This window comes from Acanthopagrus latus, chromosome 6 (genome assembly GCF_904848185.1).
Source record: "Acanthopagrus latus isolate v.2019 chromosome 6, fAcaLat1.1, whole genome shotgun sequence".
Lineage (NCBI taxonomy): Eukaryota > Metazoa > Chordata > Actinopteri > Spariformes > Sparidae > Acanthopagrus > Acanthopagrus latus.
This window is the reverse complement of record NC_051044.1, coordinates 32,674,942-32,746,519: the sequence shown is the minus strand read 5'-3', so window position 1 is coordinate 32,746,519 and position 71,578 is coordinate 32,674,942. Positions and strand designations below refer to the sequence as shown.

The 71,578-nt window shown below is 42.9% G+C and overlaps 2 protein-coding genes, 3 long non-coding RNA genes and 1 other non-coding gene across 13 annotated transcripts; 4 read left to right on the top strand and 2 right to left on the bottom strand.

Annotated features, from left to right (window-relative positions):
- Positions 1-30,599: 30,599 nt before the first annotated feature.
- On the top strand, positions 30,600-33,293 carry LOC119020706. The gene is made up of 2 exons (XM_037100244.1): positions 30,600-30,780; positions 30,869-33,293. The coding sequence occupies exons 1-2, from the start codon at positions 30,600-30,602 to the stop codon at positions 32,917-32,919; spliced, it is 2,232 nt and encodes a 743-aa protein (XP_036956139.1). The 3' UTR covers positions 32,920-33,293.
- Positions 33,294-34,319: 1,026 nt separating this feature from the next.
- On the top strand, positions 34,320-35,951 carry LOC119021631. Of its 2 annotated transcripts, none has more exons than XR_005075691.1 (3): positions 34,320-34,606; positions 34,849-34,986; positions 35,265-35,951. It is a non-coding gene; the product is annotated as an uncharacterized LOC119021631 (long non-coding RNA). The 2 variants fall into 2 exon arrangements; XR_005075692.1 differs by lacking the exon at positions 34,320-34,606 and adding an exon at positions 34,630-34,648.
- Positions 35,952-39,464: 3,513 nt separating this feature from the next.
- LOC119021634 lies at positions 39,465-42,504 on the bottom strand. Of its 2 annotated transcripts, XR_005075697.1 has the most exons (5): positions 42,223-42,504; positions 40,778-41,791; positions 40,443-40,479; positions 39,989-40,077; positions 39,465-39,707 (listed from the first exon to the last, which is right to left on the bottom strand). It is a non-coding gene; the product is annotated as an uncharacterized LOC119021634 (long non-coding RNA). The 2 variants fall into 2 exon arrangements; XR_005075695.1 differs by lacking the exon at positions 42,223-42,504 and having other exon boundaries at positions 40,443-40,518; positions 40,778-40,989.
- LOC119021627 lies at positions 41,741-46,053 on the top strand. Its single transcript, XR_005075687.1, has 7 exons — positions 41,741-41,880; positions 42,627-42,702; positions 42,986-43,096; positions 44,268-44,476; positions 44,717-44,954; positions 45,456-45,647; positions 45,758-46,053. It is a non-coding gene; the product is annotated as an uncharacterized LOC119021627 (long non-coding RNA).
- Positions 46,054-48,261: 2,208 nt separating this feature from the next.
- Positions 48,262-51,332, bottom strand: LOC119021623. 6 transcript variants are annotated; one of them, XM_037102028.1, is made up of 4 exons: positions 51,301-51,332; positions 50,820-51,180; positions 49,742-49,878; positions 48,262-49,052 (listed from the first exon to the last, which is right to left on the bottom strand). In XM_037102028.1, the coding sequence occupies exons 2-4, from the start codon at positions 51,033-51,035 to the stop codon at positions 48,644-48,646; spliced, it is 762 nt and encodes a 253-aa protein (XP_036957923.1). In that variant the 5' UTR covers positions 51,036-51,180; positions 51,301-51,332; the 3' UTR covers positions 48,262-48,643. The 6 variants fall into 6 exon arrangements, with proteins under 6 accessions (XP_036957923.1, XP_036957926.1, XP_036957927.1 ...); XM_037102031.1 differs by lacking the exon at positions 51,301-51,332 and having other exon boundaries at positions 50,401-50,931; positions 51,003-51,274; XM_037102032.1 differs by lacking the exon at positions 51,301-51,332 and having other exon boundaries at positions 50,820-50,931; positions 51,003-51,274.
- A 19,188-nt stretch (positions 51,333-70,520) lies between these two features.
- On the top strand, positions 70,521-70,592 carry trnae-cuc. Its single transcript has one exon. It is a non-coding gene; the product is annotated as a tRNA-Glu (tRNA).
- The last annotated feature ends 986 nt before the right edge of the window (positions 70,593-71,578 follow it).

The window sequence follows — 71,578 nt, the reverse complement described above, 5'->3', positions numbered from 1 at the left end:
TCTGAAAAATGGCCCAAAAAAATATGCTGCCAGGGCTTGAAAGACTGTGCTTCAGGCTACAGTCCACTTCACCAATCAGAACATGACTGACTAATGATAGTATAAAATAAAATCATCAGCATCATGACATTTGATGTTTTTGTGATAAAATGCAATAAATAAGATCCGCAACTGCAACCAAATACAAGTTGTAATTTGAAAAGTGCACATCCTATGGATACTTGTAACTATAACAAGACCTGACAACTCCTTCAAACGACTGCACTGTTTGTAGGATGACTCTCTGAGCGTCTCCTTCTTATACGTCACCCCTCTCTCCTCTCTGTACTCAGAGGCACATCCGTTTGATGTTCCACTGACAGCCAATATCACACAGAGGGAAAGTGTGCAATAAGTCAGTTTTCTTTGAAGGAATTATGCAAACTTTTTAAATCATCACATCAGGTCAGTGAGATGTGGCACTCGGCACTCAGCAAGAAAAGGGGACCTGCTCCCCCTAGTGGTGGAGTGAGGCAGGTGCACACCTCACTGCGTGCTGCGCTGCAAAGTGCAGTTCAGTGAGCGCAGGCTAAAGGTGTGTGGTGACGTTTACAGGGAATCACTAAATCATTGGCTGTAACAGTAATATAGCAGAGTCTGAGTTTGAGGAAAATGATTCTGGTGACTGAAGTTTTTGAAAGTTACAATTTCAGCACACTCAGCAAACATGATAAGATACAGCTATAGTAATCTAACACTTCATCATGGAACCGAAATTTAAATCCATTTAAACTACGAAGTACTTTCTGAGTACTTAGTATCACTTGTAACCATTTTGATCCCCTGACTTTTCCCCTCATGAGGTCCCATTTGTCAGGCTTGTTGACCACAATCATTGAAAATTAACAAATTCAGCAGATTTCTTCCGATTAATCATCAACGAGGCTCCCGCTGTGTGCTGCTGCACCCCAAGGTGTTCACCACCACCACCACATCTGTTCAATTTGTCAAAATGTCGTCCTTGTAAAGCTCCTTCTTCTACAAAGTGCTATAAGTTAATGCCTCTCATTTAGAAAAACAGAGAGGAACCAAAAACAACACATTACTTTCTCTGATGATTATAAGCATTAACTAGTCCTTATATGTTCAGTATACAAGTAGGCATCAAACCACAGGATGTATTTGTATAATGTTTCTGAGCTGTTAATGAATGTAACGCTGTTACTGTGATGATAAATGAAATATTGAATCTGTCTTTAATAACCAGATCCTGACATGTAAATGAGACATATGTCTACCATACTCTGAACTTGGTTAAACTAATTTAACTTTAAATAAGGACAACAGCATAATATAGACAACAGAATCAGAAATATTTTATTGATCCCCGACGGGAAATTGCAGCGTTACAGCTGCTCCCATTCAAAGTCAAGAATATGCAGAAAAAATGATAATAATAAAAATTTGTCTGAGTGATTGGTATTATTAAATTATTAAAAATCACTGTATTTATAAAAATGACGTTGGTGCTTTTTATGCCCACAGATGTCACATTTAGCCTACATGTCAGGATCTGGTTATTATAACACAGATTCAATATTTAACTGTCACATATCAACACAGTAACAACTTCACACACACTGGCAGCTGTAAACACTCATAAGAACATAATAAAATACATCCTGAGGTTTGGTGCCTACCTGTATACTAAACATATATAAGCAGCAGTTAACGTTTATAATCATCAGAGAACGTTCCATACCTTGTTTTTGGTTCCTGTCTGTTTGTCAAAGGCATTGAGTCTCCTCAGCAGCCATAGTCTGATCGATATTCTGGCTTGAGTTTTTAGTCATTCATACAACACTGATCAAAACAGTCATTTTTGTTACGATCAACTGAGCTTTTGTTTAGTTACAGGACAGATAGCTCATGCAGCCTGGTCCGTTCCTGGACTCGAACTCACAAACCTCAGGATCGCAACATTTGTGCGCATGCGCACTGAGACATTGGAAGTGACATCTACCTAAACCGCTAGGCCATCGCAGATAACGGCTTTGTGAGGTGATAAACAGGGGTGTGGTCTGGTGAGCTCATAGCGTCAGTTTCAATGCGCTGAGCATACATCCACCAACAGCAGGGAGACACAGTTTGTTCGTCTTTCTGTCTTTCTTTGTTCATTTGTTATTTTCAAGACAGAAGAGCATTTTCTTAATTTACAGAACCCCTCCAGCATGTGGCGCTCTAGGCTACCGCATGTATAATCATAAATGATAAAGATGGACATCGCACATGACAACAAACAGTACAACAAAACAGAAGACAATTTATTGCAAATGAGGATAAATAAATAAATAAACAAACAAACAAACAAACAAACAAACAAACAAGTAAGTAAGTAAGTAAGTATGTCCTATGTTGAGCTCAGGACCTCTGAGCTGCAGCGGACTATGTCGATCGGGTGTCCGCACTAAGTTCGGGATCGATATGGTGCTCCTGGGGGAGCCCGGGACCACCAGGTCGTCTAAGGAGGGGGGCACCGGCCCAGGTCGGAGACGGAGCAGGTCAAAGCCCCCGTGCCGCTCAGTAGTGGGATCGCGCCTGTCAATAGATGCTGTAGTGCAGCCTGAGTAACACAGCGGGACCCAGTCTTTATACACTCTTTATACTCTTCAACACACACACACACACACACACACACACACACACGCTCAACGTCTTTATATGTTACAGTAGCTTCATCACTGCTCATTTAGCTTCTTGTTTCCATCACAAACCTCCACAAACCAGCGGTGTTTGTTTGTCCTCTTTATTTGTGTGTGTGTGTCTATAATATCAGTTTGTTTATTATGAACTGCTTCATTTTTATGAAACATTTACTTAACACTGAATATCATTACTGATAATGTGATCTAACCTGGTGATGAAACGTGACAGAAGAAAAGGGACAACGATAACGTTCTCATCTTGTTTTGATGAAGTTGACGTCCTTCCTTTTTCACATAACTATGGTGAGAGAGAGAAAAAAATACCAAATAATTTTGATTCAGAGATTGTGTCAGACTGAAAGAGGTTTTTTTTTTTTTTTCTAAGCCTATCTTTGAGTTCAAGTGAGGGACACTTGGTTGCAGGACTTGCATTCATGATGGTATTATTTAAAGGTGATTTAGTTATAAATCACACTATGAATGAACCATACATCAATAATTGCCTACTTTTATGCATTGCGTGATGACTGTGCCACATGATACAGCAGCTGCTTTGGCGTTGCTAGAGGACATTGCCAATGCCCAACTAAGTTGATAGTCAGGATTTTCCAGTGATTCTTCAAACTCATTACATACTGTACAGGTACAAGAATAAAAACAACACACCTGTACGATCACGGTGACCTCAGCCACGACATCACAACTGTTGGAAGCCAATCATGGTCAAGTATGCAAGTAAACACTGAGACAAACAGAGAATGGACTAAACAGTGAAGCAGGAGACATTTCATGTCTTTATTTTAACTTCGGAAATTAGAAACATTTGCATGGTCATTGATTTAAAAAAAATTTTTCTCTTTGAAAAAAAAACTTAAATTAAATTAAATTTAAAAAAAATCATATGATACACAAAACATTATTCAAAGGAGAATATCTCTTATGTAATACTCTTAAATAATACAAATTAAGATTCACATGAGCAACAACAAACCCTCAACCCACCATCAGCTCAGTCAGTGCTCACGTGACACGACACCCCAAATGCAGGCAGGGTCACATCATGAGGAACTGGCAAATGACAAAACAAGGACTCAGTGACACCACTATTAAAGAACACAATCTAACTATGTTATATCAACCTGCCACATTTAGAAGGCATGCAGGCTCTGATTTCATCACTTTTTTTCTAATGTCTCCCCCCCCACCAAAAAATATTTTCCCCTTTGAACCCATGAAGTGACTCCTTAGATAAATGGTTTAGCATTATTACACGGTCAGAATGAGAGAGTAAAATAAAAAAAAATATATATTTATTTACTCATTAAATTTTTCACATTGATATGAAATACAAAACTTAATAACCAACTACTACTACCTCTTTAGTTGCAAAAGTAGGAACTAACCCCACCGGAGCTCTACCGCTTCATTATCATGCATTGGCAGCCGGCTTGTATTGTGGCTTTCCCCGGCCTATGAGCAGGGAGCCGGGTCTCTACCGTCACTCATGGCCGGGAATGCCTGTCCTGTAAGCGGGCTGACATGCATTGATGTTAGCGGGACCCATGCTCAGCAGCATGGTTCGACCAGCTATGAAGCGGGAGCACGCTCAGTGGCATTAGCTCCTACAATATCAGCGAGGAACTCCAGCCGTATTTATAGACCTCTCTCGTCGTCCGACTATCACTCATGGTGCCCACTTTTATCTGATTTTTTTTCTTGCCAGTTATTATGCCTGTCACACAGTCACAACCAATACTCACATACTCACTAACTCACCAAACAGTTTTCACATTTGAAATTGCTTTACTTTTGTAATTATTTGCCTTCATTTGGCTGAAATTTCCTAAAAAGAATTTTCATGAAGTAATATTTTATGAAAATTTATAAAGGGGCGGAGCTACAGTGATGCCCTTGTAGCGCTGGCCACCTCTGGAACCTGATTGGATACCTCAGTTGATTGACAGGTCCCTGCATGTCACGTTCAAAATAGCATACTACGGAAAGACAAACACGGGAGGCAGAATAAACGTATTTGAAAACACGAATGGACGAGAGGACCTACTTTAACTACATCACTCTTAAGTAAGTTTTAAATTGATGAGAAGTTGTTCTACACTGTCGATTTGACTGCACATTTAGAGAAGAGATCTTGTCCCTAATAGTTCAACTGTGCGAGTAGGCTAACGGCTAGCTTACTCGCACAGTAGGCTAACCGTTAGCTAGATCTTCTGCCCCGCACAGCCGCCGATGTTATGAAAGGCAATGACTAATGTTAGCCTGAAGCTACGTAGCACTAGCTTGGCATAATGTGGAGGAACCAGGTCATAGTCAGTTTTTCAGTAAGGGACTAAATCAACTTAGTTAGTAAGAAATTCATACTAGAGCTCAAAATAAGCTGCCATGAATACTCAGTGAGTATATCAGTGTCCATGTAGCTTGTTTGGTATTGTCAAGGCCTAAACTGTAGCCAGTTTACTGAGAGGGGTCTGGCAGCAGACCTTCAGTGTGAGGTCGCTTCCGGTGCAACCTCCAGTCTGAGGACGGGAAAAAACAAACTTTTTTCGCGTCTCCCCAAGGACTCGTGTATTTTCGGCTTTTTATTACCATCGTATCGCGACAGCAGGAAGTGACTGATTTTATTTATTCAAAAAAAGTTGTGAATACACGGATCTTGCACGTTTGCCGTCTTAATATACATCGTTTTCAATATATGTAATTCTAAAGTACGCAAATTACTGAATGTTATAAATGTGGGCTCTTTGTTATTTTAAAGTTAGGTCAATGGCGGATAACGTACGCTAACTGTTTATATGTAACTGTGTTCAGCTTTGTTAAACTTTTTAGTTAAGCGTCTAACACAGGTATAGGTCTTAAGATGTTGTTGATGTCGTCCAGATGAGAATGAAATTAAGATTTAATGTTTTGCTATCGCTCAGGCTGCTCGGTTTACTGAAATAAGAAGTTTTCACCCAGCGTGTAAAGGCCGTATAAGCTAATATTAATCTAATGCAATCTTTGGTTCTGCAAAGTGCCACTGTTTACATGTCCTCAGGCTCTTCCATTACACGTGACAAATCTGTTCTCAATACCCAGCAAATGAAGGGGTCCCAGATCTGGTGAAAATTAGTTGTTTAAGTTTTATTGTATTTGTAATTTTCTCTAAGGGGAGAGTTGTACATAGCTCAGACAGCCACCTACACTTGGACTTTTGGTGTTTCTCCATGAGAGGGCTGTTATTCTCTTTGCCATTAACACACGTAAGTCTACAAACATGTGCTGATATTTCTTTATCTTCAAGTCATCTGGATATAGACCCAATAAAAACAACTGTGGGAGTAAGGGTATCTGAATCTGTAAAATGTTTTGAATACGTAGTTTTATTTCTCGTCAGAATGTTTGTATTTCTGTACATTGCCAAATACAATGGAAAAATGTGCCCTTTTCCTTCTCACATTTAATACAAACATCAGGTATAGCCCTGTTATATCTGTTAAGTTTTTTAATTAACCAGTTGTATTGTAATACTTTCAGGCGAGTGTTAGTAGTTCTCCACTGTGCTTTAGAGCATGCCTCCTCCCATTTTTCTATTGGGATTGCCTCTTGTAGATCCTCTCTTCATGCCTCCAGCTGTCCTGCAGATGTTTCTGTACTTCCGTCTACTTGGCATCTGTACATTTTGGATATTAAACCCCTCCCTAAACAATTCACATTCATTAGTTTTTCTATGGTAGACATTTCAGGGATACATAATGTTTGATTTTGATGTGTTCTAATGAAGTTTCTCAACTGTAGGTATTTTTAAAAAATGATTACGGGGTATGTTAAATTTATCAACCATTTCTCCAAATGTCAACAGCACCTTTTGAGAGTTGTAAAGGTCCCCTATTTTTCCCAAACCCTTAATAGCCCAAGATTTAAATCCCCCATCTGTTTTACGTGGAGGGAAGGAGTCATTTCCCCATATCGGGCTGAAGACAGAGAGAGAGGACATTTCTCTCTGATATTTTTTAACTTGATGCCAGACTACAGTCATATTTTTCACAACAGGGTTTTTTGTATTCTTTTCAAAGGTTTTTGTTCTTGCTGATTACAGGTATACTGGGACGGGCAGACTTAGCTGGAGTTCCTTCATTTCCTTCCAGCGAGGAGCATCTCTTTCTGTGAAGTAGAACAACAGTGTTCTTAGTTGAGCTGCCCAATAGTACCAGAGTGGATTGGGACATTTGAGTCCCCCTCTGTCATAGGGTAAGTACAGTAGAGACAGTCGTGTCCAGGGACGTCTGTTATTCCAGAAAAATGTAACAAACAGTCTTTTAAGTTGAGTGAACAGGTTACTTGGAGGAGGAAGTGGAAGATTTTGAAACAGATACAATAGTTTGGGCGGTATATTCATTTTGAGGACATTTATTTTTCCCATTAGTGACAGTGGTATGGGTGACCACCTTTACAGAAGCTTTGAAATTTCTTGCAGTATTGGTTGATAATTACTCTCTACAATATACTTAAGTTGTAGGACAATTTGAATGCCTAGATACGTAAAGCAATCCACCGTTGTAAACTGTGTGCCTATTTTAGGAGGAGCTTTATTTTCCAATTGATTTAAGAACGTTATTGACGATTTTGATTTGTTTAATTTGTATCCTGAGATTTTTCCAAATACTTCAAGGAGTTTTAATAATTCAGGAATTGATTTTTCCATATTTTTGAGATATATTATTACGTCATCGGCAAATAGAGCCAGACGATGTTCTTGTTGTCAAATTGATATACCTGTTATATTCTGGTGTGTTCTTACTGCTATTGCCAGTGGCTCTATAGCCATAATGAACAGCATCATAAAATGTCTGTTTAAGCCGTAATAAGCTTGATAAAGCTCTTGTTGTAGATATGTCATTATCTTGCGTTCTCAATAGGAGTAATCTTTGGTGGGCATCTTGAGAACCTGACTGGTGATATTCGTCTTCTAATTTCTTTATTTGTGCTTCTAATGATTTTGTCTTCTTGTAGGTTTCTTTGGCTTTGGAACTTGTACTGTTAATTATTTGTCCCCTAATAAAGGCTTTAAACGCTTCCCATCTGATACTCCCTGAAGTTTCTATTGTATTTGTTTCAAAATAGTATTTAATCTATTCATCCAAGAAAGTAACAAATCCAGTATCTGCCAACCACTTTGTTTTAAATCTCCATTTGGGAATATCACTAGACAAATTGGGACAGTAGACTAAGGAGTTTGGGGTGTGGTCTGACAGGAGTATGGCATCATAGTAAACCTCTTTTATTTTACATTTTAGTAGCGCTGAAACCAGAATCTAAATCTAAGTGAGAATAAGACTGGTGTGTGCCAGAGAAACATGAATATTGTTTCCCATTGGGATTATTTTCCCTCCAAACATCAATTAAACTCATTTCTTTCATGAAATGGTGAATTACACCCCTGCTTCCTGGATGTGACTGGTCCACTCCAGAACTTTTGTCTTTCCATCCTCATGTGTTAGGTGGGTTTCTTGAAGGAATAATATATTAGACTGTAATGTTTTAATCCTGTTCATAACTTGCTTGACCTTTTTTGTTTTTGTAGCCCTCTGCAGTTCCAGGATGTGATTCTAACCTTAAGATCAACACACTTGTGAACCAAATGTTTTGAATCTTCCCAACACTTTCAGTAATTTCAGACCAAACAAAGAAGAAGAAGAACACAAAACAAGATTATTCCCCTTGATCATCATTAATCCACCTGAATGTTACCCCGTCAGCTGTTCCCCACCTTCCTATATTGGACTTCCAGAAAGCAAAGAGCTGGTTCACACAGCGTGAGGATCAGTATAGCTATGCTGATGTGAAAATCAAAAATCAAAACAACAAACAGAATAAGCGCAACTACTCTGCTACTGCAATGCAGAAATTTCTTTTAAAGCAACCCAGCAGGGAAAAGTGCTTCCATATTTGCTTAATGAAACTGAGGCTTCCCCACCAAATTTTAACTTTTTATTTTCTACAAGAGGGGGACAAAAAGGAGGTGGAACTGCATCAATCACTAAAGACACCATGTTGTCAAATGAAGTCGTTTTTAACAAATATTTATCATTTGAATACCATGCCTTTGTTTTTAGCAGCCCCCCCATCCTCTGTATTACAGTCTACAGACCACCCCGCTATTCCACCTCTTTTAACAGTGAATTCTCAGAGCTACTGTCAATAACTCACAGCAATTATAACAGAATATTAATAACCGGTTATTTTAATTTGCACATAGATAATCCCTCAGATTTGATGTCGAGAGAATTTTTAAACCTTCTACACTGTCTAGATTTTAATCAGCATGTCACGCAGCCGACCCACAGCAGGGGGCGCACCCTGGACCTGGTCATAACCTATGGCCTGTCCATTGGTGCGCCTTCTGTTGTGGACCTGGCTGTGTCTGACCACTTTTGTGTGTTTTTTACAATCACCAGTTTTAACCAGCGGGAGGCCCCAGTGAGAACAGTGAGGAAACACTACCTACCTTCTGAAGTGGCTGCAAATTTTATCCAGATTTTACAGAGCACTCCTGCAGAGATTTTACCAGCACCATGTGATTTTATTGTTGACAGCTTTAACCATAAAATAAAATCAGCGCTGGACTCAGTGGCTCCACTTTTAATACAAAACATTAATACAAGACCTACACCCCCTTGGAGAAATACAGAAACTAAAAAACTCAAGAGAAACTGCAGGAGTGCTGAGAGGAGATGGAGAAAAACAGTTAACCGTTCACCATGAAATTTTACGTGAGCACCTCAAAACCTACAATAACGCAGTCAAACAGTCAAGAATCTCCCATTTCTAAAACCTAATCGACGAATATAAAAACAACCAAAAATTCCTCTTCTCCACAATTGACTTTTTAACAAACACACATTTTAATAGATCCTACAAAACACCAACTGACGCCCTTTGCGAGGATTTTGCAGGCCACTTCAGAAGTAAAATCAATGAGAACGAATCAGAACGAGTCTCTTACCTCAACAGATTTTAAATGTCGACACACCTGGATCATTGATTTTACCCGAGGAAACACTAGAGAATTTTGCCCTGGTTGATGCAAGGACACTTGGTCGAGTTTTCTCCCAAGTAAAGCCCACGACCTGCCTATTAGACCCAATTCCCACACCGTTTTTTAAAACACTCTGTGGATTTTTTGAGGATCAGCTGTTATACATGGTGAATTGCTCTCTTCAGACGGGTGTCTTTCCCGCCTCCTTTAAAACGGCGGTGGTGAAGCCCCTTCTGAACAAGAGCAACCTAGATCCCAACACCTTTAATAATTATCGGCCTGTATCCAACTTACCGTTTTTAAGTAAAATTTTGGAAAAACTTGTTTTCACTCAAGTGAATGATTTTTTAATTGCAAACAACATTTTAAAGAAGTATCAGTCTGGCTTTAGGACGAACCACAGTACTGAGACAGCCCTTTTAAAGATTTTAAACGACATCAGGTGCAACTTAGATAACCATAAACTCACAGTCTTGGTACTGCTGGATCTAACCGCTGCCTTCGATACAGTAGACCATCACATTTTATTAAATAGACTGAAGAACCTGGTCGGCCTCTCTGGTACTGTTCTTAACTGGTTCGTTTCTTAACTCACAGACCGACACTTCTTTGTAAGTATGGATACATGTTCCTCAGAAACCCACAAAATAAAGTGTGGGGTTCCCCAAGGGTCAATTTTAGGTCCAACTCTTTTTAATCTGTACATGCTTCCCCTTGGGGACGTCATTAGGAGGCACGGCATCAGCTTTCATAGTTATGCTGACGATACGCAACTGTACATCGCTGTGTCTCCGGATGACACAGGGCCTATTGATGTCCTTTTTAACTGCATTTTAGATATCAAGACATGGATGGCAGCAAATTTCCTACAGCTCAACCAGGACAAAACAGAGGTTTTACTCATTGGTCCTGAAGGCCTGAAAGAGAAACTTTTACCAAAGTTAAAGGATTTTAAACCATCACAATCTGTAAAAAATCTGGGTGTGATTTTTGACTCTGAGCTCAGTTTTATTCCACACATCAAAAATATAACAAAGACAGGTTTTTACCGTCTTAAGAATATTACAATACTACAATTATTACAAAACTCAGCTGCACGAGTGCTGACGAGGACCAGAGGGCGGGAGCACATTACGCCGGTTTTAAAGTCACTTCATTGGCTCCCCGTGCGTTTCAGGATTGATTTTAAGGTTCTTTTACTAGTTTTTAAATGTCTTAACGGTCTTGGGCCTTCTTATTTATCTGACCTGCTTTTAGTCTATCAGCCCCCGCGGACCCTGAGGTCCGCCGGCACCGGCCTTTTAACCATACCACAGGTTAGTTCAAAAAAGCACGGGGAGGCGGCTTTCAGTTGTTATGGGCCCCGACTGTGGAACAGCCTGCCAGAGAGCCTCAGGGTCGCAGAGACTTTTTAAGAAGAGGCTCAAGACCCACCTTTTTAACCAGGCTTTTAATTGAAGTTTAAATTCTTCTTAATTCCTTTATGCCTTACTAATCAGAGCACTCTTATTTATTTATTTATTCATTCATTCATTTATTCATTTAAATCCTTTTTATGTTATTTGACTTTATTTTATTTATCTATTTATTTATTTTTTCTTTTACTGTTATAATCTCTCATATTTTACCCTTTAGTCCAGGGGTCACCAACTACATTTGTCGGAGGGCCAGAATTTTACTGGACACTCACCTTGGGGGCCGGACCCCCAAAAAATTGAAATAAAAATATAATTTTGGCATAAAATTATCACTTAATGTTTATTTGTTTATATTTTTTCATTTCATTACAAAACTGAAGGCATTTTTAGCCTTTATGAGTCAGGCTCCTATCACTTGTACCACAGTCAACCACCAGGAGTGATAGAGATACTTTGTCTCAATTCAAGTAAACTTTATTTATAGAGCACTTGAAAAACAAACAGATGAAACAAAGTATCGATATAGGGCTGTCGTCCCTGGCTTCAGCGCTAATACAGTTTCAGTTAGTGGAAGGAAAAGGCCTCTTAACACAGGTAGGCTAAAATGGCACTCTCAAAGGCCATGAAACGAAAAGTTGACGCGGAAAACAGATCCTTTAATGACGAATGGACTGAAAAGTACGCATTTATCATGCCAACCTTCAGAAATCCGTTACCTGTGTGCCTCATTTGCAACGAAACTGTTGCTGTTGCAAAAGAATATAATCTGCGCCGTCACCACAACACTAAACACACAAATTTCAAGGATTCATATCCTGAGCAGTCAGAGGCCCGAAAGAGAAAAATTGCCACATTGAAATCTGCGTACTCCTGTGCAAGTGGCATTATTACTCGAGCTTCAACTGATCAAGAGAGAGCAACGTGTGCATCAATGCAGGCTGCCTGGGTGCTTTGCAAACATAATCGACCTTTCACAGAAAGTGAGGTTTTCAAGGAGTGCATGGTCACAGTTCTGGAGGAACTTGCCCCCGACAAATCCATGGACAGAATTATTGCAGCTGTCAAACAAATACCTCTCTCTGCTTCAACTGCCGCGCGTCGTGTACACGTCTTGGCAGAGCATGTCCAGCAAGTTGTCATTGAAGGGATCAAGGAAGCCAAATACATTTCGTTGGCCATTGATGAATCCACGGACAATACGGATATCTCACAGTTGTGCGTTTTTGTCAGATTCTTTGATGGCAAAGATTTCCGAGAGGAGCTGCTGGCATTGCTTCCGCTGGAGGACAACACCACTGCTGACATCATCTTCGGAAAACTGGAGGATTTTTTTAAAAGTCATGGATTGTCCTTTGATAAAATCAACCTGATAGTGACAGATGGAGCACCTGCTATGATTGGCAAAAACAAGGGTCTGGTGAGCAGAATAAAGACTGTCGCTCCTAAAACTAACGCGCTTCACTGCATCATCCATCAAAGTGTGCTGTGCGCAAAGCTAAGTGGGGAGCTCAAAGAGGTGATGGAGAAAACAATGAAAATTATCAACCACATCAGAGGAACCTCAAGCACACAGCATCGCCTGTTCCGCAAATTTGTGCTCGAATCCGAGGCTTCTCATGATGACCTGTTACTCCACAATGACGTGCGCTGGCTCAGTAAGGGCAAAGCACTGGAGCGCTTCGTTGAACTCAGTGCCCAGGTAGTGGAGTTTTTGAAACAAAGCAAAGCAAAAGCGGCAGCTGACCATCTCCGCACCATGCAGGACAGCGAATATATGTCCAACGTTGCATTTTTGACAGACATTTTCTCGCATTTGAATGCACTTAATCTCCAGCTGCAAGGAAAAGAGAAATCAGTGGTGGATCTGGTGGAAAAACTCGATGCGTTTGGGAACAAACTTGACCTTTTTAACGCAGATTTGTTGTCGGGGAGGCTGTTGCATTTCAGCACACTGAAGAAGGTGGGACAAAGCCACGTAACAGACAGGATGAAGAAATTCATCACACAATTAAAAGACAACTTCTCCTCCAGGTTCGATGACTTTTTAATTCCCAGGGATGTCATTGGATTTGTGCGTGATCCTTTCAGCATCAACCCAAGTGGAGAATTCTCCACAAACGCAGTGAAAATGATGTCTTTGGACGAAGCGGCCATTCAGAGCGAGCTGGCTGAAATCCAGGCCGCCGGGGACCTGAAGGCTGCTCTCCGTGGTGCTGAAAACCTGGGCGCATTTTGGTTGTCCTGTCCCGAGGAGTATGGTACATTGAAGACGCTGGCTATGTATGTGCTCACCATGTTCGGTTCGATGTACACCTGTGAGGCTGCGTTCTCCAAAATGAACAACATAAAAACACATGAGAGGAACCGGCTGTCACACCAGTCCTTGGAGGACTCTTTGCGCATAAGTCTGACAGCGGCCAAGCCTGATGTAAAAAAGTTGGTGTCAGAGGGGAAATGTAATTTTAGCCATTGAGCAGTGTGAGTAACCTATTTCAGCCTTGTGATTTGAAATCGCTATAGCCCACTTAACGTTTTATTTGATGTGCAAACATTATTTGTAACCTGTTTTTGTTCGGATACCAGGTTAGTATTTATTTACCATGCTATTTTAAGTTATGCCAGCCAGTTGGTTTTCTCTCCTTTTTTTGTACGGAGAAGTCTGGTTTGAAGTTTGTTGAGACTTTGAAATAAAAACCAAACGTTAAGTAGGGGGCATAAGGAAAAGTTATGTGTGGAAAATAACAAGAACTGTGTGAAACAATAAATGTAAAAAAAAAAAAAAAGTGGAGCGAGTTTGTCCTCATTTCGGAATAAAGCCTAAATAGAGTCATAATTGGTGGGGATTACTGATAGTTAAGAGTCTCAGTCGTTGTTGCTATTTTCAGTTGCTTTAATAGTGTGGACCACATGATATATTCTCCTCTTTTTTTTTTCTCCTCACAATTTTCGAATCCAGTCGCGGGCCGGATTGAACGGTTCGGCGGGCCGGATTCGGCCCGCGGGCCGCCAGTTGATGATCACTGCTTTAGTCCCTTGTGCTTTTAGCCTTTATGCTTTTATGTTTTAGTCCCTTGTGTTTTCAGCTTCTATGCTTTTTGCTTTATTTTACTGTTTTAGTCTGTCAGTTTTTAATCTCCAGTGTTTCCTCATGGGGGCCTGCCGGGCTGGGGGTGGTCTCTGGTCTGGCCGCGGGGGGTGCTGTCCCATGGACGGCTCTGGCCCGGGTGACCAGAGGGCTCTGCACCTTGGTGTGGGGCCTCCTGTCTGCCCGGGTTGGGGTGGTCTCTGTGGTGGTGCTCCCTGCGGCCTTGGCCCGACATCTCTCCCAGTGTGGCTGGCTCCTGAAAGGTAGCTTTCTCCATGCACCAGGTCTCGCTGTCCAGCCATGTCTCTTTAGTGACAGCTACTGTATGGGTGTGTATTAGTGTGTGTGTGTCCGCGTGCATATGTGTGAGTGTGTGTATGACTGTGTATGTCTCTGTCCATGTCTGAAGGGGTGGGAGGGTTTGGGCTCTTTTAACTATCTTCTCCTATTTTTATTTTGCTGTTTCTATTTTTCTGCTGTTGTTTGTTTATTTCTGTGAGGCACTTTTAGGTACTTTTTTCTGTATGAAAAGCGCCATATAAATAAAGATTGATTTGATTTGATATTAAACCAGAGAATTGTTCCTTATCATAGACTGAGGATGGAGAGCACTCAGAACTCAGTTTAACAACTTAACTAACTTTCACTGTACTCCTCACTCCTGTCTGTACTTAATCAAAATATCAGAATAATGTTCAATCAGTATTTTGACTGGATCTTCGTAACGAACCGTTCGGCTTCGTCGGCGCTGTTGAAGATGTGCGAGCGCTGCTTGTTGGTAACAATAAGCCAGGCAGGAGGGATCATACCGTACCGGAGCCCCAGTAAACAGAGTTGTCGTCTCGCCTTCTCAAACTCTTTTAGCATCTTGTATGTGTCCGCCGTCATGTCTTGGTACAACCTCACCGGCTGATTCTTGTAGAGGACTTGCCTTTTCGCCCACGCCGCTCTCATCACCACTCCTTTGTCTTTGTAAATCAGAAACTTCATTATGAGGGTTCTGGGTGTGGAGCCGGTCTTATGTTGTCTTCTTGGTCCAAGCCTGTGTGCTCTTTTCACTGTAATTTTCTCCCCGGAGCGATGCTAGCTCCAGCACCTCCAGTATCCAGCTCTCCAGGAATCCACAGGTGTCTTCACCCTCCCTGCCCTCAGATAGATTAACCAGCCGTACATTGGAGCGATGTGAACGAGTTTCCAAGTCCAGCACTTTCTCTCTTTATTTTTCTCCTCTAAAATTTTCACCTTCTCTCGGAGTGTAGTCACATCGTCTTCTGTTGTTGAGATTGTGGTCTCCGCCTGTGTGAGTCTTTCTGAACAGTCTGTAATGTCTCTCCTTACATTTTTAATCACAGCCATGATGTCATCGAATTTGGACAAGACCTCAGTCTTCATGGTGTTAATAGCTGCCAGAATTGTTGTCAAAGAGCTACTGGACTCTTCCCTGACTGTGGTAGTGTTTTCCTCTGGCTGTTTCTCGGGGCCAGCGCTAGCTACAGGGCAAGCGGTAACGCTGGCTTCCATGGTCTGGTTGTTAGCGGTGAGCTTGGCCTTGGTAGTTGGAGTTGTGAAATTAGTCAGGTCGGTTTGTTGTGTCCAGCCGCGACTTGTCCTCCTTTGATTCATCAGTATTTTCTTGAGCTTTAATGTTACAGTCGAGTTGAATGACGCATAGAGTGAAGCTTTAAGAAAGGATTTGGAGGGCTGAGTAGCAGAGCAGTCTTACATACGTCTACTCAGCAAGCCACCATAACCGGAAGTCAGCTAATGTTAATCTTATTTAAAATGAAATGTATGTACTATGAGCTCAACATCAGTTTTTCTGCAACATGTAGATGCATCACTCAGTTATTCAGGCAGATGGAAGGCATACAGTGGAATGCTGCACAGCTTCTTGAACTGTAGTATTTTTAAGGTGAGCCTTGTTTTAGGTGGTTTATTTCACTTTTTCTCTGGGCCCCGTTCACTGCAGTACAAAGCTGAGCGTCTGGGCTGAAGCGGCTCTCTACTTCTCCAAACTGAGGCTGCGCTGATCGGTGATTTCGGTAGGGAACAGATCAACTATAGATATGTACTTGATGTGACCCCACTTCAAAAAACCCGAACTATCACTTGAAAGAAAAGAAGCAATACAACCCAATAGAGGTGGAAACAGTCATGGCAGACAGTCAGCTCTCAAACACACCACTGATCACATTCTCATGTTCTGTTGTCTTTTCCCTCAGGTGACTGAGCCTCTGGACCTGGTAGGGATGGACTTGGTGGGTAAACTTACACTCACAGGTGGTGGCAACCAGTACGTATGTGTCATGGTTGATTATTTCACCAAATGGACAGAGGCCTACCCACTAAAGAGAAAAACAGCAGTCGAGGTGACAAATTGTCTTTTTGATTTCTTTTACAAATTTGGTGCACCTAAAAGACTGCTAACAGAGCAGGGCAAAGAGTTTTGCAATAAGGTACAGTAATGATGCCTCATTTGTCCCCAGTATGCAACCACTGCTGTACTGACTTACATCATCTTTATCCAACTATCCATCACTCGAAGGTCGACTATGAGCTTTGTGAAAAGCTAGGCATTGAAAGGAGCCTTTGTTCACCATATCATCCACAGACCAATGGCTGTGTGGAGAAACTTAATGGAACAATACAGAGGTATAATTTGTTTTCAATACTGGAATGAGTTGTAGCTCTCTCAATATGACATTAAGTTGCTGTTGCTAGCAGAGCAGCATCTGCAATTCTAGGTCTCTGAACAAAATGGTGGCTGATCGTCACACTAAATGGGACCAGTACCTGCAATCTACAATGTTCGCCCTGCGAACCAAAAAACAGTTGACTACAAAATACAGCCCATAATACTTGATGTTTGGGAGGGAGGAGAGGTACCTCTCAGAGGTGCCACAGCACTTTGAAGTAAGATTGTTTAAAGTTCTCACCCTTGTGTGTGTGTGTGTGTGTGTGTCTAACCACTACACATGATTTGTTACAGAACACAAAGTCACGAGCCTCATCAATTTGGAGGAACCCTGTGCTGGCCTTAAGAAGAGGGAGGAGGTCCACAGAAACCTTCTGGCAAATATAAGGAAGAGCCAGCACAAGGTCCGGAAACAGAAAGAAGATGGAGGCCAGGAGGACAAATTTTAAAGTGGTAAGCGGCGAGCTTGTCCTCCAGAAGAACATTAGACAGGAGCAACGCAAGAGAGGGCAAGCTCGAGGCAGATTTGCTTGGCCCCCTGAAAATTGTCAGACTAGAGGGGAAGAGTGCAGACCTGGTGTCCCACAAGGGAAAGCAAAAAATGAAGGTGAACATAGACCACCTGATACATTATGTCCAGCCAGAGGAGAGGGTCCCTGGCAAACTAAGAAAGGTGTTGGTTTCCTCTCCTCTGGCTGGTCCATCACAGACACAACAGACACACTCTCACAGCACACATGCACCCACGTCTGGAACACCAGCCTGCTGAAAATCCCCGGGACCCGCAAAGGATACAGAACGTTGTGAGTAAAGATTCATTAAATCATGCATTCATGAATCATGCCTTTCACAAATAACTGTCACTGATCTTCATCCTTGTGGTAATCAGGGACATATGGGCAGGTGGCCGTCGAGAGACACTTTGGTCCAAGGTGGAGCCATACAAAGTGTTCTCTGAAACACTGCAGCACCTGGCCCCAGGAAAGGAGCTGGAGACGGTAGTAATCTCTTGTTTTAAGTTCTCATTGTTGTTTGAATATTTTCCTCTCAGTTAGCCAAGTGTAACGTCGTCACTCTTGTACTCACTGATTGTCAATGCAAATTTATATCTGATCTGCATGAGGACAGGAACAAAAATGGTTGACTCTTTCACCATGTGTGACATCTGGCAGGGATCCCAGAGACAGTATAAAAGAGTGAGTGTCATGTCTGCCAGTTCCTATATAGTGACATTTTATACATTGAGATGTCTCTGTGGAAAATACATTTTTTGTTTTAGCTGGATCTTGTCAACCACGATGTGGCCGGCTGTATGTCATCAGGGTCACTGGACACTTGTTGTAATAGTTAACTGAGTGGATACAAATCATGTGACTATCCGGTGTACAAGTGGATGGCTGTAATCATCATTTACATTTCCATAGATTATGTGAGGATCATAATGGGCTGAGGTTAGAAATAATGAGCTGTGATCAATGTGTCTGTGTAGAGCACTTGTTCGTAGACATTGTCTGGCAATCGGACGATGGCAGACCTGCCAACTTGTACGCATTTTGCGTACTCAGTACGCATTTTGACCCTTAAGTACACTTGTACGAATTGCTGCTCGCCCGTTTCAGTTTCTAAGCAAGTTCAGATCTATGAAATTGCTTCTGCCGCAGAGCCACAACAATCTGCGTGCAAGTGGAGTCAAAAGTTTTTGGCCAATCAGAGCGCTGCATTTTAACACCCTCGTCTACCTATCCGTCCTACCAAATGCTCCGCGCGTTCAATTCAATTCAGTGTCTTAATCAAGCCAGGCTGGCCAGATAACTGATCTGTCTTCAGCTGTTTGATGTCACTGCCGATGCAAACAGCATTGAAAAGGTAAAATTAAGACGTTGAGTTTACCCGACGGTGTTGTTAACCACTAGTCAAAGTTACCGTTCATTGATGTTTTGTGTGTGTGCGTGTTGCAAATAGCAGGCAAACCGTCAAGTTTCCCCGAATCCATTACTGCTGCACATAAAACTGTAGGCTTGCGTGCCATGGCAGCAGAACCGCCTCCAAAAAAGGTTCAGAAACCTCAAAGATTTCTTGACAGCTATCGGGGAGATGTCCTTGCCTCCACATGTCCAGGCTGCCCCATCATGCGTTCTGCACCGTGTGCAAGACAAACACTAACATCAGACACCAAGAGGCAACAGGTAACAAGCACAGTCCCACACACTGATACTCCCCCGGCCCCCAAAATATAGTGATATTAAAAACAAAAAGATGATAAGAAAAAACATTCATAGTGTCAATAGGCTAGCCTTTCACACCCGCCATACTTCCCATTAGTGGGGGGGCAGTTAGAAAAGTGGTCAGATGTCTAGAGATCTAGAGGGTTTTAGACAGACGAGGTGTAATTACAAAACAGGATTTAGGTCACAGTTTGGCCATTTTTAATAATCCTAATTGAATTTATGAACACTAAAAATGACCATGACATCATAACAGGGAGTCCAGCTGTGACAAGCCATTGTAGCTCTAGTTAATGATGCATAGCATAGGCCTGTTGTCTAGGCCAATGTAATGGCAACTGACACTATAGGCATTTGTTGCAAGAACACTCTTTTAAAAGCCTATCTGAAATGATCTGACCCATGTTATTTATTAGCCTATAATTGTGTCTCTGCCAGGCTTAAATCTTGTGCTTTTGTAGAAGTTGCTTTAGGCCTATTCAAAGTTGGTGCTTTGAGAGTAAATTATTATTTGGGCTACTTCATTTCCCTTCAGCAATCAGAAGAAGGCTATGTGTTAACCTGGTCTGACTCACATCTTGAACACAGAAGTACTTAGTACTATTTATTAGCTCACTCCCCTTCCTATAAGTTAGATTAATCAAAATATATGGGCACAAAATATTGTTGAGGATATAAGATAACATTTGTGTAGTTTCACTACATACAGTTGTGTTCAAAATAATAGTAGTGTGTTTAAAAAAGTGAGTAAAGCTCAAAATCCTTATTTTATTTTTATTTTATTTCCATACACGCAAATGCTTTGGAAACACTGCACATTCTATTCTGAATCAAAACATGAATTGTTGTTACTTAACAAAAGTGAGGAAAAAATCATATTTTACGCTGTTCAAAAAAATAGCAGTGTCTGCATTTTTCATTACAAACTCAAACATTTACTTTATGAATTGAAAAATGCTTGAAGATTTAGCTTTCTTGTGAATCACTGAACTAATATTTGTAGTATAACCACTGTTTCTGGAACTGCTTTACATCTGTGTTGCATGGAGTCAACCAACTTCTGGCACCTGTGAACAGGTATTCCAGCCCAGGACGATTGGACTACATTCCATAATTCCTCTGCATTTCTTGGTTTTGCCTCAGAAACAGCAAGTTTTCTATTGGATTAAGGTCCGGGGATTGGGCTGGCCACTCCATAACATTAATATTGTTGGTCTGGAACCAAGATGCTACTTGCTTGCTGGTGTGTTTGGGGTCGTTGTCTTGTTGAAACACCCATTTCAAGGGCATTTCCTCTTCGGCATAAGGCAACATGACCTCCTCAAGAAATCTGATGTATTCAAACTGATCCATGATCCCTGGTGTGTGATAAATAGGCCCACCACCATAGTAAGAGAAATATCCCCATATCATGATGCTTGCGCCACCATGCTTTATTGTCTTTAAAGTGTTCTGTGGCTTGAATTCAGTTTTTGAGGGTTGTCTGACAAACTGTCTGTGGCCCCTAGACCCAAAAAGAACAATCTTACTTTCATCAGTCCACAATATGTTGCACCATTTCTCTTTAGGCCAGTCAATGTGTTCTTTGGCAAATTGTAGTCTCTTCAGCACATGTCGTTTTTTCAACAATGGGACTTTGCGGGGGCTTCTTGCCCATAACTTGGCTTCACATAGGCGTCTTCTAACTGTTACGGTACTCACAGGTAACTTTAGATCTTCTTTGATCACCCTGGAGCTGATCATTAGCTCAGTTTTTGCCATTTTGGCTATTCTTCGGTCCATTTGAACGGTGGTTTTCCGTTGTCTTCCACGTCTTTCTGGTTTTGGTTGCCATCTTAAAGCATTGGAGATCATTTTAGCTGAGCAGCCTATCATTTTCTGCACTTCTTTGTATGTTTTCTCTTCTCTAATCAACTTTTTGCTAATCACTTTTGCTCAAAGCGTGCTGTTCTTCTGAACAATGTGTGGAACGACCCATTTTACTCCGATTTTCAGAAAGAAATGCTCTACAACCAGCTGGTACATGTGCTGTCTTTGTTCTTAAATAAGGGCCACCTGTTTGACACCTTTTTTTTCATAGAGTGAATGACCTCACTAATTGAACTCCACACTGCTATTATTTTGAACACGCCCCATCCAATTACTGGTTCAATTACACAGACTCAGCAGCATGCATGTCATGACTAATGGGTCTGTTGGTTTTCTGTTACTCTACTACACCTTCTAGTAAATTATTTGCCATATAAAAATATGATTTCTACCAAAAACAGTGATTGATCTAATTAGTGATTTTGGACTGCTATTATTTTGAACACAACTGTATACAGCCACTCATCCACTCCCTTCTTATCTTCTTGTCTTGTGGTTCTTCTGTGTCCGGTGTCTCCGTAGCTCTGTCGCCATGCGTCATTTTATCCACTTGCTTCTGGAGCATATTTACAGCTACCTGCTTGGTGACTGTGTCAAAATAACGGTCTTTGTACCTAGGGTCAAGAATCGTTGCCAAGTAGTAAAGCGCTTCCAGCTTCCAGTAGAGTGTTCTTTGCTGTGTGGACCCCACAGTCTGTGTCTGCTGCCTTGCTCAGGTTTCATTGCCAGAACAGAGGGAATCACGTCCGCAGTAGTAGCCAAATGTGAGCTGATGTCCTTCGTTAATTGTTCAAATGGGTTGAGAAGCGTGGTCATGTTTTCAACGAGGCCCCACTGATATGCGCAGAAACAAGCAGGCAGCTCATGATCTGCACCATACACACCAAGCAGTGCGCGCTTCTGATCCAGTAGACTTTTCATCATATCAAAAGTACTGTTCCACCTGGTTGTGACATCTTGCTGTAGCATCTTGGTTTTCATGCCCAACTCTTGCTGTATGTCTCTCAGCCGACAGGTGGCGAGGTGAGAGTGGCGAAAATGTCCAACTATATTCCTTCCAATAGCCCAGGGGTCGGCAACCTTTTTGACTCAGAGAGCCATGAAAGCAAAATATTTGGAAATTTATTTCAGTGAGAGCCATATAATGTATTTTAAGGCTGAATTCAACTAAATGGGTATAATAAGCCTCTGAATTTATTCTTTTAAATAATGTTGTTATAATACTCACCATTAATGTGACTTCTGGTGCTGCATGGATTTGCTGATGGCTTTGTAGTCTGGTTGGTACTTGGTGAGGTTTAGCTTCATGCAAGCGTTGAGGCTTTCATCCGTTAAACGTGATCGTAGGTTGGACTTGATGTTTTTAAGATGTGAGAATGACTGCTCACATGCATACGTAGATCCAAACATGGTCAATACAGCAATACTCACACGCTGCAGTGTTTGGTATGTGACAGGAAGCGCGTTCCAAGTTTTGATAATCAGCTGGTCTTCGGGTTGAAGTTTTTTCATTTCTGTCCACATGTGCTTGCTCGCCAACTCTGCTTTCTGTCGTCCGATTCTTTCCAAATCTTCATTCAGCGACTTGAACTTATTCACCCACATGTCTGAGGCCTTCAGGTCAGCCACTTCTGCTTCGAAATCTCTGACAGAGACACCAGGAATGTAACTCAGGTCGCCTGTGTTCAGTGAACACTCGTTTGGATGGGCGATGAACTTAAAAAGACAACTGTGCTCACGAAATTCTCCAAAGCGTGCTTTGAACGACTGTAGGAGACTGGATGTGAAGCCAGCTAGCTGGTGGAGATCAAAGTTTTGAGTGGGCTCACTTGCTGTGCATGCATCTTTAAATTGTCTCAGGTTTTCAAAATGTAGTCAACGACCTGTTTCAAGATCCATGATGAAGAGCTCCAGCTTGTTTTCAAAAGCAAACACGGCTTGTTGAAGGGACAACACTGTATTTCCAATGCCTTGCATTTTCACGTTGAGCTGGTTCAGATGTTCAGTCATATCCACGAGATAGTAAAACTTGAGGAGCCACTCGGTTTCGGCTAGCTCAGGATGCTCGATGCCTTTCATTTCAAGGAAAGTTCGGATTTCGTTCAGGCAAGCTGCAAAACGGCTAAGCACCTTCCCTCTTGACAACCAACGCACATTGCTGTGCAAAAGCAGACCGTGATAGTTATTTCCAACTTCATCCAGCAGTGTTTTAAACTGGCGATCATTTAAGGCTCGAGCAACAATAAAGTTGATCACACGAATGACCAGCGACATTACTTCGCCAAGCTGCCCATCACACATCTGAGCACAAAGTGCCTCCTGGTGTAGAATGCAGTGGAAACTTAGGATGGGTCTATTTTCATGTTCACGGAGAAGCGCCAAAAATCCTTTGTTTTTCCCCACCATACACGGAGCACCATCAGTACACACTGAGAGAAGTTTATCCATAGGTAGATTTTTTTCTTGAGCGAACTCCATGAAAGACTTGAATAAATCCTCACCTCTTGTGGATCCTTTTATTGGCAGAACAGCAAGACTTTCTTCGCGCAGTGTGTCACCAGCAGCATATCTTGCAATCACACTGAACTGCGAAATGGCTTACGTCTGTTGACTCATCCAAAGCCAAGGAAAAGAACGGCGGCATTTATGTCCTTCACTTGCGTTTCCTCCACTTGGTTTGCCATCGTGATGGTACGATCATGAACAGTTCTTGCAGACAGAGGCATGTCTTGTATTAGGGGTGGGCGATATGGGCAAAAAATAATATCTCGATATTTTTTCAGATTTTAACGATAACGATATTTTGTCGATATTTTGAAAAATGTGATTGGAATTCTCTGAGTAATACCTGGTTAAAGATTACAATACCTACAATGATTAAAATGTGTAAGAAAAAACACATTTATTGTCTTTAAACTTTATCAAACAAATAAAAAATAACTCAATTGAATTACAGCAGGAACATTGAATTGTTAAAAAAAAAAAAAAATGTCCTCCACGCATCCTTGAGAAATACTGACAAATGGACAGCAAGTGCTCATAAAACTTAAGGTTCTGTCCAGGATTGTATTAAAAAAAAACACATTTTCTAAAAAGGTTCAAACAAAAAAGAACTTAATTGAACTACAGTGCAGACATATTGAATAATTGTAATAAAGTGCTGCATGCAATAGGAATAGAACTAAATAGACATTTGTAAACAAATGACAATATTGTGGAGAAAAAAATCCACAATTCTCAAATAGAAAAAATAGTCAATACTATCACAGCTAAGGACAGACACCAGAAACTTTGCAGAACTTTGAACATTCTAGGACAACAGTTCACTTCAAATTGTGTGCCAAAAACACCAGCCTGTCCACATTGTCTGGCTTGAGTGAAGCCCGGTGACACGTCACAATGTTTCCACCTGTGCTAAATGCCCTCTCTGAAGGGCTACTTGAGGCAGGGACGCACAGATACTTTTTTGCTAGCTTTGCCAGCCTAGCGAAGTTCATCTCTTGGGTTTTCCACCATGCAAGTGGGTTGACATCGCTGTCCACCTCCGGTATCAGAAGGTAACTCTTGATCTCCTTTTCTATGCCAGTAGCCTGTGACTCCCCTCTCACTGTTTTTTGAAATAACTGCCGAAAGACTTCTTTGTTTTTTTGGCTGGCTCACAGGTGTCATCATCACCCTCTGCTCCACCCTCTGCAGTGGCACCTTGAGCTGTGGAAGTTGAAGGGCCTGGAGAATCGCTCTCTTCCTGTGTTGCCATAGCCATAAGTTCAGAGGAAATTGTTGACATCATCATCTGATCATCGGCATTGTAGCGGTTCTTAAACTGCGGGTCAAGCGTGGATGCTACACTTAAAAGGCCATCCACATTGTCATCTCTGTACTTTGTGTTAAAGGTGACATATTATGCTCATTTCTGCTTCCTGACATGGTTCCCTGATGTCTAAATGGAATGTTAGTGACATGCTTTGGTCGAAAAAGCTTAAGGATTGAGCACAGCAAGGTTCTTGAAACACCAGTTTCACAGCCTTCCTCCAGGCGGCCGGTTTCAGTGCCTCTCCCTTTAAATGCTAATGAGCTACTACGTGCGCCGCCCAAAGATGTATTTGCGCCGCCCACCTCTCCTTGCCTGCGGAAGACGTGAGGGCGGCATTGTGTGACCATGGCAACGGCTGAGTTACCGGAAGAAATGGCCGCCGGACAACAAACTGCGGTGCAACCGTATATGTTTGAGCCGGAGTCCGACCCAGAACAAGAAGAGGCTCCCGAAGAAGTTCAGCAGCCAAGAATGAACATAGATGTTTCTCAGTGGTTAGTATTTAACTTTTTTTTTTTTTACCTCGACATTACTTGTAGGTTACTGCGTAGACACACGAAAGTTTTACGGTCTTAGTAGCCGTCTGCCCCGCGCTGTTACAGATCACAACCCCCTTCTCCTGCCTCGAGTGTTTACATAACAAAGCTTAGCCAAACCTCGACTGGCGTTTACTGCTCTGCAGTTGCAGTAACGAAGAAGCTAGCAATTGCCATTACAAGAGAAAACCGTAACCTCCTGTAGCGGCATTGTAGCGGTTCTTAAACCGCGGGTCAAGCGTGGATGCTACACTTAAAAGGCCATCCACATTGTCATCTCTGTACTTTGTGTTAAGGTAATCCAGAATGGTTTCCTTGATTTTTTTTTTGTGAGATCTGTATCATCAGACTTCACTGCCAGGACCTCCGAGTTAACAGTGACAGTACCGGTTTCAGGTAGGAGATGGTTACTACTTGCTCACCTGAGAGGGCATCTGTAAACTCCAGCAGGGGACTAAGTGCTTTGCTCACTGATTCTAGCACATCAACATCTTGCCATGTTGGTAGGAGATGCCTGCGCTTCTTGTCAGCACCTAGCACATGACGAATGGCCTTTTCTTGTTCAACAAACCTGTTTATCATGCGCTGTCTTGAGCCCCATCTTGTTGGTGATTCTGTGATGAGTTTATGCTCTGGGAGCTTCATCTGATTTTGAGCATCAGCCAGTCCTTTTTTCAAATTCCAGCTATTGGAAAAGGCTGCAACCACCTTCTTGCAGACACCAATGGCTCTGTCTATCCTTGCATCACGCATGCTCCTCTCTGGAAAAAATTTGAAAGGGTACATCATTGCCATGAACTGAGCAACAGTGCCATGTAGGCAATGTTGGCCTTATACTGCCATACATTGCAATTTGAAATACCAGTTAATTTCATATATTGTCATATTAGCCTATCCAATGACAAAGCTTATAATATCAAATTATATTTTCTTGAACTGCGTGCTGCAGCTGTGCGTGTGTGAGCAAGAAGAGGGATAAAGAGAATGACGGTGCTTTTTAAAAGATGTCAATTGTGTGACGCCCACTTTATCACTTTATCATGGATATTACTGATATTCTCAGTCTAACGTGTATTTACTCTCGCCCAAATTGCTGGCACTCTAGAGCCCTGACTGTTTAACTGCATTAAATGAGAAGATTGACATTTGAACTCACCGATTGCAATATGAAGCCGGTGCCCAAAGCACGGTAGCCTTTTCCAGTCATTGATTCTGAGTGCACTGACGACGTTTGCGCCGCTGTCGGTGGTCATGCAGACCATGTCCTGTTCACTCAGCGACCATGATGCGAGGGCATCTTTCAGACCAAGGGCAATGATTTCTCCTGTGTGGGCATCTGGGAAATAGGACGTTTGCAAACAGTAGCTCCGAAGTTTCCACGATTCATCAATGAAATGCACGGTCAGAGAGAGGTATGGCTCCGATGTTCTGCTAGACCATAAATCGGTTGTTGTTGCGAAGTGTTTCACCTCTTGCACTTCACTCATCACAGCTTTACGAGTTTTATCATAGAGGGTGGTGAGAGCGGTTCCGCTGAAATATTTTCTACTTGGCACTGTGTATCGCGCGTCTAGGACATTCAAAAGTTCAATGAAACTTTTTCCCTCCAACTGCATCGGCAACATCTCTTTGGCTATGAATTTGGTGATAGCATTGGTTATGTCTTGCCATCGTTGACTTTTTCTGTCATACGGCACTTTTCTGCTGAATGACTCAGCGAGGGTTTGTTGGGTGTGCTGAACAGCTGGCCTACTTGGTTTATCTTGAGCTGCAGAGTCTCGAAGTTTCTCGCATTCTTCATACTCTTTACTGTGGTTGGTGCGGAGGTGGTGAAAGAGATTCGTTGTGGAGCTTTGTTTAACGGCGATAGCTTTCCGACAGATTTTGCATATGACGGTGTTTTGACCAACGTCAGTCTTTTCGAAACCAAACCATTTCCATGCCAGAGAAGTAGACCCACGTCTCGGCACTAAATCCTCTGAAGTTGCGTCAGGGACTGTACCTGCCTCCACCTGCATTTTCCACAACTACGCTGCTGACCTGTTGCAAGGCTTCTCGCGAGAGAGGTCATGTGACTTTCTTACAGGACTTGGGCGTGGCTGAGTCGTGCTGTGTTTTTTATGGAGCGCTGCTGCTCTGTAATGTGAAGTGTGGACGTGCGTTTCATTGGTTTTGGCGAACTAATTTAAATACTCGATAATGTAAATTTGCACATCGTTAAAACAACAATCACGATCCTATCGCAGACGATATATATCGCCCACCCCTGTCTTGTATCCGTTTGATTATCTTGTCTTTGTTCGGAAGATCATCAAAAAGTTCATTGGCTACATCCAGCATGAACGTTTTAGCATACTCGCCATCTGTGAATGGTTTTCCGTTCCTCACTATTGCTAAAGATCCAGCAAAGCTAGCAGAATAATAGTCACCTTGTCGGATCCATACACGGAGTTGCTGCTGGCTAGCTTGCAGCCTGCTCAGTAGCTCTTGGCACGCTTTCTTTCTACTTTCTCCCGCAGGGTATTTTGATGCAAAGGTAGCATGGCGTGTGTTGAAGTGCCGCTGTACATTCGACCGTTTCATCGATGCAATTTTGTCATTGCAAATTAGACACACCGCAGAACCTTCTCTCTCCACAAAGGCGAATTCTTCGGTCCACTTGTCCTGAAATGTACGATACTCCTCATTTTTTTTTCTTTTCGCCATCTTCTTCGTCGAAGGGTTAGCTTTGAGCTAATGACGGCGCAGACTGATTCAAAAGGGGGCGTTTACCTGTTTACCCAGCAACGGCCAACGTAGGCTATTATAATCCAATTAAAATAATGGACAATTGCTCCTGCAGCCAACTGCAGCCCTGAACAGGACATGAGCAGTGGAAAATAGATGGATGGATTAAAACAAGTGAGAATATTTTGTTTTATCTTAGAGCCAGATCCAATCATCAAAAGAGCCACACCTGGCTCGCGAGCCATACGTTCCCGACCCCTGCAATAGCCAGACAGTCAAAGATGCTTCACTGGCTTAACACTCCATCATGCACTGCTAGCTGCAGCGTATGCGCCATGCAGCTCAGGCTTTTAACGCCACACTCGTCCACTGCCTTCTGCATATTCTGTGCATTGTTGTGAAGCACAACGTGCACATTGTCTTTTTAATTTTCCACTGAGCAAACATGCAGTCAAATGCACTAGTGATGGCAGCCACCGTATGCAATCCTGCAAACTCTTGTGCACACAAAACAGCTCTCTTCATTCCAAAGCTGTCATCAATCCACTGAGCAGTAAGACTCAACATACTCATCTGACTTACGTCCAGACTCCATATATCCGTAGTGAAGCTAATGTCTGTCAAATTGTCCAACAGTTTGTGGATATGTGTGAAATACATTTTCCATATTGAATTCAGATATTTGTACTAAACTACTGTTACACTCTTCAAAGGTCCATTATGAATGAAAAGTGTGTTTTTTGATAAAGACAGGAAGAGAGGCTTTAGGCTCCAACTGTCCAGTCAACAAGCTTAATGTTTTTCTATGAACTGACGTCACTGAGCTACATGGACAGAGTTTATGTCCTGTTGACAGAATCAGTGTTAAAGCAGTAATGTTGATGGCAGACGTATTGAATCGATATGTTGCTACACTGATATAGATAGGTCTACCGATGCTACATGCTACGTAGACAGTATTGGCAAGATCAACATGTATGCCACATTAAGGTAGTTAATGGTTTTAACATTACAATGTTGATTAATTAAATATAAAACGGCAGCAAAATCGCGATGATATTGCTTTCACAGAAAGTGTCTACATGATTTTATTTTGAAGTTTATTGTGTCTAAAGGATTTTATTTAGAGGTTTATTGTGTCTAAACGACTTTATTTTGAAGTTTATTGTGTCTAAAAGATTTTATTTTGAAGTTTCTTGCACTTCCCGGCCTGAGACTAGAGGCTGCACTGGAAGTGACCCCACACTGGAGGTCTGCAGCCAGACTCTTGGTTCTATTTCATCCTTACTGACCGCCAGAGGCGGTGCTTCAGCACTGAATGTCTCCATCTCGCGCATGCGCAGGTCGAGTGTTAATACCAACAAAGTCACCCGTGACCCCTGACGATACCGGCTAGCCTATATCTTCCGGTGACGTCAGAGGATCTGTTCCTTCTCATCTTCTCGCTTTGCAGGTAGACGTACATCAGCGAGCTCTAGCTGAACTAAAACGTGTACTTCACTGCTACTTCGTCGCTGGTAGCCCTGCGACAACCTGTCGGAGCTGCGAGCTGCTCGCCCTCCAAGGGCTGCGACGAGCTGAGACGGAAGGTTTGTTGCGGTTTGCCGCGGACACCCCTTCGGATTACCATCGGTTCGTCTCTACAACTGTTGAGTATACCAGACGTTGTGTTACGTCTCCTTTGGGTATCTCTTTCTTTGCTAAATAAGGTTGGTGAAGGCGCTCTACTCGCTCCCCCTCCTCACATTTGTGCTATTAGTTACAGGCGCTAGCGTTAGCATTGCCTGCCGGACCTAGCGTCTGTGTAATCGGTACACCGCTGATTGTACCCGCTTTCCGTTCAAGTCTTTTATGTCAGTGAAGCCAGCGTACTCGCTCCCTCTCCCGACATTTGTGCTGCTATTGGTGGGCATTAGCAGCTAGCGTTGCCCGCTTGACCTACTGTCTGTGTAATCGGTACACCGTTGGTTGTATCCGTTTTCTGTTGTACTCTTATATGTTGGTAAAGGCAGTGTACTCGCTCCCTCTCCCGACATCTGTACTACCGTTATATCTGCGAGTAATCTGTACAATTTGTACCCGCTTTTCGTTGTAGTTTTTTCCCGTGTTGGTGAAGGCAGTGTGTGCGCTCCCGCTCCCATCACAGGTGTATATTATTATATATATATATTTTCTTTCTGTAAAAGCTGCATCCTGAGCTGTCTTTGTTTTCTCTGGCAGTTTTGCCGGCGTTTTTTCCTCGGCCTACTTAAGTATTTTATTGTGGCACCTGCAGTTGGGCCGTTTGGTTTGTTTTTTTTGCGTAGCAGCCTGACCCTTGCTGGTGAAGGCAGTGCTCTCGCTCCCGCTCCCAGCATAGGCGGGTGCTGTTGCCCTTGTACTTAGCAGATGTGCTAGCGACTAAGACTAACTGTGTTTGTTGTGCGACACCTGCTGGTGAAGGCAGTGCGTTCGCTCCCTCTCCCAGCATCTGTTGTCTTTCTCAGTTGGTTTGTATTTGAATAGTTGTCACCATGCTTGGTGACCACTCTTGCTCGGCCTGTCTGGCCCCTCTGCAGTCTGAAGATGGTCATGATATGTGTCCTCCGTGCCTTGGCCTCGAACACCTGAGGGAGGGACTTTCTGCTGTAGAGGCGCTTGAGCGCACAGTCCAGGCCAGGCAGACGCGACAGCAGCTCTCTGGGCTACATAGGAGTATGCCTCCTCCCAGCAGGCCGGGGGGCTCCTCAGCTCCCCCCAGGCGCCGCTCTCAGCCACAGACTCTCCCCAGCGGCTACCCTAGGTCTCAGCCACCGGCTCAACAGCCGGTTCAAAGAGGTCCTCAGGGCTTTCGAGCCCCCGAACGTCCACCCTCCAGACAACCTCGGACTTTTGACGCTGCCCGTCGTCCCCCCAGGGCCTCTAGAGGCCGGGGGACCAGGCGCTGAGAATCCGGGGCCGGTCGTCGGCTGTTTTTCCCAGCAGCAGTTCAGCTACTGGGCTGCTACCACCACGGACCCTTGGGTGATTTCCACCTTAACCCACGGGTACAAACTTCAGTTCCGACGCCGGCCCCCAGCCTTCGGCCGGGTCAGGATTACCATCATACGCGACCCGGCAAAAGCCCATGCCCTCAACCAGGAGTTGTCCGCCCTCCTGGACAAGGGTGCCATCGAGCCAGTAGACCCCCTGTCACCCGGGGGGTTCTATTCGACTTACTTTCTTGTCGAAAAGAAAGATGGCGGACTCCGCCCTATCCTCGACCTGAGGGGACTCAACAGGTTCCTGAAGGTGTTGAAGTTCCACATGCTCAGTACTGCAGAGGTTCTGCGTACTGTTGCCAGAGGGGAATGGTTTACTTCAATAGACTTGAAGGACGCATACTTTCATGTCCCCATAGCACCACACCACAGACAATTTCTGCGGTTTGCCTTTCAGGGCCGTCATTTTCAGTTCAGGGTGCTCCCGTTCGGCCTCTCCCTTTCCCCACGGGTGTTCACCAGGTGTGTGGCGGCAGCCCTCTCACCCCTGCAGGCGCAGGGCATGAAGATCCTGCCGTATCTGGACGACTGGCTGGTCTGTGCGCCGTCCCGGTCTCAGGTGACCAGCGATACAGCGACTCTCCTCTCACATGTGGCCCAGCTCGGTCTCAGAGTGAATTTCACAAAGAGCTGCCTGGTCCCCTCACAGAACACACTCTTTCTGGGGATGACACTGGATTCCGTTGCCATGAAGGCCTGTCCATCACCTCGGCGCGTGGACGACATCCTCCACCTCCTTCTCCTCTTCCAGGAGGGCCGCCGCTTGCGCTACGTCCAGTATATGCGCCTCTTAGGCAAGCTGACGGCGGCTGCCACCGTGGTCCCCTTAGGGTTGCTGGCACTGCGTCCCCTTCAGAGGTGGCTAAACAGCTTCCACCTGGATGCCAAGCGGCACCGGGACAGGAAGCTCAAAGTGTCAAGGTGTTGCCTCCTTGCTCTGGCCCCATGGAGGGAGAGATCATTTCTCCTTCAGGGCATGCCCATGGGCTCCATTGCATCCCATCGGGAGACTGTCACAACAGACGCATCCCGCTCAGGGTGGGGTGCTGTGTGGCAGAACCGGACAGCTCAAGGCCTGTGGCCTGCACAGGACCGCTCGGACCATATCAATGTGTTGGAGCTACGGGCAGTGCACATGGCACTGCAGCTTTTTCTTCCCTTCCTGAGAGGGAGGCATGTGCTAGTACGGTCGGACAACGTCTCAACCGTCTCTCACATAAACCACCAAGGGGGAACCAGGTCTGCACAACTGTTGCAGGTGTCCCGGGACCTCCTGTTGTGGGCGGCCCCCCGCCTAGCCAGCATAAGGGCGATGTACTTGCCAGGGGAACGGAACCGGGCTGCAGACTTCCTATCACGTCGCAAGCCACCCCCGGGGGAGTGGCGGCTCCACCCAGAGGTGGTGCTCAATATCTGGGACGTCTTCGGCAGGGCAGAGGTGGATCTCTTTGCCACAGAAGAGTCGACCCATTGCCCCCTCTGGTTTTCCTTGACAGAGGAGGCCAGCCCTCTGGGCCAGGATGCTCTCGCCCACGATTGGCCAGAGGGTCTTCTCTATGCCTTTCCTCCAATGCCTCTGATTCCTCAAATACTGCAGAGGGTCCTCCAGCAGGGCCACAGGCTGCTATTGGTAGCTCCCTTCTGGCCAGGGAGGACATGGTTTCCCCTGCTGCACAGGCTCTGCCGCGGCTCACCGTGGCGTCTCCCCGACAGGAATTATCTCCTGTCTCAGCTAGGGGGCCAGGTCTGGCATCCCGACCCTCATCGCCTGCAGCTCTGGGTCTGGCCATTGCAGGGCCCGACCCGCTGCTGACAGAGTGTTCAGACACCGTCCAGCATACTATACTGAATGCTAGGGCACCTTCTACTCGGATGCAGTATGAGAACAGGTGGCAACTGTTTTCCGCCTGGTGCTCGGACAGGGGTGAGGACCCAGTGCACTGTACAATCCCAAAAATTTTGGAGTTCCTACAGTCACTCCTGAACAGCGGACGGTCCCCTGCTACCTTGAGGGTGTATGTGGCGGCCATTTCCTCTCGACACGCCCAAGTTGATGACAGCACCGTGGGGTGCCACAGACTTGTGTCCCTCTTCCTAAGGGGAGCCCTGAGGTTACAACCCCCGAAGGCACAGAGAATTCCAGCATGGGATCTACCCCTAGTGCTGGATGCTTTGTGTCTGCCTCCCTTTGAGCCCCTGGCGCAGGCAGAGTTGAAGTGGGTGTCTGCTAAGACCGCCTTTCTCCTTGCCATCACTTCAGCAAAGCGTGTTGGGGAACTACATGCTCTCTCGGTAAGTGACTCATGCCTGAGGTGGAACTCAGATGGCTCAGGGGTCACTCTGTGGCCGAATACAGCTTTCCTTCCTAAGGTTCTGTCACTGTCGAACCTTAATCGACCTATCCACCTGGCACAGTTTATCCCCCCTGCAGGGGAGGAAAGGTTAGGACTGCTGTGCCCCGTGCGGGCTTTAAGAGCCTATATAACTCTGACCTCAAGCATGAGACGGTCAGAACAGCTGTTCCTCTGTTATGGTGGTCCTAAGAAAGGCCTTGCCCTCTCCAAACAGCGACTGTCGCATTGGGTTGTGGATGCCATCACCCAGGCATATAAACACAGTGGTCGCCCCCTGCCATCCGTGGTGAGGTGCCACTCTACTAGGGCTGTCTCTACATCATGGGCGGCTCTGCGTGGTGTGCCCCTGGGGGATATCTGTGATGCGGCATCGTGGGCATCACCAACTACCTTTTCCAGGTTCTATCGGGTGAATGTGGCCACTCCCCACCCACTGGGTGTGGCCCTGTTGCCCACCTCTACTGCTTCCTCTCACTGAGGTATGTATTGGCATTCCTCGTGACTTTGTTGTTATGGGTCATCCAGTGCTGAAGCACCGCCTCTGGCGGTCAGTAAGGATGAAATAGAACGAAAGTTACGTATGTAACTACGGTTCTATGAATCCTGGATGACCGCCAGAGCGTTCTGTCACTCAGAATCCTTGTGGTTTCGCGAGAAGATTCTGCAGGAACAGATCCTCTGACGTCACCGGAAGATATAGGCTAGCCGGTATCGTCAGGGGTCACGGGTGACTTTGTTGGTATTAACACTCAACCTGCGCATGCGCGAGATGGAGACATTCAGTGCTGAAGCACCGCCTCTGGCGGTCATCCAGGATTCATAGAACCGTAGTTACATACGTAACTTTCGATTTACTTAGTGCTGACAAGATTACATTATCCAGTTTAATTGTATAGTAGCCAGGCTGACAGTTGATTATAAAATAAGCTATAGCACGAGAATGAAGATGAATAGTTTAAGACACAATCTCGGGGTGTAACCAGACTGTCTTATTTTGTATGAGGACAGATAAGAATGAAGAGGAAGGGAGATATTTCAGGCTTTTTTCTTTTAAGAAGCACAAATGAGGCACAGCTCAGGTCCAGACAGACTCCAGCACCAATGTCAGCAGCCCTGGCAGCTCTGAAGCTGCAGCTAGTCAGGCAGGTCAGTGTGGTCAGACACAAGGACCCAGTCTACCAGCCCCAGGTCAGAGCTTCCAGAGGCAGTAAACTGCATGCCCAGTTAGGACACTGAGCAGTTTGGCCTCACTCTGTAACAATAGATGATTTTGACAGATTGCGCCTAATTATGAATGTTGACTCAGCTTGTAACAGTAGATGATTGTGTGTGTGATGTTATTTTATTGCTGTTTTATTTTGACGCCATCTGTATTTTTCACAATGCAGTTTCCTCAGTTGTTGAGAGTGACACATACGTCTGCCTCTGAGGAGGAAGACAGTGAGCCAGAGCTGCTAGGAGGAGATGCCACTGAACCCCCACATCCACATCAAGCTCCACATAGTGTGCACCTAAAGGACCAAGTGGTAGGCCCACACTTACTAACCTATCTGTGAACCTTTTGAACAGCAGCTATTCTGACATGATATAGTTTGGCAAATACAGGTGCTACTAATGGCATTAATTAGCCTAAGGTCCAGATTCAGCTGCACTTACATTGAACAGAAGCTTTTCACTGTGCAAAAGCTCTACACATCAACCTACAAGTTAGCCACTGTGAGCCACACTACTTCATCTTGTATTGAAGTATTTCAGTATTTATTCCATGCGATGTGTGTCCATAACTACTCAATATGTATTCTAGACATCTCAAGATCCAGAGAGGAGGGTCCTGTTCAGCCGTGTCTGAAAATGTTCCCAAGAACTCGACATGAAACAAGGAAGAGGGCGTTCGACAGTTCTTGGTATACGGACAATTCAAAAAGGAGGAGAAATCCTCTTTGTTTTTTTGTTTGTTTGTTTTTATTTTTATTTTTATTTTTTTTATCACTTCGCAGGTTAATCAAACACCTTCAAGCAGCCAGGAAAGAGAAATAACTCACATTTAATTTGGCTTTCTTTATTTCCCACAGATAACTACAAAAGTAACCATCAGTGTAGCCTATTGTATTTTTGTCCAACAGCGTAATTTCAGAGTCCGTGTTTCTAGTTTGCTGCTGCATTGAGTATAAGATTAAATGACTTGTAGTTCAATCTGTGGACAGTAAGTGTGTGTCTGCCTCTAATGTTGGGTCCTGGGGGTGAGTGACGCCCTCAGCCTCTGGTCACCCTGCAGCCTGACTCAGGATCAGCTCCTCAGCCTCTGTCGGACGTGGTGGAGGTGGAGGTGAGAACCACTTCATGTTCAACTACTCAGCAGGATGTTAGGACACAGATGTGTGTTAAACATTATCTGTTGGTGGTAAAAGCTACTACAAGTTAAAATATCCACTGAATAAACTTTTACTTTGTTTAATATGTGAAATAAAACCAAAGTGAGGAGCCATCGTGAGACTGTTTCTGTATTTCATTTTCAGCCGATTTAAATTAAATGAAATAGCCTAAAATGAAATAAAATAAAACACTGAACAACATTCAACCACTTTCTCAAAGGCTAATATAAAAGAAAGTGATGTTAAATTCAAAATGAAAAGACGACCGCATCTACAACTCTGTCAGTGAGTTTTATTACGGCCGCAGCCGTGTTACTTTTTCCCAGAAAATGTCTGTTTCCTGTTTTCTCCCCTGTTGCCATGGTGAATCACAGTATCGGAGCTCAACTGATGATGGCTTTTTACTAGTCATCAGGCACAAGCTCAACTCAGAGTTGACATACTCAGAGTCGACTTACCTTACTCAGATCAGCTGTTCTGGAACTGAAAACTCAGAGTTTCACTTCACAGGGTAAGTCAACTCAGAGTTCAGGGTTAGGCTCAGAGTTAGTTGAACCTCCTTTATGGAATAGCCCTCTGGTGTGTCTGCACGCATTAGGAGTGATGCAAGATTTACATTTTATGTGCGCTGTATTGAACTCTGAGTAAATGTAGTTATTTTTGATGTGGTGAAGTCAGTGTCTGAAGTTGTTGATGGATGCCCACCGGTCTCAGTGCAGGTGGTGGGAGAAAGGGGGGCGACAGCTAAGCTATTATCCCCGGTAGAGAGCTGCCCCCACCCTGTGTGAAATGCTGTAAATACTCTTGTCACTGTGCAATAGCGTCACTGTTTTGGGAGTTTTTTGTTTCTTATTCATGTTGTTTATATTGTGAATACTGCTTTTCACTTTTATCTATATGTCTAATCTTTTTTTGTAGTTATTCGTTAGTGCTGTTTTTAATTGATGCTCTGTTTTTGCTCTCCTTTGCTGCTGTAATGTTGCTAATTTCCCTGTTTTGTTTTGACAATGATCAGTTGTGATATCATGAGGCTAATTATCTGTATAGAAACTATTTTGGTGCTCACCTAACTAATTACAGTTTCTCTATCTCAGAGGTGACATTACATTCTTATACGTGGGTCCTTCATAGTTGAGAAGTATAAAGAGTATAGAGTCATATGTACATGGCTGTACAATATCAATCAATCTTTATTTATATGGCACTTTTCATACAGAAAAAAGTACCTCAAAGTGCCTCACAGAAATAAACAACAGCAGAAAAATAGAAACAGCAAAATAAAGTTAGGAGAAGATAATTAAAAGAACCCAACCCTCCCACCCCCTCGGACATGGACAGAGACATACACACTCATACACACCCAATATGCACGCTGTATGTATGTTTTTGCTATTTTGATCTAAATTTGCTTGATGAAAAATGGTTGTTTTGTTTCTTGTTGTAATCAGGTAGTCAGAGCTTCTACAGTGTCTTCTTGATGCTCCCACAAGGGGGCACCAAAGTCTAACGAGTGTAAATCTCAAGGCCTTTAGTCACATTTTTCAGAGAATCAGTGAACCCAGATGCGGACACAGACAGGGAAGCAAAAATGCTCAAACCAGATTTAGCTCATTTTTACTAGGTTGGATCTGGGGCAGGGCTGGGATGGTCCAGATAGGGAGAGTCAGTGAAGGGGAAGAGTTCAGGAGGTGGGAGCAGTCCAGGAGGCTGAATCCTGAGCGGGATTAACGGAGCAGACGGGGGGAGCAGGTCCAGAGTGACAGCGGCCGGAGAGCTGAGCAGGCAACATATTTCATATTTTATAATGCTAACAGAAAAGAAAGCAGACCAGTGTCAGTTTCTTATGTTGATTTGCAGACTCCATGATTGTTATTAGATGATCAAAAATACTGTATTTATAGAAATGACGTTGGTGCTTTTTAATCCCACAAATGTCACATTTACATGTCAGGATCTGGTTATTATAACACAGATTCAATATTTAACTGTCATGTATCAACACAGTAACAGCGATACATACATTGGCAGCTGTAAACACTCATAAAAACATAAAATACATACTGAGGTTTGGTGCCTACCTGTACACTGAACATATATAAGGAGCAGTTAACCATCAGATCATCAGAGAACGTTACAGACGTTGTTTATGGTTTTAATCTGTTTATCAAAGATAGTCGCGCATGTGTCTATGTGTAAATGAGAGGCATTAACTTACAGCACTTTGTAAAAAGGAGCATTATTTAAAGTTCACTCCATTGACTTGTATTACTTCACGGGGCTGAGCTGCCACATCCAATATGACGGCGACGTCGACGTATCACTGCAACGGGCCAACCCGCTCAATGAGGCGTCTGTGTTTATGTGTCCATGCTGCTGCTGACTTGTAGAAACCAGCCGATGCCACAGCAGAGTCAAACAAGGTCCTCAGGAGTGACTTTCACACTCTAAAGAACCACCTGTGTCTTATCAGCAGTCACAGTGTGGTAAGCCTCTTTAGTCGTTCATACAACTCTGTTCAAACAGCCATTTTTATTACGATCAGCGGAGTCTGTCTGTAGTTACGGGGCGCACACCTCGCGTAGTCTGGTCCGTTCCTGGACTCGAACCTGCCAACCTCCATTCTCAACGGCTGAGCGCATGCGCACTGGGAACACTCGAAGTGACATCTATCTAAACCGCTCGGCCATCGCAGATAACGGCTTCGCGCGGCGAAAAAGAGGGGTGTGGTCTGGTGAGCCCATAGCGTCAGCATATCAGAGGTGCCTAGTGTACATGACAAACAACAGGGAGACACAGTTTGTTTTTCTTTCTGTCTGTCTTTGTTCATTTGTTATTTTCATAAAAGAAAATCATTTTCTTTAATTTGCGGCGGCCCTCCAGCATGTGGCGCTCTAGACAACCGCATGTCTACTAATAAATAATAATGATGCTTTTTTTTTTTTTTAAAGGCGCCATTAAAAGCACTTAAGGACACGCACAGAAGGCAGAAGAGGATTCGGTGTAAATGTGGAATAATTAAATACTAAAAAAAGAATGAATAAAATAAAACTAAAACTAAATAAAACACACTTGCCTGTTCGTTATTCCAGTTTATTGCGCTATTCTCACCCTGCCCAACCCGGCCTGGTTGACTTCCTGTATAGTGAGGACTGCTGAGTATGAATTGTGTGCCCAGCTCCTGGCTCTATATTACTGTGTACATACATATTTAGTTATTTATTCTCATTGCACTGAATTGTGTCCTGTTTCTGTTGTAGTGTTGTTCTTATATGCGGTATTCTTTAGTGCTTTGAAAGGAGCTTTTAAATAAAATGCACGATAATAATAATAACGATTATTATTATTATTATTGTTGTTGTTGTTGTTGCTGTTGTTAATAATAATCGTTATTATTATTGTTATCTATATTAATATTAATATTGATGAATGAGTAAAAGTATGTCCTATGCCAAGAGTAGTCTTCTGCAAAATCGTTCCCATGAGAAATGTAATGTGAGTCCACACTGCAGATGCAGGTTGGTGGTTCGATAAATGCCACCTGAGGGTACTCCCTGGTGACGTCACGTCAGTCAAAGTGCAGACCCTCTATGACGCAGAGTTTCTTCGCCGGGTGCGGTGGCGCGCTCCTGTAATCCAAGCTCCCGGGAGGCTGAGGCTGGAGGATCGTTTGAGCTCAGGACCTCTGAGCTGCAGCGGACTATGTCGATCGGGTGTCCGCACTAAGTTCGGGATCGATATGGTGCTCCTGGGGGAGCCCGGGACCACCAGGTCGTCTAAGGAGGGGTGCACCGGCCCAGGTCGGAGACGGAGCAGGTCAAAGCCCCCGTGCCGCTCAGTAGTGGGATCGCGCCTGTCAATAGATGCTGTAGTGCAGCCTGAGTAACACAGCGGGACCCAGTCTTTATACACTCTTTATACTCTTCAACACACACACACACACACACACACACACACACGCTCAACAACAACGTCTTTATATGTTACAGCAGCTTCATCACTGCTCATTTAGCTTCTTCTTTCCATCACAAACCTCCACAAACCAGCGGTGTTTGTTTGTCCTCTTTATTTGTGTGTGTGTCATATTTATTATGAACTGCTTCATTTTTATTTAACCTTTACTTAACACTGAATATCATTACTGATAATGTGATCTAACCTGGTGATGAAACGTGACAGAAGAAAAGGGACAACGATAACGTTCTCATCTTGTTTTGATGAAGATGACGTCCTTCCTTTTTCACATAACTATGGTGAGAGAGAGAAAAAAATACCAAATAATTTTGATTCAGAGATTGTGTCAGACTGAAAGAGGTTTTTTTTTTTTCTAAGCCTATCTTTGAGTTCAAGTGAGGGACACTTGGTTGCAGGACTTGCATTCATGCTGGTATCTTTTAAAAGTGATTTAGTTATAAATCACACTATGAATGAACCATACATCAATAATTGCCTACTTTTATGCATTGCGTGATGACTGTGCCACATGATACAGCAGCTGCTTTGGCGTTGCTAGAGGACATTGCCAATGCCCAACTAAGTTGATAGTCAGGATTTTCCAGTGATTCTTCAAACTCATTACATACTGTACAGGTACAAGAATAAAAACAACACACCTGTACGATCACGGTGACCTCAGCCACGACATCACAACTGTTGGAAGCCAATCATGGTCAAGTATGCAAGTAAACACTGAGACAAACAGAGAATGGACTAAACAGTGAAGCAGGAGACATTTTATGTCCTTATTTTAACTTCGGAAATTAGAAACATTTGCATGGTCATCGATTTAAAAAAAAAAAATTCTCTTTAAAAAAAAAAAAAAATTAAATTAAATTAAAAAAAATCATATGATACACAAAACATTATTCAAAGGAGAATATCTCTTATGTAATACTCTTGAATAATACAAATTAAGATTCACATGAGCAACAACAAACCCTCAACCCACCATCAGCTCAGTCAGTGCTCACGTGACACGACACCCCAAATGCAGGCAGGGTCACATCATGAGGAACTGGCAAATGACAAAACAAGGACTCAGTGACACCACTATTAAAGAACACAATCTAACTATGTTATATCAACCTGCCACATTTAGAAGGCATGCAGGCTCTGATTTCATCACTTTTTTTCTAATGTCCCCCCCCCAAAAAAAAAAATATTTTCCCCTTTGAACCATTTACACATGAAGTGACGACAACTCCTTAAATAAATGGTTTAGCATTATTACACGGTCGGAATGAGAGAGTAAAATAAAAAATATATATTTATTTACTCATTAAAGTTTTCACATTGATATGAAATACAAAACTTAATAACCAACTACTACTACCTCTTTAGTTGCAAAAGTAGGAACTAACCCCACCGGAGCTCTACCGCTTCATTATCATGCATTGGCAGCCGGCTTGTATTGTGGCTTTCCCCGGCCTATGAGCAGGGAGCCGGGTCTCTACCGTCACTCATGGCCGGGAATGCCTGTCCTGTAAGCGGGCTGACATGCATTGATGTTAGCGGGACCCATGCTCAGCAGCATGGTTCGACCAGCTATGAAGCGGGAGCACGCTCAGTGGCATTAGCTCCTACAATATCAGCGAGGAACTCCAGCCGTATTTATAGACCTCTCTCGTCGTCCGACTATCACTCATGGTGCCCACTTTTATCTGATTTTTTTTCTTGCCAGTTATTATGTCTGTCACACAGTCACAACCAATACTCACATACTCACTAACTCACCAAACAGTTTTCACATTTGAAATTGCTTTACTTTTGAAATTATTTGCCTTCATTTGGCTGAAATTTCTTGAAAAGAATTTTCATGAAGTAATATTTTATGAACATTCATAAAGGGGCGGAGCTACAGTGATGCCCTGGTAGCGCTGGTCACCTCTGGAACCTGATTGGACACCTCAGACGCCACCTCAGTTGATTGACAGGTCTCTGCACGTCAATGTTAAAGTAGCGTCTGTGGAAAGACAAACACGGGAGGCAGAATAAACGTCTTTCAAAACACGAATGGATCGTGAGGACCTACTTTAACTACATCACTCTGAAGTAAGTTTTAAAGTGGTTACTGATGAGCAGTTGTTCTACACTGACGATTTGACTGCATATTTAGAGAAGAGATCTTGTCCCCAATAGTTCAACTACTTCAAGTTCAAGTAGGCTTATGTAACGTAGGTTAATTAGAAAGAAATGATGCATCTGCAGGAGGAGAAGGCGATGCTGGATCTTCCGCCCGCTCAGCCGCCAACATTATGAAAGGCAATGACCTAACGTTAGCCTGAAGTAGAGCTTAGACCGGGCCCAAAAAATCAAGCCCGACCTCACATAATGTAGAATCACTTCATGTTACAGAAAAGGAGCCTGATGCTAACGGTAACTTAAACCTCATACCTGAAAGTCACATCCAGGTTAGTAGATAATATTGTAACAGCCTGGGATTGTTGGTGTTGGTATTGAATTATATTTACTGCCGTGCCATATCTGGTGTAACTGACGTTAGCTAGCTGCTGGTGAGGTTCTCAACGTCAGTCAGTGTTTAATAGTTTTACCATGAAATCTGGCTAACTCACTAGCTAACCTTGCTAGCGTTATATCTAGATTAGATAGATAAAGCTAGCTTGTTAGCACCTTTCTTTACTGAGCAACCAAGGCACAGCAGCACTATCAATCAGCAGAGACAGTGTGTGTGTGTGTGTGTGTGTGTGTGTGTGTGTGTGTGTGTGTGTGTGTGTGGGTCCAGTAGTCAACAGCATACAATGCTTTTATCCCTCTGTGTATCTCCTTGTTTGTTTTAGATGAGAACTGGCCAGCCTTGTGGACTGAGAGTCATCAACAGGCATCCTTGGTTAGAGTGGAGGGACAGAAAGTTCAGTAAATATCAGCCAACATGCAAAGCTGTGATGTAAACAATTGAAATTTGTAAAGTCAATATTATCATTGACACAATATCAGTATTTGATTTTTAAATATTGCAGTTATCATCAATATCAGTATATCATGACACGGCGCGTCAGCACTGAAATGTCTCAATGATTGTTAGATGTGTCGAAAGTTCATCCACACATTCATGTAATTGGTGATAAACTGCAGGAGCTTTGGCGATCCCTGAACCTCTCATCATTGACATTTTGTGTAATTTGGTGCCGTCCCACAGTTCCTGAGTGACGGAGTCTAGTTCCGGAGGTGGAGTAGCTGTGACAGAGACACCACTCATCCTATTACAAGACACTGAACCGTCAACATGAAGTCGAAGCTGCTATTTAAGGTGAAGAAGTGACTTAATGTTGCATTAATACCTTACAGACTTATCATTTGAACCCCCCACCCCACCCCACTTGTTTAGACCCACTGTGCCCTGACTAGAAGTCTCTCTGCATTATGCCAGCAAGTAATTGGAATCAGTTAATTGTAAATGTCGTAGCAAATGTTCGAGCTCCAAGACGCTGAGCTAATGTGGTCTACATGGCGAATATTACAACTGCTTAATGTCAGCATGTGTGTATCGTCATTGTGAGGATGTGAGGAGGCTGATGCAGGCGTTCGGTAAAGAAAGGTAGATGGAATGTAAAGTGGATATATAAGTGTGTGTATATATAAGTAACTAGTGCATTGCCTGTAGGAAGCATGTATTCCTATAGAAAAGTGGGAGGTTAAGTAGCTTTTTCATGGATGGCCAAATGAGGTTGTGTTTAAAGGTGGGACATCAGGGATGTAATTGGCTGTTTTTGACTACTTTTGATTTTACCATTATATTTCACCTTAAAAACTGTTTACCTTGCCCTGTTTGGTGTCATTATTTTCAGCACAACCTCAAATGTGTGACTGTACAGTTATTTTTTCAATTTGACATACTATATAACCACTATGGACCTAAAATCACAAAATAACATAAAATCAGAGTAGGAAAAAGTTTTTTACTGTGAAAACCACAAATATGTTTAATGAACCAATTGCATTAGTTACAATGCAAATATAAATTGTTGTTGCTAAATTTGTGCGTGAGTTTTTGAAATGTACAAAGTTATATGTAACTATTTACATTTAAAGGTCCCATATCATAAAAACCACATTTTCTCTGGTGTCTACATATATAAGCTGATCCTACCTGAGCCTGCAAACTCCCAGAATGAGGAAAACAAGCGATTCCTGCATGGTCTCTGCAGCCCACACACTGGTAACACGGCACTCCAACAGGCTGTTCACAATCTGCTCCTTTAGTTACGTAACAAAAGGAGTCATTATCATAGGCCAACTTCCACTGCGCGGTGACAGGAGATATCCGAGAGGGGGGCGTTCATCCCTGAGGTAAAGTTCGGTGTGTCCTGCGGTGAGACAGCAGTGTTTCACAATGTTGTCGCTCAAAGCTAGACACGCATATTGCTCTGTTGTTGGTTGTACAAATCAACATAAATCCTTATATTCTGTCCCAACTACAGAAGAACAGAAGAGCCAGTGGTTGCTTTTCATTTTCAACGACAACGTGCCAGCTACGGTTCGTGTTAGCTTGTATGTGTGTGCTAACCACTTCAGGTCGGACTGCTTCAGTAACGAGGGTCAGTACAAAGCTGGCTTTGTCTCGACACTGACCCTCGTAAAAGGGTCAGTCCCAACCATAAGAGACCCAGGAACTGCACCCGAGCCACAGGTAAGTGTCTCCACATTTTGATAGTATTTACAGTTGCCTACGAGTATGGTGAAGTCAGCTTGAAATTGGCTAACTAGTTAGCTCCGCTCCAGTAATGGCATTTGAAGCAAGTGTGATGTTAATGATATTACGAGGGAGTTTGGTTGTCACAGTCACACACCTGATCAGGTGGCCCTTTACTGGATCAGTTTGACGCCACTGGTGTAGACTTCTTTAGTAAAATGATATTGTTGTTTACAGGTGTTCAGGCTACTGTGTCCTGCAAGGATTTTGGTGTTGGGACATCCACTGCAGACCCTTTCCGTTTTTCCTCAACACCTGTAAAGAGACCCTCAAAAAGACCTCGTCTGGAGCTTGAAGAGGAGCTGGAGGACGATCCATTAGAGGGCAGCTCTTCAGTGGCAGCTTCAAAGGGGCAGGATCCCACCTATGATCCTGCAGAGTCCGTCACAGCGCTGTCAGAGTCAACACTTTAGTCGTAAGTTACCCAATATATCAGCGTTTGTGTGTTAGTGAGTGCACATGTGGTGATGGTAGTTCACTAGATAAAATAGTTCTGCCATAAAGTGAACATACGTTTTTCATCATTGTATTCATTTTTATTCACTTCAGTTTTGTTGGAAACATTTTAGACAGATTCATAGTGATCTTACGATGTTCTTTTGGCTCCTGATGTTTCATTTTTCAAATTATATTGAAATAACTTTACGTTTTTAATTGTAGGGTGTATATACATAAGAGATCAGCCTGTATGGAAACTAAAGTACAGTTTAACTGTCCTGGAGATTTCCTATAACGTACATGACTACAGTTTTCGCCTGTAGGACTGTTGTTGTTTACATCAGTAGTTGTGCTTATATTTATGTGCATAAAAAACATATATTGACCAACTGGAAAGAGTGTAATGGTTCAGAGTACACTACTGGAGAGAACTTAAGCTGATTAATTCCTAAATGTGTTTTCCTTTTGTTTGATATAGACAAGAATCATCCGCTCCCACCCACAAGATCAGAAAATCCATAGTCCATTCCTGTCCGTGGAGCAGCGATGCCCCCATTGTGATTTCTACACACACTGGAATAGCCGGCCTATCCATGGGAGCACACCAGCTGGGAACCTCCACCTTTCGGCAGCTGGGTACCTGAGAGGTGCATCCTTGAAAATTGCACGGGTAAATGATGTGCAACTGTATTTCCTACAATTCTCATTGCTGTGAATATGAAGTATTTCTGATCAAGTTACATGCATTATGTCAACATGTTTTTTTTTTTCTACCAACAGGTCTTCAAGGCGATGGAGCTGCAACTTTTTCAGTACAACACATTTCGCCGGCATGCCAGATCTTTCACTGAACCTGCAGTCATTCACCAGCGGAAAACATTACAGGATGTGATGCTGCAGCGGCTCAGTCAGGAGAGCAAAGTTCTAGTTGGTGGCGACATGAGAGCCGACTCTGCAGGTATTTACACGTCAATGAAATAGAGCAGTTTATCCAGGTTTGTGATATATTGTTAAGTTCAAAGTAGAGTGACATTATGACACATATAATAAGATATGTGATGATGATGTGCGAAATTTGGGAGTTCTACAACAATGGATCTTAACTCAAACACCGTTTCGGACACCGAGTTGGTTCAGGTGAGTGGTGAAAATTCAGTTGTAACAAGGTTATTCAGTGAAATTCAAAAACGTCCATTTGGCTTATGCTAATACTGTTTATTTTGTTTGTTTTTTTGTGCTGGGGCAACAGAGCAATGAGGCTGGTGGTAGTTACCACATGGAAAAAGAGGGCCTGAGGAGGAGTCTGGCACTGCTGGAAGAACGTGGCATTAATCTTGACTGCATTGTTACCAGCCGTCATCCACAAATTCAAAAGTTCCTCAGGGAGAGAAACATCACCCACTACTATGATGTGTGGCACATGGCAAAAGGTATATTTTCCTATTTTCATGTGCATCCATCCACATAAAAGCTGCTCCTAAAAGTTCATTATGCACAAAGCACTTTTCTGTGCACATCACATGTGAGTAACAAGAAAGGAAATGTATGTCCTTACAGTAACATTGTAAAGCTATGAGTCAATTAGTATCACATGTCTTGTAGGAGCCACACTTGGTTTGGGATAATTTGGGTTTCAGTTTGCTTTGGTTTGGTTGTCATGGCGATATGGGCGTCACATGGGCGTCACGTGGGCACCTTAGATGACAGGCGCAGGTTACAATAGGGGCTGGGTCACCTGCACTGGGGATGGAGAGAGGAAGAGGGGTAGCCGTAATTTTTGTTGACCGCTTTTGTTCTGTTCTTTCATTTTGATACACATTACGCAAATAATAAGTGTACACGTTTTTCCATCTGTGCGCGTGTGTAACATTGAAAGCCGTTGAAGTCTCGTTTGTTATTAAATCCGTTGAAACTTACCTGGACTCAGCGTGCTTCTCTGGATCAGCAACAGCGTGTCACAAATATACAGGACCTATTCTACCTCTCAAGCGACTTTAAGGGACTGGAAAGTCGCAACATTTGTCAACAAAAAGGCATCAACGAGAGTGATCGCTCGCAGCGCAAAGGAATCTGTGAGACGCCCAGTAAGTGCAGCGGTGCCAAACAAAGTAAGACAAAGCGCCGCGCCATACATTTGTCATGGAGGACAGGTAAGCTTACCTGTGTATGTATGTGTGTGAAGAAGGAATCCGGATTGCATCAATGTCGAAGTGTCTCCGTGTTGGAACATTTGAATGAAGGAATGCTGGTCGGATATGCGTTGTCTGTGCTTTACGGTTGCTCTGGGCTCTGAATGACGTCTGCACTTTGTCGCTTGTGAATGTGAAGCTTTATGATGTTTCAAGGAGGAACGCTGATGCTGCTGTGTTGAGATGGATTGTTTTGATATGTGGATTGTGGATTGTGCATTGTGGATGGTTTTAAATGCAACGGTTCACTGAAAACTGAATGAAAAGGGGTCAAAATGAGTCAAACAAATGACGCTGCCTCGTGCTCTGACATGGAGTCTGGGAAAAGGGTGAGGAAACTCACTGAAAAGGCTCTGGTGAATAAAATTGAAAAACTGCAAAATGATCGCAAACATGATGTTGATAAAATTAAAGGCTTGATACCAAGAGTGAAAGAGCTCATGAAACAAAGGGAAAATGTGTCTGAAGTGAAACAGTGTTTGGGGAATTTAAACTCACTGTGTGAAAATGCCACAACCGCACACAATCAACTGTTGCCTCTACTCCCTGAGGATGAACTCATTAAACAAAAGGAATGGTTTTCAAGTATCATGAATTATTGCAATACCTTTCAAAAGGACATGCAGAAGAAGTTGAAGGACACAAATCAAATGGAGGATGACATTAACCCAAATGACAGTGTTTCAAATGTTGGAAGCCACAAAACATCACAGTCAAAATGCTCTTCAACTTCTTCTGCACGTTCAAAGGCGGAAGCTGAGTTGGCAGCTTTAACCATGAGGCACAAATTATTAAAGGAAAAACATGCTTTGGAAGAAGAGGAGCAACGCCTGCGCAAAAGGAGAGAAGAGCTGCAACTGGACACTGAAATTGCAGAAAAAATGGCAAAACTTGAAATTGTGGAAGTGGAAAAAGGACATCAAAGGTCTCAGATGGAATGAAATCATATTTTGAAAAGGCACAATCTAAACAGTTACTCAATATCAATGCAGATGAATTCATTCCTAAACAAAATGAAACAAATACAACTTCATATGAACAAAACCAAGTGCAATTTCATATGGATCCATTTAACACACAAGATTCACGTGGACAACAAGAATTTAACACAGTGGATCTGGAAACCAGAAATGACGTTCTTGGCATCATGAGGAAGCAAAACGAAATAACAACATTGCTAATGCAACAGCAATGCCTCTCATCTCTACCTAAGAGAGAGATTCCAATTTATGACGGTGATCCATTGAAATATCACACATTCATCAAAGCTTTTGAGAATGGGGTTGAGAGGAACACAACTAACAGCTGCGATCGTTTGTACTTTCTGGAACAACACACAAAAGGTCATGCAAAGGAGCTCGTAAGAAGCTGTCAACACATGAATCCAGAACGAGGATATGCAAAAGCAAGAGCTTTATTAAAGGAGCAGTTCGGGAACGAACAAAGGGTTGCCTCTGCTTACATGGATAAAGCCCTCTCATGGCCTCCAATTAAAGCAGAAGACGTAAAGGTCTTGCAGGACTACAGCCTCTTCCTCAGAGCCTGCTGCAATGCCATGGAGGATGTGCAGTATCTTTGGGATATGGATATGCCTTCCAACATGTTGAGCATCATTAAAAAACTTCCCTACAAACTTAGAGATAAATGGAGAAACCGTGCCTGTGAGCTGCAGGAACGATACAACCGGAGAGCCAAGTTCACAGACATTGTTGACTTCATTGAAAGGCAAGAGAAAATCATGACAGATCCGGTGTTTGGCAACATACAAGATTCTCAACCAATAACCATGAATAGAGGAATAAACAGACCCAAGCCACAGTTTCGTCCTGGAAACAAAGGGAGCAGCTTTGCTACCACTGTAGGCCCCGTGGAGAACAAACATCAGTCTGCAAGGAAAGAAAAGCAAATTAAACAAACGGGAAGGAAAGCATGCATCTGCTGTGGAGGAGAACACACATTAGATGTATGTGTACAAATGGGAAGAATGCCTCATGAGAGAAAAATAGGCTTCTTGAAGGAAAATGGCATTTGTTTCGGCTGCTTGTGTACAGGGCACATCAGTAAAGATTGCCGTAAAAGGATTTCCTGTTCAAGGTGTAGCCTTAAACATCCCACTATACTTCACAAGGAACCCGTTAATGATCCTGAGCAGACGGAGAGGAGGCCAGAGCTGCATGTTGACAACACACTGGTGTCAAGTGGTCTTACAGGGGCTGGAGACCAGGACTGCAAACTGCCAATTGTTCCGGTCCAAATTAAATCTAACAAAGGGCCAAAATTGTCATTGCTTACGCTTTCTTGGACCAGGGGAGTACTGCAGTGTTTTGCACTGAGAGCTTAATGCAAAAGCTCCACCTCACAGGGAGGAAGGGCCGCATTCTCCTTCGAACCATGGGCCAGGAGAAAGTTGTAAGCAGTAACATCGTGTCTGGACTGGAGGTTGCAGCACTGGAGGGGGACAATTTTCTTGAGCTGCCAAGAGCCTACACACAGGAGTCCATGCCGGTGCACAGAGGAAATATCCCTACTGAAAGAGATATTAAGCAATGGTCATATCTGAAACACATTCACTTACCCCAGATTGATGCAGGAATAGAGCTGCTTATAGGAACCAATGTTCCTAAAGCACTGGAACCACTGGAAGTCGTGTGTAGTGTGGATGATGGACCATATGCCATTCGAACTTTGCTGGGCTGGACGGTTAATGGTCCACTGACAGGAAACAATGGAGAGACTGTTAACTGGGAGCATCCACAAATAACTGTCAACAGAGTTTCTGTCGTGAACCTGGATGACCTCTGGCAGCAACAGTATAAGAATGACTTCCCCGAAAGCAGCATTGATGAGCAACCCGCAATGTCAAGAGAGGATCAAAGGTTCCTGGATTTTGTCACCAGCTCAGTAAAACAGGTGGAGGGGCATTACCAGATTGCATTACCTTTAAGGAACATTGACATCAGCATGCCAAACAATAAGAGAATTGCTGAGCAGCGCTTGTGTTGTTTGAAAAGAAGGTTTCAGAGGGACTTAATGTTTCACACTGAATATAGCATGTTTATAAACGACATTCTGGCTAAAGGTTATGCTGAGAAGGTGCCTGAGGAGGAGCTGGACCGTGGCGATGGAAAAGTATGGTACATACCACACCATGGAGTTTACCATCCCACCAAACGAAAGATCAGAGTTGTGTTTGACTCTGGAGCAAGATATCAAGGAACATCGCTGAATGCTCACCTTCTGCAGGGCCCTGATCTTACCAGCTCGCTGATTGGAGTGGTGACCCGATTTAGGAGGGAACCAGTTGTGATCATGGCTGACATCGAATCCATGTTCCATCAGGTACACGTCCCTCCTGATGACAGAGACCTCCTCAGATTCCTCTGGTGGCCAAAGGGGGATTCGAGTCAACTACCCACTGAACATCGGATGAAGGTGCATTTGTTTGGGGCAACATCATCTCCCAGTTGTGCCAATTTCGCTCTGAGAAGGTGTACAGAGGACTACGGGCATCACTACAGTGAGGAAGCAGTGGAAAAGCTATTGCACTGCTTTTATGTGGATGATTGCCTTGTGTCAGTAGCCACAGAGAAGGAAGCAGTGTTGCTTTACAGGAGCCTGGTCTCCTTGTGTTCCAAAGGCGGATTTTCACTCACGAAATGGATGAGTAATAGGACTGGAGTGCTGGAAGCCATCTCAGAGAACCACAGAGCAAAAGGTGCAGAAGGGTTGGACATGGAGCTGGACTCGCTACCTGTAGAGAGGGTGCTGGGTGTGGAATGGAGTATCAAATCGGACTCCTTCAAGTTCAAAATTGTACTGAAGGATAGACCACTTACCAGAAGAGGAATCCTCTCGACTGTCAGTTCCATCTACGATCCCCTTGGAATGCTGAGCCCTGTGGTTTTAACAGCAAAGAAGATGCTGAGAGACCTGTGCAGGAGAGGGATAGGCTGGGATGACACTGTGCCTGAGTCGGTCTCTAAAGAATGGTTGGAGTGGCTGCAACAGCTGCATCTGTTGGACAAATTTGAGGTGAGCAGATGTTTGAAGCCACCAGGCTTTGGAGAAGTTACTTTAGCTCAGTTACATCATTTCTGTGATGCCAGCGAACACGGATATGGAACAGTGACTTACCTGCTGTTGAAAACCAAGAACTCTGAAGTACACAGTGCATTTGTGATGGGAAAGGCCAGAGTAGCGCCTTTGAAATGTGTTACGATCCCCAGGATGGAGCTTATCGCTGCAACTATGGCCAGCCGCATCGACACGCTGTGGAGGAAAGAGTTACAGATGGACCTTTTGGACTCTGTGTTCTGGACGGACAGCACATCTGTTTTGAAATACATCAGGAACGAGACTTCACGGTTCAAAATCTTTGTTGCAAATCGGGTCTCACAAATCCTCAAGGTTTCCTGTTCTGCTCAATGGAGGTATGTGGACACCAGCAGCAATCCGGCAGATATAGCCTCCAGGGGAGTGAAAGTTGATGTGTTCATCACAGATGCTACATGGGTGTCAGGGCCTCACTTTCTTTTGCAGCCAGAGAGCGAGTGGCCTGTCGAGCAGGGAGATCTCAATCACCTTTCACTTGGCGACCCTGAGCTCAAAAGAGTTGCAGTGAATGTTGTCCAGGCCAGCGAAGGACCTGTAACTCGCTTGATTGAGTACTTTTCCTCCTGGACAACTCTAAAGAAATCTGTGGCATGGCTCTTGAGGATTAAAAGCTGGCTCATGTCCTGTGTAAAGAAAAGAAGACAGTTACATCTGACCTTTGCGCAGTCCGACATCAACAAGGAACAACGGGCATCATCTGTGGAGAGGCAGATGAAGGATTTTAAGAGGACAGCGGTGCACAGGAGTCTTACAGTGACAGACCTGGACCAGGCTGAGCTAACCATCATCAAGTTCTGCCAGGGAAAGAGGTTTCCTGAAGAGCTAATCAGTCTGGGGAAAGGGCAACCTGTTAAGAAGTCCAGTCACCTCCATAAGCTCTGTCCACAGCTGCAAGATGGAATCCTGAGAGTTGGTGGTCGGCTCAGTAGATTGTCTATGCCTGTGGAAGAGAAACATCCTATAATCCTAGCAAAAGATCTTCATATCTCGGAGCTCTTACTTAGACATGTACATCAGGAAGTGGGACATGGTGGTCGTAACCATATGCTGTCTAAGTTGAGAGAGAGATACTGGATAGCTGGTGTGGGCTCAGCTATCAGGAGAGTGCTTGCGAAGTGTATCGCCTGTCGTCGCCTGAATGCTCTGCCAGTTCACCAGCAGATGGCAGATTTGCCTTGTGAAAGAATCGTTCCAGATGAACCACCATTCACCCGTGTGGGAGTTGACTACTTTGGACCTTTTGAGGTCCAGAGTAGAAGGAGCATGGTAAAGAGATACGGTGTTCTGTTTACTTGCCTTGCCATCCGAGCAGTACACATTGAGGTTGCATCATCGTTGGACACCGACTCTTTTATCAATGCACTCAGGCGCTTCACTGCGAGGAGAGGACAAGTTCGGGAGCTGCGCTCTGATAATGGAACGAACTTCGTAGGAGCTGAACGAGAGTTGAGGAAGGCCATCGAACAGTGGAACCAGGTGCAGATTCACAATGTAATGCTTCAAAAGGGAATTCAATGGAGCTTTAATCCACCTGCAGGCTCACATCATGGAGGAGCTTGGGAACGGCTGATATGATCTGTTCGAAAGGTTCTAAATTCAACTTTGAAAGTACAAAACTTGGATGAGGAGAGCCTTCACACAGTGCTTTGTGAGATTGAAGCCATAATGAACAGCAGACCAATCACCAAAGCCTCCATGGATCCAAATGACTTGGAAGCACTGACACCAAACCACCTGCTACTGTTGAAGACCTCACCAACATTGCCACCAGGAGTGTTTGAACCCTCAGACATTTATGCACATAGGAGGTGGAAACAGGTTCAATATATGTCTGACCTGTTTTGGAGGAGATGGGTGAAGGAATACTTGCCTCAACTGCAGGAGCGTCAGAAATGGACAGGAGTGAAGAGGAATCTTGTCGTGGGAGACCTGGTCATCATCATGGACAGCACGGCGCCTCGGAACTCTTGGCCTGTGGGACGAGTAATACAGACCTTCCCCGACCGAAGAGGATTTGTTCGTCAGGTGCGGATTAAAACCCGGAGCAGCTGCCTGGACCGGCCTATCACAAAGGTTTGCCTTCTGCAGGAGGCTGAAGCCATTTGAGGACATGCTGGCTTCAGTTGTGACTTCTTTGACTTTGTTTGGACTGTTACTAGACTCTCCTTGCTGGATTTTGACTGTTTGATTTTGACTGATGAGACTGTGGACTTTTGAGTCATAGAGATATGATTCATGAAGAAAGAAGATTTAAGCATGGATTATTGATGAACATTAAGTGTGGAGCTTTGTTATTGAAAGTCTCTTTCATATGTATGTCTCCTACTATGTGAGTAATTATTTAGATTAACTTAATAATTAGGGGCTGGTGTTGTAGGAGCCACACTTGGTTTGGTTGTCATGGCGATATGGGCGTCACATGGGCGTCACGTGGGCACCTTAGATGACAGGCGCAGGTTACAATAGGGCCTGGGTCACCTGCACTGGGGATGGAGAGAGGAAGAGGGGTAGCCGTAATTTTTGTTGACCGCTTTTGTTCTGTTCTTTCATTTGGATACACATTACGCAAATAATAAGTGTACACGTTTTTCCATCTGTGCGCGTGTGTAACATTGAAAGCCGTTGAAGTCTCGTTTGTTATTAAATCCGTTGAAACTTACCTGGACTCAGCGTGCTTCTCTGGATCAGCAACAGCGTGTCACAAATATACAGGACCTATTCTACCTCTCAAGCGACTTTAAGGGACTGGAAAGTCGCAACATGTCTTGAAATTGATTATGAAATGCTGCAGCTGACTGATCAATCAATTATAAATGAAAGGAATGTATCTATATGAACTTTAGGGATTTCAAAGAAAATAGGCAAGATCATTAAGGAGAAAGAGTGTCAGAAACTACAGAAGTGGATGAGAAGCATCAACAATCACATCTACAGGACTGCAGCTGCCTCATCCACTGGGCCAGAGAGAGTCGCAAAATGGACCTCAGTCCTGAACCACGTGCAGGACGTCCACACACACGATGACCCTCTTTAGCCCAAGTGCCTGCATGAGCTCCACCAGACACGGGACAAAAACAAATGGCTCAGAGCAGGTGTTGCACTAATAGATGGACTAAAAGTTATTACATCATTTTTCCTCAGTTTTAAATAGTGATCACACATTTTGCATAACAGACAACTACACCTAGTGATGTGATATTTTGGAAATTCACCATGAATACTGTCAATAATATACATTACTTTATTGTATTTTAAAATATGCATTTGTTATTGTTTTCTACAAATTAGAAAAGTGTTGGAATTACTGTACATATTATCACTCGCTTATTTGATGTGTTGCAATATCAACTGTTGCTAAATCAGCTTTCTGCCTGTGAAGAGAAATAACATATATGTTGTGACAGTTGGTTCACGACCCCGCTGTGCAGCTGGTTCGTAACCAGATAAGAGAAACTTTCATTATGTTCTACTTCAAAGAAGAAATGCATACTAACATGTCTACACTGAAGAAAATAAGATGTGCAAGAGCTACTCCCTATAACTTTTTGTAACCACACTGAGGTAATAAAAGATAGGAGAACAGAGAGCGCAGCAGAGCAGTTTGGGGTGTAGGAGACTGCACACACTCTGTTCTCCTTGCAAGTAAAACTGATCGTTTGATTGTCTTTCTTTCTCCGTCTAGTCTTTGTTTTATGAATGTTTTAGGTGTTTCAACCTGACAAAAAGCTGTTGGCCAACAAAAGAACTCTGAAGGATGTGGCAAAACTGAGCCCTCACCACCAGACTTCATCTGTGGAGACATTCCATAGTGTGATCGTTCGCTTTGTCCCAAAGAATGTTGTTTTTCCCTTTATTGTAATGCTGTGCAGGTAAATCAAACTAGGGTTACTTCAAACTTTGTGAGATGCAGCCTAAACTGTGCTTTATTATGATCACCTGTGATTTTGTCTTCCGTGTACTTCCAGACTGTACCTGGCTGCCATGTATTACAATGAAAATGCAGACAGACCACAGGCCAAAACCCAGGAAGGTGTACCTCTCTACAAGGTCTACTTTCCAAAGGCTATGAGGGGACAGTGCAGAGCCAAAGCCCACAAGACAGAGCCAACACTCCGTTAGTGTTAAAATCTTTGAATTTTTTTCAACCAAACATGTTTTGAACTTGTTGTACTGGTAATTGCTCTCATGTGTTAAAAGATTTTTTAAAAACAAATCCCGGTAAAAACCCCAACCTTACAAAGGAATAAATAAATAAATAACTAAATAACTTGGTGGCAAGTACCAGGATGTATTTAGGACATTTGTATTATTTTGTAAAAATAATAACATAAGTAAAAATGATCTTTGTTCTTGTGTTTTATGAAACAGGGTATGTTGCTGACATGATGGACCTCATATTTGCCAGAGTCTTGGTTGACCCTACACCATACACAGACGCGATGTTGGCCATCCCAGTCCCAGAGCATTTGACCGCCCGGTATGAACATCCTGACAAGGAGGAGGTCATTGCCAGTTATGTGTCCAGGTTCAACCGAGGGCCAGTCTAAATCCAATGTTGTGGCCTTCGGCATCAGGAAACTCTCTGCAGATGCGTAGGACCACACAAACTGGAATGACTACCCGGATTCTGCGTCCCAGGCAGCCCCAGCACCAGCTCACAAAACTGCCATATGGTAGATACCTGTAACGACTATAAACAATGGACACAATGTTTAGTCTTGCAGAAATGTATTTAAACTGTGTATTACAATTTTTCTGATGTTGATTGCCTGATAGGTTTGCCCTGTGTTTGAATTATTGTTTAATTATTGTTTTGGGGTGCATTGTTGCATGTAAATAAATGCTTGTGTGTGTCTACAAAAATGACCCGTGTGAATACATAAAAAAATATGCACAATATCTGTTTATGAAAACTATACAAAGGAAGAAATAACAAATCCAGTATATTGGATGGGGGAAGACCCAGGACACGCTGGAGCGACTCTGTCGCCCAGCTGGCCTGGGAACGCCTTGGGATCCTCCCAGAAGAGCTGGAGGAAGTGTCCGGGGTGAGGGAAGTCTGGGTGTCCCTGCTCAGACAGCTGCCCCCGCGACCCGGTGCTGGATAAGCGGAAGAAGATGGATGGATGGATGGATGGATGGATGGATGGATATATGAAACTGTACTTAAATGTGTCATGTGTTACTGCAGTTGCAAAATTATGCCTGCTGAGGGAAAACAAGCGATGATAACATCTTTGGTTTTTATTCTTTGACATTTTACAAAGAACAACTTACTGGTGTGTTCCTCTCAGCTGTAGCGGACCATAGTCAGCTCTGTATACCTGACAGGCATTCTGCAAGGAGTAAACACTGAGGCACACAGGCTCCAACCCAGGATGATCAGTCATACATGACACCTCCTCATCCACCTCCTGCAGACGTCTGCTCACCTACAGTAAATAACAAACAGAAAATGTCATTGTAATTTATAAGTGTAAACAGTAGCCAAATTGAGACAAATAACTTTTCAGTTTAGCTGTGTGGTTGCTACCTGTGGTATCTCCAAACAACAGATATTTTCAACTTCTATGGGCATATTTGCACAGTTTCCACAGGAGCACCTTCCTGTAAAAGACGACACTGAAGTTAGCCTCCAATTCACCAGCTTCCGATTCGGCACTTAAGGGGAAAGTTAAGAGGAAATTAACGTTACGTGCAGTGCGTCTGTTTGAACACTGATTGTCTGTTTTTTGTGACACTTCTTGATGTAAAAACATTTATTTTTTTTCCCAAATATTTTTATTGAAAAGTGCAAGATACTACCAATTACAGGGATACAATAAACCTTTTCTTTTTTCTTTTATACATACATGCATATGTAAACAGTCACATATACACATAAACAAACAAAAATGAGCAAAAAGGAAAAAAAAGAAAACAAAACAAACGCACTCTGATAAGAATGTAGAAGAAAATAATTAAATTACAGGGTGCAGTGTAAATAAAAAAAATTAAAAAAAACCAATAAAACAGTGCACAACCCCCCCACCCACGCCCCCACTCAGCTCGTCACAACCAACACGCATACTACAGGTTAATCATACAGTATGTACAACAGTAACATGCAGACATTCAATCAGGTAGTACCTCTAAATTAGTGAAATAAGAAATAAAGGGTTGCCATTTGTGGAAAAATTTGACTGTACATCCTCTTAATGTATATTTAATTTTCTCAAGCTTTAAAAAAAACATGATATCTTGCAGCCATCGGGAGATAGAAGGATACTTGGCAGACTTCCAATGTAACAGTAATAAACGTCTTGCCAGTAAGGATGAGAAAGCTATAAGACCCTTTTGTGTAGCGTTGAGTGCAAGTGAGGGGTCAGGAATCCCAAATATAGCAATCAGAGGGCAAGGTTGAAGATTTACCCCAAGAACAGTCGACATAATAGTGAAATAACCCGCCCAGAAACCTTTTACATCAGGACAGAGAAAAAACATGTGGCTAAGGTGACAAGGAGAGCCATGGCATTTATCACATTCGTCTTCCACTTCCGGGTATAGTACAGATAGTCTAGACTTAGAGAAATGCGCCCTGTGTAAGACCTTAAATTGAATAAGTCCAAGACGAGCACAAGAGGTGGTGGATCTTACCCTCTCTATAGCCTGTTCCCAGGACTCCTCATGTATTTGTATTCCCAATTCCCCTTCCCATGTACACTTAAGTTTAACATTTGAGTGGTTGCTAAAAGCCAAGATAATATCATACAACTTTGAAATGATTCCTCTGTGATGGGGGATAAATGATAACATGGTTTCCCACTGCTGTTCTGGCGGTAAAGAGGGGAAATTAGGGAAACACTTAGTAACAAAACTGCGAGTTTGAAAATAGCGAAATAGATGAGTAGCAGGGAAGCCGTAGCGAGATGACAAATTGGCAAAACTATCAAAGACACCATCTACATATAAATGTTTGAATTGTGTAATACCCTTGTCATGCCACACTGAAAATGTTGAGTCCGAAAGTGATGGAGGAAATAAATGGTTGTTATTTAGAGGACCCAAGGAAGATGCAGCTACAAATTTAAAGTGGCGCCTAAATTGAAACCAGATTTTAAGTGTATTAAGAACCACTCGATTATCAGTGTATAAAGAGGGTTTTGTAGGTAAAGAGGAATAAAGTAAAGCAGGTATGGAAGATCCCTTACAGGATGATAGTTCCAATTTACACCAAGAGGATCCAGGAGATTTTAACCAGTAGCAAAGTTTATGGATGTGAACAGCCCAATAGTAAGCTAGAAAATTAGGTAGTGCAAGTCCTCCACTAAGTCTGCATCTCTGCAGTAAAGATTTACGAACTCTAGGTGACTTCCCACCCCAAATAAAAGAACAAATTATCTTGTCCAGTGAGTCAAAAAAATGTTTTGGCAGAAAAAGAGGAATTGACTGGAATAAAAATAGAAATTTTGGTAAGATATTCATTTTAACAACATTGATCTTGCCGATTAATGAGAGGGGGAGGTTACCCCATCTTTGAATATCAGTTGTAATCTTTGAGATAAGGGGAGTGAAATTAGCTGATGCAAGGCTGGACAAAGAACGTGTCACGTTAATACGTAGGTATTTAAACCCCGAAGGAGAAAACTGAAAAGGTAAATCTGACTGTTGGAGCTGACATGCTGCTGTATTAATGGGAAAACACTCACTTTTCCCCAGATTTAATTTATAACCTGAAAAGGTGCTGAAGTTCTCCAGAATACTTAAAACAGCAGGGATAGAGAGTGTAGGATCAGATATATACAGCAACAAATCATCCGCATAAAGCGATAATTTATATTCAATTCCATTACGGGTGATTCCTTTGAGTAAGGGGGAAGATCTTAATGTAATAGACAGAGGCTCGATAGCGATGGCGAAGAGCAGAGGTGACAAAGGACAACCTTGGCGACTTCCGCGACCAAGAGCAAAATAATCAGAATAAACATCATTAGTATGGACACTGGCTTTAGGGGACGAATAAAGAAGGCGAATCCAAGAAATAAATGTATCACCAAATCCGAATTTCTTCAAAACTGCAAACAAGTACTCCCACTCTACCCTATCGAATGCCTTTTCAGCATCTAAAGAAATCACAAGTTCGGGAAGTTCAGCCGAATGTTTCGAATAAATTATATTGAAGAGTGTACGGGTATTAAAAAACAATTGACGACCCTTTATAAAACCATTTTGCTCTTCAGATATAATATGAGGAAGCACATTATCTAAACGAGATGCAATTACTTTAGCCAACACCTTTACATCAGCATTAAGCAGAGATAATGGTCTGTAGGAACTACAGGAGGTTGGATCTTTGTCCTTTTTGAGAAGGAGAGCTATAGTGGCTTGTGTCAAAGTTGGTGGTAATGAACCACTTTCTAAGGATTCATTGAATACGGATAAAAGTAGTGGTGCCAATTTACCAATAAATGTTTTGAAAAATTCAATCGGAAACCCATCAGGGCCTGGGGCTTTGTTAGATTGCATAGCTTTAATTGCATTTGATACTTCTTCAAGTGAGAGTGGGTGTCACATCGCGGTGAGGTTGTCTTGTCTTGGGATCTGTCTTGTGAACTTCCTGTTTTATTTTGAAATTAACTCTCCTTTCGTTTCAGGTCACTTGCCCTTCCTTCTGTGTCCCTGGTCGGACGTCATCCCTGATTCCTGATTGTTTCCACCTGTGTTCCCCTCCCTCATGTGTATAAAGTCTCTGTCTTCCCCTGTCTTCGTCGCCTAAGTATTTCGTCTTCCATGTCGCATACTAAAGCCTTGAACCACAGCCTTGAACCTCGTCGTGTTAAGTATTTTCTTGTTTTATTCATCTGTATTTTGCCTCTCTAGGAGAGTGATTTTTCTTTGTAAATTTTCTGGTTAGAAGTTTTGAGTTTGAAGTTTGAATTTTCATAGCCTTTTGTTTGTCCTCGTTGTGAGTGATTTTTTGTTGATTAATTTTGATAACTTAGAGCAGTCCATTTCATAGCCTGTCTTTTCCTCTTCGGAGAGTTTTATTTTGTAATCGTTAATTTCTTAGAAATTCTAGAATAGAGTAGATTCCTCCTTCGGGAGCGCCTTTTGTTATTTCATGTTCCTTGTTGTTCGTCTTGTTTGTCTCATGAAGATTTTCATAGTCATTTTGTTTTCATTCATCCTGGAGAATAACAAAATCAGATTAATAAAATTTGATTGTACTTCCGCCCAATCTGCATCTGAGTCCTATTTTCTGTCCAAGTCTGTCAGTGGGGAGTCCAGTTGCCTGGAAGTATTAGTATCAATGACAGGATTCAAAAGGTTCCGAAGAAATTCGTTCATTTTAGTGTTGTCTGTAGGAAATTCAGATTTATATAATGAAGAGTAAAATGATTTAAAAGTAGCATTGATTTCCAAGGGATCTGTAGTAACAGTGTCATAAGTGTTTTTAATACTAGGTATCAAACGGGAAGTAGCTTGACGTCGTAACTGATGTGCCAGTAAACGACTTGCCTTGTCGCCATGTTCATAATATGAGCCACGAGTGCGTAGTAACAAGCGCTCTGCCTCTTTAGTTGAAATGAGATTGAATTCTGCTTGCAAATCAAGACGCTGCTTAAGTAGTTCAGGAGAGGGGTTCAGTGCATAACTTTGATCAAGGCTACTAATCGCAGATGTAAGTTCATTAAGCCTAGCATTAATCTTTTTATTAGATAGAGCAGAGTAAGAAATAATTTGACCTCTCAGGAAACATTTAAGTGTCTCCCATAGCAATGAATAAGAAGAGGAATCATTTTGATTGAAAAACAAGAACTCATCAATAGAATTTGAAATGAGTTCGCAAAATTCTTTATCTGCCAAAAGAAGAGAGTTGAATCTCCAAAGTGGTGGACTACGTTTATAGGTAGAAAGTTGAATATCTAATAACAAAGGTGAATGGTCAGATAGAACGATACTTAAATAGTCAGAAGAATTTACACATGAATTAAGAGTCCTGTCAATAAAAAAGTAATCAATCCTAGAATATGAATGGTGCACCTGAGAGAAGAAAGAATATTTTTTAATAGAGGGGTTACGAGATCTCCACGGATCAATAAGACCATTCTGTTTCATAAAATCTGATAATGTTTTAGACATAGCAGATTGAGTCAGATTACGAGGATTAGACCGATCCAGGATTGGGTCAAAAACACAATTTAGATCCCCTCCGAAGATCAGCAGGTGAGTATTTAAGTAGGGGATGTTACTCAGCAATCTGTTAGCAAATTCAACATCATCGAAGTTCGGGGCATATACATTTACTAACAAAACCTTTTTATGCATTAGGGTACCAGCAACCATGAGGTATCTGCCATTCCTATCAGCGATAACATCAGTGGATGAGAATTGAACTTTCTTGTTAATGAGAATGGCGACTCCTCTAGCTTTTGAGTTAAAGTTTGAGTGGAAGACTTGACTTACCCAAGGGCAACGTAACCTATGGTGATCTGTAATTCGAAGATGAGTCTCCTGTAAAAATACTATATCAGAGTTTAAACGTTTCAAGTGTGTAAAAACCTTAGATCTCTTAACAGGATTACCCATACCTCTGATATTCCAACTAATAAATCTGAGAGGTGTACCTGACCCAGCAATGCTGGGATTTATATTGCCGTTAACCATTTAAATAATAAAAACAACAAAAATACAAATGGTCATAGAGAGCTGAGGTGGGACACCCTCCCCCCAAAATACCCCAAAACACAAATACACCCAAAGTCCCCATATAACTACAGAACAAAGGAGACAGCAGTGTTTCCCACAATAACCAAAAGTTATTCACAATAGAGTGAACAACCCGGAGACTAAGCAGAACAAACAGAAGTAAGAGAGACAAAAACTCCCGCCGACTTCAACTCTGTTTAACAGTATGCGCGTGAGTTGTATTGGAAAAAAAACAACAACAACAAAAAAAAAAAACTCAGTACAAACAGTACAAAATATTGTATCATCTAAAGGTGAACATTCAAAAAAAAAAAACAATAAAGATGATCGCCTTATTAGCACAAATCAAATTTCCACATAGATCAGATGGATACAGTGGCAAAGTACTTAAAATACAAGTTAACAAATACTTTCTGTACAAATAAATGCAGAGAGCATAAAATGAGGTAGTGCAGATCTGATCTGAAGTACAAAAACACAAAATATGGTATAGCCTTGTTATATAACAGTGTCCAATAAGGAAGAGGGAAAGATTGCCTGCTATAAACAAACAATAGTAACACTAAGCTAGTTAGTGCAACAAACCAGAAAACCACACAGGTAAAGAGTTAAGGCTAGTAAGACCACGTGTTTTAAGCAATAATACAACACAGAACTGAAGAGCTAATGGAGCTCACCCAGAAATCAAGGTTTTGACATATTCGCTGGCTTCCTCCGCTGAAACGAATTCCTTCTCAACACCATTGTAAGTGATGCGAAGTCGCGCTGGATGAACCAGACCATACCGAGCACCGTCAATGCCACGAAGTTGCCGCCTGACCTCGTTGAATGCAGCCCGAGCCCGGGCTACCTTGGCAGTGTGGTCAGGGAAGACTGAGATGGCCAGGTCTCTGACTTTAATCTGACGGAGCTCTCTAGCTCGGCGTAAAATGTCAACACAGTCACTGTGGTAATGAAATCTGCATACAATGACTCATGGACGCTCACCGGGCTTGGGTTTGGGTTGGAGGGTCCGGTGGGACCGGTCCAAAAGTGGCTCCTTTACCAGGTCAAATGCTTCCTTTAGTAAGGTGGCTACAGCGGCAATGGTGCAGGTGTCAGGACCCTCCGGTACTCCCACTATCCTAACGTTGTTCCGCCGTGACCTGGACTCCAAGTCTTCACATTTATTTTCCAGCTTGGCTACGTTAGCAGTGAGGCACTTGATAGTAGTTTTCATCTCGGCGATGTCATCGGAGCACTCGGTGAGTGCGTGCTCCATCTCCCCGACTGTACCTTTTAGCTTGGATACCGTAGCATCGGTAACAGCTTTATCATTCGCCAGCTGTGTTTTCACCGCTTGCAGGTCGAGCTTGATAGTAGACAAAACATCGCCGAGGGTATCCTGGAGTTCCTTCTTAAAAATATCAGCAATATCTTTCCGCAGCGAGGCCAGCAACTCGAGCTTGAGGGCAGCAATGTCAGGATTAGCTTGCGTCGAGGCGATGCCTGTAGGAGTCGGCGGCCTGGTTGAGGGTGAGGTCGGGGCCTGTGGACCAGGCCTCAGTTGTGTCTGAATAGTATTGCGAGTATTGCGAGACATTTTACGCAGTCCAAAGTAAAACTTTGCAACAAAAAATACTGCAGCGTAAGACAGGACTAAAAAAGTGACCAAAAAGCGCACATGAATAACAATTTTTATCGAAATCGGCAGGAGCTACCAAACTCACGTCCTACTCCATTGAAGCTCCGCCTACCGATGTAAAAACATTTTAGACATTTTAGGTCAGACATTATCTTTGCCTGACACCCGCTATCGTATTTATGAAAGGTTTATTTTATTTGCTAAAGGGGAGATTTAACCGTTTTTGTTTGATACCTACAGACCTCATTAGACCAGGTCGATGATCAAAAACCACTATGCCTAGACTTGTCAAATCTGGATTAGATTATCCTACAGAGGCTAAAACTTCATTCAGACACAGTTTCTGATTTGTGAAACCTTTATTGTCCATTTTTTTTAACATCTTTATTTTTTCAGATTAAGCCACGTCTCTCCATCTCCTTTCAGATGGACATGAAGATCTCTTCTTTCTCACTACAAAACAGTAAAAAAAGTGATGTTTATCTCTTGAGAAACGTTAAACACATCTTCATTGACTGGTCAATTGCTAAATAGCCGGTAAAAGTCATGATTTGCGTTCTATGAGTACAAAAACCAATAAATATATATTTTTTAAAAAGTCATGATTTGCAATTACCTTTCCTCCACCTGGCCATCAGTACTGCTGACTCATCTTCTCACAACAGGACAAGCTGCATTCTTGCACTTTTGCATGATTTCTGTTGTCATGAGATACTCAAGACGACATGCAACCATGTCTTCCTCTGTCCCATAAGCATCCCATGAAGTCCCTTTAAATCACCCAATGGTGTTTAGCCACAATAATTTCCCCTGGGACCACTCCTCCTTTTCAAAAAGTTTGTGGACTTGTAGTCGGGTGGAAATCCAATTATTGGAACAAGTATTAAGGTCAGATTTAATCCCAGGTCTCCTCTTAATAGCCATATGAAGCATATACAGGAGGTTGTCCACTGTACATGTATTTGTCATCGACACTGTTTGCTGCTCTATCCACCCTTCTCCTCCCTAATATGGACGGCATCCCTGTATTTTTTGTGGTGGCGGGTGTACTGCTGCACCTTTGATGTGACTCTTAGTCTTTGGATGTTTTCGGCTGGCAGATGTTGCAGATTCCACAAGACGCTTTTTCAGTGGAGGAGGGGAGATGAAGCACTTGGACTTTCTTTTTCGAGTAGGTCACTTCTTCCATTTCTCCTCTTGTGATAGGGGAAAAGAGTCTGGGCCATCAGTTTCCTCTCCATCTTCATTGTTGTTTGGCTGTTTCTGTTTTTTGAGTAATGTTCCTTTTATTCTTCCCACAACAAACTCATGCTGGAGCTGCAGAAAATCTCCTGCCCTTCTATGCAGCTTTGATGCCAGAACAACAATTTTTGTTGTGCGGAACCAATTTTCAACAATGGCATTACTGTCTGTTGTTTTGCCAAGATGTTTCAGCATAACGCCTGACCAAAGGGGAACTGTACCTGTATAATCTAAAAGAATGTCCAACACAGACTCACAGAAATGGGTATTTTTTGTGGTGCACCCTCAGCTTCATCTTCCTTTCTGGCTTTATCATTTGTGTCCTTTACCACTGCTTCTATGGGAGCAAAGAAAGGTGATGACTTCCTAATTGATTTATGCTGGTCTTCAGAGAGACTTGGTTCTTCATCATCAGCAGCATTTATTAGGTTTATCTTGTCCTGTCCTCTGTGTCCGTATGGCTTCCTGCAGTCTTGACAGATGTTCCTGACACATTTTCGTCTCAGTCCTTGATGAAAAAACACACACTAAGGACTTCATAATTGACAAGATGACAGAAAAATCTGTGGCATTTTGGAGAAGCTGTGCAAGAAAAGATTTTTTGTTTCTTTTTTGCACTGCACCTTGCTCAGTTTCATGCTTAAGCATGTGAGCAGCACTGAGGTGTATCACAGTCATTTGCACTGTCTGCTGCTCTTGGCACACCTGAAAACAAAGTCGCAAGTATTGCTGTATTGAAGCAGTGTTGAATGCTTGAATGAACGCGTGGATCATGGCCCAACTGAAATCAGTTTCACTTTTTTGTGGCTTCAAGTCTTTCAGGAACAGCTTGAAATAATCCTGACGCAGGCAAGACTGGGACAGACTTAACATCATTAAGATTTCCAGCGAGAATTTTCTCCTCATCTGCGGATGCCAGTTGTTTTGTGTGAACCAACATGGGAGAACATTCGCCAAGTTGTCCTCTGGGTGTGTGGCGCTCAGGTTGGTCTGCTATGCTGTCAATTTTTCCCTGGGCCTTTACATTAACAGGTATATCACCTTCAGTATCAGTTGGGTCTTCCTCCAAAGATACAAAGTAAGTTGTGCAACCAGCAAATTTGCATACAGCCTTACCTCTCCAATACACATTTTCATTCTTTCGACTTTGAGTGCGTTTTACTTTGTTAGACGTAAAAGAAAGAACGCAAAATTTGTTTACAGATCCTATTTTGCAGCTCAGAAGATCCGTCCAGCCTTTCTTCAAGACCCTGTACCCTTTTAGCTGGCTGAATTGTTGCCCGTTCAGTCCTTGTTAGACTTACTTTAAACTCTTGGGGACAGGATGGAATTTCTTGTCCAAAGGATAATCTCCTCTTCACCTGGTCCTTACGCACTGGCTGTATTTTTTTATTTATTCGGGTATCTGTACATGAAGGACAGTGCCATGGAGATATGGCAGCAATGTCTTCGATACTTAGGAATCCCACACAAACAGGATGGAACCAGTCATGGCAGAGGTCGCACTGTGCATGTGGCTCGTTAGGATCATTCTTTTGCTGGCAAGAACAAAATACGGTATCAGGACGAATTTCTGGACTTTCCTTTTCTTCACTTGTCGGCGAAATGTTTTCAGCACTAATTTTGTCCTTTGTCTCTGATCGTGTGTCAAGTTTGTCTTCATCTTTATTGTTTTACATTTTTGTCCTTTGTCTCTGATCCTGTCTCAGTTTTGTCTTTGTCTTTATTTTTTACATTATTTGTCTTCTGCCTGAACAGAACTCTAGATCTTATCGACTCTGTGTCACTGTGTCATACAGTGTACAGCCTTTTGAGGTGCACTGCAATTTTGACATTTTATATTTCGACATGGACGAAGGAGAAAGCCAAGCTCAGAGTGGAGGAATAAATGGTAACGCAGACCTCCGCGGACTGATGAAGCAGAAGTAGTCTGGGAGGAGGTTATCGTTACTCAGGTTTGTCCTGATACACTGTGAACTGTTGCCCGGTGTAATAAAAATAATAATAGCTAATAATAATAACACTGAGAACTGTTGCCCAGTGTAAAAAAAAACCCAAAACAAAACAAAAAAACACCCCTTTTCCAATAATAAAGACACTTATATTTAGTAACCTAAATTTAAACCCCGTGTAGGTAGTGTGCAAACAAATACCATGCGTAACAGGGATGAAATCAGAAGTAGCTGTGTGTAAAGGACGCATTGCAGAGCGTCTCTCTTTTTCTGACAAGAGATGAGAGATGCCGAATGTATACTCACTATCTGGCTGTTTGTGGTTAGAATTTCATTGAGTTTTGTGAAATTATGCCCACAGATCAGACACTGTGTTATAATGAATGTTTAGCCTCTGTAGGATAATCTAGGCCAGATTTGAGAAGTCTAGGTACAGTGGTTTTTGCCCTAGACCAGGTCTAATGTGGTTTATATGATGAGAAAACAGTGAAATCTGCCTTTATTGCATTTTCACAAATAGAATAAAGGTATCACAGATCAGAAACTGTGTCTGAATGAATCTTCAGGGCCTGTAGATTAATCAGTGCACTGCATGTTATGTTGATTTCCTCTCAACTTTCCCCTTAAGTGCCGAATCAGAAGCTTCGTACAAAAACAGAATGCATCCTGACAGCTGGAATTCTACTGTCAGATACTGTTCCCCCTCTGTTCAAAATGAAAGGAGGCTCGGACATCTTTGAAATTCATACTCCTGACTTCGTTCCCCACAACAGATAGGTCTTTAGGCTGATATCATTCAATTTGACCATTTAAAACAGGGGAAACGCATCCTGACAGCTTGGAATATTACTGTCAGATACTGTTCCCCCTCTGTTAATTATGAAAGGAGGCTCACACATCTTTCAAATTTGTTCTCCTGACTTCTTTCCCCGTTTTTACCTGCTATAATGGAGCTGGATTTAAGACAAATATGATAAAATAGCAATTCATACTTGGCCTATAAATGAATGAGCACACTTTCTACCAAAATCCATAATGTTCAAAATTAAAAGTCTGTCACAAATATAACATTTTTTATTGATAGTAATAACAGTAGTTGGTTGTGTTAATAGAGACATAAAAAGAAAAAACATATGTGCTGTTGTCCCAGTTAAAAATATAACAGTCATGAAATTTGGATTTCATTTCTACAACAGCTTCAGATAAAACTCGCTAAAAAATAGTCAGTATTGAACCTTAGCTCTCTCCACAGTGCCTCTGTGGAAAGAGCACAACTGCTCGAGGGCGAGCTTTTTGTGAACGTGCGCTTCCTTCGCCCTTCTGGCCATTTCGATGGGGGGCGGGACCAGGAGAAACAAATCACAACGAGGAAACAGAGCTCGATAATGTCTGTAAAAAGTGTGGTTGACAGTGATACAGGAAGTGCGGAGGACATGTCCCCCGCTAACCCTGCGTCCGCTACACCCATGGGCACAGAAACAGACTGTTCTCAGGGAGAGCTCTGCAGAGCTCATTTGAGCAACTTTTAGACAGCTGAAATTCAGGACCACAGATGGGTTTGGGGCAATGCATATCAAATACAGAGTTGTTAGACCTCTGACAGTCGTGTGAAATTGATGAAAAACAGTATACTATGGGACCTTTAAATGCAGGCAGTGCCTCAGGCTCAGGGCTCCTCAGCTCATTCCTGCCTGTTCCACATCCAGCAGTCTTCTCCTTGTTTTGACTCACAACACAAGAAAACAACTACACATACTAAACACACTACACTAAACACTATATAACATACTAACTATACACTCCAAACGCGCTATATGTCACAAATCTCTCAACTCTCAAAACTCGCCATCTCTGTCGCTGTCTGTATCACCGCCGGCGTCCCTCACACAACTTCCCCTGTTCCGCAGCAACCAAACTCACTGCTTGTGGACACTTTCGTGACAAAAGCCAGTTTTTCTTTTTTTGTGCCTGCTGATTTTCTGGTGAGTCACAGAGGCCATTACAATGGCAGGATAACTCGAGCAGTGGTGCACTTTGCAGTAATGCTGGCAGATTTCTCTCCCGGTGGGTGCTGATCGTGTGACTGGCAGAGCTGAATCCAGAGAGTCTCCCCAAACAACCAGTCTCTGTGTGCAACTTCACGAGTGAATCTCCCTCTGTTTTAGCTCGCTCATCAGTTTGTCAGGTCAAGGTTGACGCCGTTGTCTTGTCGCTGTTCTGCAGGACACGTGTCAGTCCGCTCAGGAAGAAGCAGCAGAGCTGTAGCTGGTTTCGCTCTGGGAGACAGGGGACATGAAATCATTAGTGTTGAGACAAACAGACTTATTTGCGGCAAATGTCCGCTCCTCATAAACCCCCGTCGTCTCAGCTCATTTCGTCCTTGCGGTGTCTCGTCTTGTCACTGATCATTTGGCATCCCGTTGCTCTCAATCACCTCATCTGACATCATGTCTGGTCTGATTGGAGGTTGGCTCCATATTTTTGGGGTTCTGAGCAAAGAGGGGCTGCATGGAGGGAGTATCGGTTGGAGTGCTCTTTTACATAGGGTTAGGGTTAAGGTGCTGGACTTTGGCTCATTTGTCATTTTGTGGTGATGTGTGTGTGTGTGTGTGTGTGTGTGTGTGTGTGTGTGTGTGTGTGTGTGTGTGTGTGTGTGTGTGTTCTTAATATTGAATCATTTCTTTTGCCCTTTCTGTGTGTCAGTGCAGCGTCATTACTTGTCAGTGCTGAGACAATCAGCTCTGAATCAGCCGCCATCTGCCAATGACATCATAACTTCCATGGCTGAAGTGAAAAAAAACATCAGACAAATGTGAGGATATTGTCATGGACTGAAAACTAACAGGGTGTAGTAACTGCTCTGATGTGCTCTTGGTGTGCAAGGCGTGTACAACACATCGTCTTCTTGTCTTCTCTTTAAAAGCCCTGAAGTCTTCTCATGTGTCATCTCTCAGACTTATCGTAACAGGAATCCTGGCTGCAATCTCCGACTGTTTACTTATAAACTCTTAAATAGACCAGATTTTGACTGTTAACATAGATGTTTCCTGTTAACATAGATAGGTTTAGGGCCTGCTGAAAACAAGTGAATAGTATGATAATGTTTTATCATACAAACGTGAAACAAGCGGTTCTACAGCGTGAAACTCTGTTAGACGAGTAAATCGATGCATCTCACATGTCTGTATGGTCGACAGGAAACATCAGCCAGCAGCCAGTTAGCTTAGCTTTGTGTAAAGGCTGGAATCAGGGCAGGGCTGCTTCTGTCACCTTCATCCAGAGCCAGGGTTTTATGCCAAATTAAGCGTCCCAAAATGCCCAACTCTTCTTTTAAGGCCCTCTTTCAGTGAGGCGGCCGTGTGATTGTCTAACAGCATCTGAAACATCTTTTCCGACTGGCGTGGCAGCATATGACACTTTGAAGCTTCTCCAAAAGCAAACATCTCCCCCGACTTCATGCCCTGTTTGACCAGGTGTGAACATGAATGATACCATAGGGTTTAAACTTACGGGTTTTTAGGTCGACTGAGCATGTGGAATTGTTGTTGGAGCTAATTGGTGAGAAATATCACTCTGATTGGCTGAGCAGTTGGTGCACAAGAAGAGAAAAGGAATAAAAAGAAAGGAAGAAGACAAAGGGAAATCTCATTGAGGCTGTCACTGTAATATCTATGATTAGTTATCATAGTGCTGGACACCGTAAATAAAAAAAGAGTTAGCCAGTTGAAACTGGCTCCCTGGTGGTCTAGTGGTTAGGATTCGGCGCTCTCACCGCCGCGGCCCGGGTTCGATTCCCGGTCAGGGAATGATGTTTTGGGCCCTTTGCTGTGTGTCAGCCCCTCTCTCTTACCTTGTTTCCTGTCATATCTGAAGCTGTCCTATCAACAAAGCCATAAAAGGCTGAAAAATGATAATAAAAAAGAGAAAGTAAGCTCAGAAAACCAGTTTGTTTGTAGGCAGCCAGTTTTGCCTTTTTTTGCAAATGTTGCTTATATATATGTATATATATATGTATATATATGTATATATATATATATATATATATATATATATATATATATATATATATATATATATATATATATATATATATTATATTGCAGTTTGTAGTCCTAAAACACAGAAATCTGTTGGCATTTTCCCACACGTGGTTCCCTCTTCTCAAAGTCTACGAGGTTTTTTTTAATTGGTTTTCGGTTAAATACCTGAAATAAAGTCTGCAAGTATATCTTGCCGAACACAAACGTGTCAGAATGATAAACTGTTGTTATTTAGAGAGGTTTTTGATGAGGGAAACTTCAGATCTTGAACATGCATAAGAACGCACTGTATATAAAACACTGAGTCAAAGGGAACAAATAAAGAAAAGCATCATATGTCTCCTTTAAACTGAGATCAGATGACGCAAAATACCACCGCACAGGATTCACATCATTCATATACTCATCAAACCATTCAGTGACCTCTCGTGCACCGTATGGGAACATCTGCATACGAGGAATGAGATACGATATTGTAAGCCAGTGTGTTGCCAGGTGTGAAAATGTCAACGTTGACTCGCCTACTGATGGTATCAAATGTCTTCACCTCTGCGATGATGTCATCAGGTTACTTCAGGTTAGGCTTGGACTCAACAGATTTTATTTGCGGAAAGGCTGGATGACAAACTAAAAGCGGAAGATGTTTATCAGTCAGAAATGGTTGAATGCTGCGTTCATGTCGTATCGGATGTATCGTAATTATGACAATCCAACTTGTAGAAAGCCGTGATTTATCTGAGACTACCTGAGAA

Excerpts from the sequence above, each read along its gene's own strand:
- LOC119020706 (XM_037100244.1), top strand. The coding sequence starts at position 30,600 with ATGCTTGGTGACCACTCTTGCTCGGCCTGTCTGGCCCCTCTGCAGTCT. Across the intron at positions 30,781-30,868 it reads GCTCTCTGGGCTACATAGGA|GTCTCAGCCACCGGCTCAAC; the intron begins GTATGCCTCCTC and ends CGGCTACCCTAG.
- LOC119021623 (XM_037102028.1), bottom strand. The coding sequence starts at position 51,035 with ATGGAACTGACAGTCGAGAGGATTCCTCTTCTGGTAAGTGGTCTATCC. Across the intron at positions 49,879-50,819 it reads TCCTATTACTCATCCATTTC|TGGACCATTAACCGTCCAGC; the intron begins GTGAGTGAAAAT and ends GTTTCCTGTCAG. Across the intron at positions 49,053-49,741 it reads TATTCCTGCATCAATCTGGG|ACTGATGTTTGTTCTCCACG; the intron begins GTAAGTGAATGT and ends CTTTCCTTGCAG.